Source organism: Eptesicus fuscus, chromosome 12 (assembly GCF_027574615.1).
Source record: "Eptesicus fuscus isolate TK198812 chromosome 12, DD_ASM_mEF_20220401, whole genome shotgun sequence".
NCBI classification, from domain to species: domain Eukaryota; kingdom Metazoa; phylum Chordata; class Mammalia; order Chiroptera; family Vespertilionidae; genus Eptesicus; species Eptesicus fuscus.
The window spans coordinates 37,998,962-38,070,821 of record NC_072484.1 but is presented as its reverse complement, the minus strand read 5'-3'; the positions used below and the strand labels follow the sequence as shown (position 1 = coordinate 38,070,821).

Here is a 71,860-nt window from a genome sequence, read left to right as displayed (position 1 = left end):
TGAAGCATACTTCCTTTCAACAAGGAAGAATGTGAATAAAATAATAAAATGATATATCTGTTGCCAGGAAAATTAGGTTGAGCATCAATGGGCCAAGATAAGAGATGTGAAGGACACCTGTTGAGGCCATTTGGGGTTTCTTGTTAATATTTAAAAAAAACAACACCAGAATTCAAACACTCTTATCTGGATGTTTAAACTTCAGAGACTAGAATGAAGTCCCACCCCAGACAAAAGTAGGTTAAAGATATTTTATGAGAGTTATGAAACATTTGAGGACCAAGGACTGTTAAGACACTGGATGAAAATCACCAAAGGGGTTGTGTGTTGCCTTCTCAGGAAATATGAGAGAATAATGTAGACTAACCTCTTTAATATTTTTTGTTGTTATTTGTTACTATGACTCCCTAACATAATCTAAATGAAAAAAAAAAAAACCACAACAACATTCCTTTGAATACTAACAATAAGGGCTGAATTCATACTGAGAAGGGGTGGGGAGGGAAGAGAAATACAGAACTGAATAAGAAACATTTACATTAAAACTTCTCTGAGGACACATCTTATGTTTTTTTGTATATCCTAGCACAATGCTAAGCACATAGTAAAGGCATAGTTTTTTTTAAAATGAGCAAGAACCCCATAAACACAATGAGTAATATTATATGACTAGAGGCCCGGTGCACGAAATCTGTGCACTCGGGGTGGTGGGGGGGGGGGGTCTCTCAGCCTGGCCTGCTCCTCTCTCAGTCCAGGAACCATTGGGGGATGTCCGACTGACGGCTTAGTTGGACATCCTTAGCACTGCTGTGGAGGCAGGAGAGGATGCCGCCACTGCCACTGCGCTTGTCAGCCATGAGCCCAGCTTCTGGGAGTGGCGCCCCCCTGTGGGAGTGCACTGACCACCAGGGGGAAGCTTCTGTGTTGAGCATCTGTCCCCTGGTGGTCATTGTGTGTCACAGCGACCGGTCGTTCCACTGTTGGGCTGAAACCGGCTCTCCGACATCCCCTGAGGGGTCCAGGATTGTGAGAGCGTGCAGGCCAAGCAGAGGGACCCCATTGGTGTATGATCGGGGCCTGAGAGGGACGCGGGAGGGCTCTAGGGAGTGTCCAACCCGTCTCGCTCAGTCCCAATCCACTGGACCCTAGCAGCAAGCTAACCTACCGTCAGAGTGTCTGCCCCCTGGTAGTCAATGCACATCATAGAGAGCAATTGAGTGGCCTTAGCATATCATTAGCATATTACGCTTTGATTGGTTGATTGTCTGACTGGACAACTGGACACTTAGCATATTAGGCTTTTATTATATAGGATTCCACTTATATGAGATACCTAGAACAGACAAATTTATAGAGGCAGAAAGTAGAACAGAGGTTATCAGGAGCTGGGAGCAGAGCGGAATGGGCAGTTAGTGATCAATGGGTACAGAGTCTTAGTTTGGGATGATGAAAAAAGTTCTAGAGATGGATGATGGCAATGACTACACAACAATATGAATGTAGTTAATGTCACTGAATTGTACACTTAAAAATTGTTAAAATGTGCCCTGGCCCGTGTGGCTCAGTTGGTTGGAGTGTCATCCCACACACCAAAAAGTCACAGGTTCCATTCCCAGTCGGGGCACATAACCAGGTTGCAGGTTTTTCCCTGGTTGGGGCATGTAAGGGAGGCAACTGATCAATGTTTCTGTGTACAATTTATGTATAATTCAAAAGCACAAATTGGTGTAGTTTTTCCTCCCTCTTTCTTTTTTAATTTTTTAAAGCAATCCTATATAATAAAGAGCTAATATGCTAATTAGACCAAACAGCAGAACAACCATCCAGACAACCATCCAGACCACCTTCCAGACGAAGCCAGGGCTGCGAGGGCCGAGCCCCTTGTACGAATTTCGTGCATCAGGCCTCTAGTAGTATTATAATGCTGAATCATTTTCAAGCACTGAGAAATTAGGGTCATTGGGAAGCAAGTTATATAGTAACAGAAACTATATTTCTTTTCCTAATCAGTTAGGCAATAAAAAGTACCCTTCTCAGGAAAGTATGAGAGAGTGTGAAGAAACAAGCTTTTCATAAGCATCTTCCACTACTTAGAAGCAATAAGGAGTATTCAGGGGTTGTTTTCCTACCCTGGGGTTCCTCTATTTCAATTGATTCATTCCATTCAATTATTCAAAGCTATTATTGAAAGATAGTTCTTTTAATATTTTTTAAAACGTTTTATGTTTTTGGATAGAGTGTTTTGAATAGAGTGTTGGCCTGCAGACCAAAGGGTCAGGTTCGATTCAGGTCAAGGGCACATAGTGTGGTTGCAGGCTCCTCCCCGGCCTGGGCCCTGGTCAGGGTGCATTCAGGAGGCAACCAATCAATGTGTTTCTCTCACATCAATGTTTATCTCTGTCTTTCCCCTCCCTTCCTCTCTCTCTAAAAGATCAATGGAAAAATATCCTTGGATGAGGATTAACCAAAAATAAATAAAAAGTTTAAAAAAAAAAAATGGTGAAGGTGGGTTAAATTGGTTCAGTTTTAAAAGAGATTTTTGGTCAAATGTCTGGTTTTTGTCTGAATGAGAAGCAGTAAATAATCAGTCTGATTGGCAATTCACTCTTCAATCTATTGATTTGGTAATAAATAAACTAGATATACCAAAAAGCCTAAAAGCACTTGAGTATTAATGGGTTACCTTAGAGAAAAAAAAATAGTATAAAAAACAGAAATTGGCATTCCAAAAAGAGAAAAATGACTGAAATTAGAACAACCATGTGAAAGGTAAGAACATATCTTCCCATAAAATACCAACAATATTCCAATTAAATTGTTTTCATTAGATTTTTATTTTTAAGATTTTTTTAAAAGTACATAGTGAATTGGATTCCTAATCATATTTCAAGGATGCATAGAAAAAATCCAATAATGCTTCAAATACATAAAACTGTAAGAACAGATTTCATTTAAAATTACAATGGCAAAAAATATATATATAAAGATGCATAAAATCTTTATTAAATGATCACACAGTAACCTGATACAATACTTCCTGATACAAGAAAATAGAATATGAACTGGTTTATAATATATGAAGGAATTCTCAAAACAAAATCTATAATAATAAAACCATAATATGCTAATTAGACCGGACATCCTTCCAGACATCCTTCTGGATGAAACTGGGGCTGTGAGGGAAGCCCAGGTCTCAGGTGCCTGCCAGTGGCCAGAGGGAAGCCCAGGTCCCAGTTGCCGGAGGGAAGCCGGTGCCAGCAGCCAGGTGAAGGAAGGCCTACTCTTGCATGAATTTCATGCATCGGGCCTCTAGTTTGTACATAAAAATCTGTCTCTGCGTTTACCTCTTATGACTATTTCCCTCTATCTTACATCCTCCTTCCATACACCCATTGCCTTGTGCTATTCCCTGTACCTTCCCAAGCATGTTCCTCCTCCTGGATGGTGGTCAAGTCTCTTTTTCGGGGGAGGGGGGGGAGGGTACTTTTTACAGAAAAGTTTTTCATGTTTTTCCCCATCACCATTTATCCCCTCTATACCCTCTTCCACCTCTGCCTACCACCTCTCCCCCCCCCCACCCACCCCACCCTCCCCGGCCATCATCACACTGTTGTCCTTGTCTATGAGTGATGAATAAAAGTAAAAAATAAAAATACATGCATGGTACTAAGACTTACTGATATGAATTAAAAGAATGGCTTTTCATTTGGAGTAATAAATTTGAAGTAAAAAGAGAAAATAAACAAATACATACACATATACTAAACTCCATACAAAAATATAATGTAATCTATTGTGGGTGTCCTCTATGGACCTACTAATCTGCACAGACTATACATGAACTGCCTGCAATCACTGTCAGCTAAGGGAGCCCACAGGGCTGCTTCGCACCCGCTTCCCCCCTTCCACTGTGTGAAGAGCTCCCCGTTAGGCAAGTCCTTCTTTAAAAACAATGACAACAAATGAAGAACAGACATGAACCCATCAGCAAGCCTAAGGCAGGTTGATTGCCTGGTCCTCGTTGAATCTGGGGATCTTCTTAAACTCACTTTGTTTCTTGAAGAAAAGCTGGGCCAGGATGTGGTCTGCTGTGGCCTGGAAATAGTCGTCCATGTCAAGGGTTTGTAGCTGACAATGGAAAACAAAAGAAGCATCAGCATTGAACTACTCGGGTTCCCACAGACACCTCACAGCCTCTAGACACTTACAGGACGGGGGGTACTTGGCTGTGTGACTCCACAGCTACAAATTCCTGCCAATGCGCACCTTGTGTGCCTGGTCTTCCCTTGCCATGGGGAGCTCACCTTTCAACTCTGACAACCAGGAAAGTCTGACTGGTGGCTACGTGTGCTGGGGCAGCGGAAACTTTCTCTAGGAGGGACCTCCATCCTCCGGAGAGAGAGCTCCCTTCGACGAGGGAACAGGACTATCTGTCTTCCTGTCAGCAGGGACTAGTGACAGAGCTTCTCAGAGCACCATGCCCTGAGGCACAGGATGGAGGTGAATCTGTCCGCCAAGTAAGTGGTCCCCCAGCTCCACGGCCAGAGACTGGACGAATAAACTGGGCATGCTCAGTTTAGATTACCCCTGTATGCTTGGGAGCTGCAAAGCTTCAAAGAGCATGCCCTGTTTCTTTATGCCATAAGGCATACAGGGCCTGCCTCAACTTGGAGAAGCCAATCCAGTTCTGGAGATTGATATTAGAAACCCACCTTCCCAAGATATTAGTCACATTCTCTAATATCTGCTTTATTAGAAATAAAAATTACATCATGGATCTCTATATATGACTCTTTGGTCTTTTTTTCTTGGTTCAGAACTTGGGGAATTAAGAGGGAAGGTGATATATCGAATCCCTTTATAACCAAATAAAAAGATTACTTGATTCTCCTCTTTTCACATTGGCTCTGCCAATTTATTTATTTATGCGCTCATTCAACACATTGACTGAGGGCCCCCTATTGCTGGAGGCTAATTCCAGCATGTCATAATAAGTGCAAGAAGTCCTCAAAAGGTTGATGGGCTTCTATATTCAGCAGGGCTGAATACATGTTATTGCCTGCTGTAATGGCCAAAAGCATTTCCCCAAACCTGAAGATCTGCACATATTATTGCCTGTTACCAGACAGCTGAGGGCATTTCAATCTACATGTTATTGCCTCCTGCTGGCCAAACAGCTGAACAGCCAAAGGCATTTCCTCCAACCTGGCAATGCCTACTGTATACCAAATTTACCTTTGATATGTATATCTGCTTTGCTAAAGGGCAAAATGTGGGAATAAAAAGAGCCCTGAGTCCGGAGATAAAAAGAACTTAGCTACTACAGCTAAGCTTCCTCTGGCTCCCCCATGGATTACAAATTTATGATTCTAGTCTCTTTATTAATTTACACGCAGCACCTTCTCCAGATTCCTGAACCCTTCTAGGTGCTGGGAAAGACCCCCAGCACCCTATTGTCCAGATACATTGCTTAGCAGAGTGTTCTGCACATCGCCGGCACTTAGTCATCTCTCTTAAGTGAGTTTATTCTCACCTGGTCTCTGGTACTGAAGGCAAGAATGAAAAGCAAATCCTCATCGCATGCACTCTTGATGTAATGCTGGGTTCCAATGGGGAAAAATATCACATCGCCAACATGAATATCAAACTCTGTGGTACCCTGAGTATTAATAATGCCCACCTAAGGAAGAAAACAATATCTTGAAGTGAAGCAAATAAAATCAAATATTCGTTAAGGATAAGTATTAATAGTGAAGATCAGGTGAATAAAAGCCTGTGATTTCAAAGAGACTTACTAGAAAGAGTAAATGGCAGAAGACAGAGCCCACCCTTCGCATAAAATCTCCTATTTCCAAGAGGTAGTCCCACAAAAATCAAAAGATACTCTATTTTACAAAATGTTTCTCAAAATGCCATTAGCAAGTTCAATACTGCAGAACAACATGCAAAAAGAGCCTCAATCACTATGTTCTAATTAAGGGTTATAAATTACCCTTATGTAATTACCTAATTAGGCAAAGGATTTAGATTTGAGTGTTTTACTCCCCTGCCTTCCTCTCTACTTGTTTGGGAAAATGCAGCCTTTAGGAGAGCAGCATCCTAACAGTCTTCCCTAAAAGAGTTAGAGATTAAATGTGCACACAAATTCACACACACAAGCACACCAAAAATAAAATATATTCTTGAAATATAATTTGTGAATGTTTACAATGCCTTTTTCCAATTTATTAAAGCCTTCACCTCCAAAATCATACAACAAAACTTCTGCTATGAATGACATAATAGGTGAAGTGCAGTCTGGTTTGAGTCTTTCTGTCAAGATTGAGACAGGTACAGGCTAGAAAAGGCCATTTTACCTGTGTACACCATGTAGGTTTCCCCAGGGAGCCCTATGAAAGTCCAGAACCAAATCACTATGGTAACAGGCTACTCAGTTTGGCTTTGATTATGGTAACCATATAATTGATCACCCAAATCAAGACTCTCTGAAGAGTGAAAGGGGGTGCTGTTCATAGTTTCACAAGACAAGTATACATCAGGAGGATCCTGGGAAAACTGGGACCTGTGGCCACTCTACCAGCATTTCACACTCCCCAGCCACCCGGACTCACATTATGCTGAGAAGCAAAGAGTCACTTCACATTCTCCAAAGGGCAGCACATTAACCCTTGCATTACCGGAGAATGCAAAACTCTGAAAACGTAAGCAGGTGTTTCAGACCCTCCACCACGAGTGATAACTCTATATCACTTCTGAAATGTTCATAGCGTCTTTTCACGCTATGACTGGGATGCTGTTCCTCAGAGCCTGCACAGTATCCTCTAAAAACTGTGCCCAGAAAGGCATTAGCACCCAGTCCTTTGATGTTACCAAAAACTGAACCAAAATAAAGAAATACCTCCCATTTGCTTCTTTCTGCATTAAAAGGAAAGTTTAAAAAAAAACTTCACAGAAAAATTACCTTTGCACATCCACTTATTACATATCCCATTTCATTTGCATTAAAATGGAAATGAGGCTGTCTCAATCCATTGTTGTAAATCCTGAGTGTACACAAACTGAGGGCATTTTGATGCTTAAAAAAAAAAAAGAAAGAAAAATGAAATCCAGTTATTTAGCCAACATTCTACTCAGCAACTTAACAATTAATTTAATTATAATTAATATTTATGAAGCCCTCACTAAGACATGCAATTTTTTTATATCCTTTACATTTATTATCTTACTTGTTCCTTATAACAGTTTTGTAAGGTTAGTAGTATTAGTTTCCCCATTTTACGAGTGATGAAATTAAAATCTAGGTTGGTTGAGTAGTTTACCGAGGGTCACACAGTGACAGATCTGAGATTTGAATCAGGAAATTTAAAACCATAGCTGTGCTATTGGTCATTATGCAATACAACATTTAAAACAAATGAAAAGCGATATTTCACAAGCATCCAGTCTTTTCATTAATGTAACTACCAATGCCAAAAAATTAAGTTCCTAAATCCACATTGAGGCCTCAATTAATAGTGTACATTGATCAAATCAACCAATGTTTGACTACATCTTTCTTTTTCTTTTTGTCCAAAAGAATGCTGAATCCAACCTAAATATCTTATTTCATCCATCTTAATAATGATTAAAACATTTTTCTCAATTACCTGATTCAGGAATTTACTGAAAATTTTTTCGTTATTGCTTAGTCCACTTTCATTTTTCCAATATTGTGCCAGCTGTATTATTCCTCCTGGAAATCGATACTCTTTTGAACCTGAGTCAGATGAAGTTCAAAAACAAAATATGATAAAATACTTCAAAATCATACTACAAAGGACATAGCTCTTCTATAGTCAACCTTGCTCTTCAAGTCAATCACCTACATCCTGTCAGCCCTACCTCTTTCAAGCCTCTTTGCTTCATAACAGTTCTCTCCCTCTCACAACTGTCAGAGTACAGACCAGCATCATCCCTATCTGAGGGACTGGAGAGTCCCTGACTCATCTCCCTGCCTCGCAGTGGCCCCTTCCAGTCCATTCTCCACAATTTAGCAGGATTGGCCATCACTTCAAATCACAAAACTAACACTAACGCAGAAAGATATCTGCACCCCCATGTTCATTGCAGCATTGTTTACAATAGCCAAGATATGAAAACAACCTAAGTGTCCATCGACTAATGAATGGATAAAGAAGATGTTGTACAGATACACAATGGAACATTGTTCAGCCATAAGAAAAAAAAAAATCTTGCCCGTTGTGACTGGATAGACCTCAAGGGCATTATGCAAAGTGAAATAAATCAGAGAAAGACATATACCACATGATCTCATTTAAATGTGAAATCTAAAAGGAAAAAAAGCTCATAGATACAGAGAACAGATTGAATGGGTGAAAGAAGTAACAGGTGCAGACTTCTAGTTATAAAATAAATAAATCATAGGGCTGTGATGTAGAACATGGCAACTACAGTTACTAATACTGTATTGCATATTTGAAAGGTGCTTAAAAGTTCTTGCCACAAGAAAAAGAGTTCTGTATGATGGTGGCAATATTAACTTATTGTGAACATTTCACAATATATACAAATATCAAATCATTGTGTTGTACACCTGAAACTCATATAATATATGTCAGTTATATCTCAAACAAATAAATAAATAAATCTATAATAATAAAATCATAATATGCTAATTAGACCAGACGTCCTTCCGGACGTCCTTCCTTTTGGACAAAGCCGCAGCGGGCGGGGGTTGAGGCAGAGGTGGCAGAGGCCCCCGGCCACAGCCGCAGTGGGCAGGAGCCGGGGCTAAGGCCCTTGCACAAATTTTGTGCATCGGACCTCTAGTAAATAAATAAATAAATAAACATTACTGTGTCACTCTTCTATTTAAAAAACCCTAATTGCTCTTCTTTTCCATCAAGATAAAGTATAAACTCGTTTGCATAATAACCTACATAATTGGACCCCTCCTCTCTCATCAGCTTCTTCTCCTATAATCCCCTCCCGCAGCCCCAACACATAGCCTCACACTTTGAAATCTTTTGCCTCCAGGCCTTTTCTCACATATCCTACTCAGTTGAAAAAAAAAATTTTTTTTCAAACTTCTCTTGACTGTGACCCATTGTAAAAAACAAACAAAAAAAAACAAACAAAAAAATTACATCTCAGTCCAATACACCTATATCATCACCTATATAATAAAGGCCCAGGGACCATAACAGCATAACAACCGGAACAACCGCTCAACCAGTTGCTATGAGGTATATTGACCACCTCTTGGTTCCTCCCTCCTGGCCCTCAGGCTCCTATCACCGGATGGCGAACAGGGAACCAGAGTGGCTAGTGTCAGCAGGGAGGAACCCGGGGGCCGGCGAGGGGAACCAGGTGGCTGGCAGCGTCGGGGCAAGACTGGGGACTGGCGAGCAGGCAGAAGATGGCCCTGATCACAGGCTAAGCCTAGAGACCCTATCCGCACACAATTTCATGTGTTGGGCCTCTAGTATTTAAATAATCAGGCTTCATAAAATAACATACTATACCTTTAAGGTCATAAAAGTATCTCCACACAAGGCTGTCTGGAGACTGTACATAACTGGCATTCATAACCAGGTCTGCCAGGTTGGGAGGGAGGTTGACGGCCTGATCCTCTTTTTGCTTGTGGAATGACCTAATAAAATTGATTCCGCCTTCAGGCTGAAACACATAAGAAACCACATAAGATATCTGTGAAACATCCTACCAATTGTAGCAATAGAAGCGTAGGTAGCTGAGGACAGGATGGTATTGGCACCCTGTGGCTTCCAGTGGCCCAGTTAAAAGAGCTGACCTCAATTAGCCTGATTTGTGATATTTATGAAAATCCTCCAAGTTTTCAATGTATTTTGATTTTAAATGTGTTGGCATTTTATAATCAATAAAAACTCCTATGGCTTCTCCCTAATAACTCATTTCTTCTCCCTATAATATGACACCAGGACCTGCTGCAAAATAGACCTCAGGACTTTACTAGATAGGTTTCTAAATTTTCCATTGAACCCCTTTCAATTGCCAGTCATGGGCCATCACCAATTCTCCTGATCACTCATTTGCAATGTCAGCCTCCACATCTGACCCTCTGCACCCAGTGTTAGGAGTAATCCCTCCAATGATAACATAAATATTTGAAGAGACCCAAACAAGCTGTCCTTGAGGAAAATAGTGGGATCCTCCACATTATATAAAGAAAACACAACATCATCTGTAGCAAACTTCTCCCTGTATTAGCTTATGGCATTTCAGAGATGAAGATTATAGCAGTTTTTATCAACTATATCATAACCTTTCTACCAAATTTATCATGGTTTTCTATGGAAGTCTTTCACAAAGAAAAGTATAGACACTCAATTTCAACAAGTTTTATATCCTTAGTGGGAACACAAGGTGTGTTTTTTAGTTCATTAGCCAACTGTTACACTGTTGATGGCTGCCCTGGACATACGGATACACATGCTCTCTTTGTGCCTGTGTGATGTGTACCCACATCATGGGATGCCGTTTTCAGTACAGACCTTAAGTGACCTGGAAGCAATGTCCTCGGGTGTAGAAAAAAAGACATCATCAACATCCAGTGTCTGAAGTTCATCATGTGTGGAAAAGAAGAGCAGGAAAAAGCAGTCTTCATTGCCCACGTTCTTTATCCAGTGAAGCGTGTTTTTAGGAAAGAAGATCACTTGGCCAGCTGTAACGTTGTACGTGGTAATGACATGACCATCGTCAACCACCCCGATCCACGCTGTCCCCTGAAACATACACAGAGAAGCACATCCCACATCACCTTAGAGCAATTCTCCACCTTTCTCCATTACCTCCTTCCTAAGATAACATTCTAAGACTTTTTCGAATCACCACCTCATGAAATTTTAATACTACAGATATATTATAGATCCGTACACTGTATACACATACTGCTTATGTACTATACATATATTATAGTTTAATACATAAAAAGAGTCAGTATTTTGCCCCCCCCCCAAACCAGTTTATGCCCTCTTGGGGGCAATATTGCCCCCGTTGAGAATACATGCTTTAGAGTTTTAAAAGACTGCAGGCACATGTGTGTTCATATGCAATTACATAGACATGCATGTTTGTGTAGATGAATACAGTTGTTATGTATTTTTCAATTAAGAAAAAGTCTGCATAGAATTTTAATAATAATAATATTAACAATACCAGCACTTAGTGCTTTTACTGTATTCACTTCAGATAGTCTTCATAGTACTTTACCTGATTTAACTCAAGTTCCTTCCATCAACCCTGTGAAGCAATTTCTATTATTACCACCACTTTACAAATGAGAAAACTAAGCCCAGAGAGAATACACAGTTTTCCCAAGGTTACTCAGCTAGTCGATGGCAAAGCTGGAATTTGGACTTAAGCAGTCCAGCTCTAAAGTCTACAGATTTTTTTTAAATTGTAGTAAGAACACCTAAAATGAGATCTACCCTCTTAACAAATGTTTAAGTGTACAATACAGTATTATTAATTATAGATACAATGTCATGTAACAGATCTCTAAAACTTAACTATCTAGTCAAATTACCCAGTTAAAATTATTTAATCGAATTATCTAGAAAGAGAGAGTAAAATGGCGGTTGCCAGGGCCGGGGGAGGGGGGGGGAAGCCTATATTTTTAATCCGCACCATACTTTGATTCTGCTCATACAGAATTGTATTCTTTCTCTCATTCTCTCCTCTGTTCCTTAGTATTATCCTGTGAAGTAGGTAGAGGACGTACCACTGTTTCTGTTTTACCGGAGACTCTTGGTCACATAGTGGAGCATCCCCCAGGGTGGATGAAAAGGAAGTCTTTGTTCTCTCTGTTCAGACATGTAGACAATGGGTATTAAAGATGCAGGGGAAAGTGAACCACTAAAGAGCTCTCTCCAAGTCCACATGCAGCCAACAGCAACAATATGCATCTGTTCCTATTGGGGCATCAACTACTCCAGGCAGAGCAGAGACAGCGCGGTGGCCAATGGGACACCCACAGCAGGTCCACTAGTCACCTCACTGCCCACTTCTCTCAGGAACACTCATTCCAAAGCTCTCGTGAAGATACTCTGAAGCAAAAGCAAGCTCCCTGGGAGAGTGTGCGGAGGAGGGATTTCCTTCAAGCCTATTGCTTGGTTCCTTACCCTGATCATGAGCGTGAGTGACCCTAGATTTCCTGGGATCTAGAGAATATTCTGGCCCACATTATTTTTTCTAGTTGAGTTATTTCACATGTTTTTCATTAAGATTGACATATAACATTATATTAGTTTCAGGTGTATAACATAAAGAGTCAATAATTGTATATACTGTGAAATGATCACCATAATAAGTCTGGTTAACATCCATCACCACACAAAGTTATAATTTTTTATAACTTTGAGAACTTACAATTTTGAGAACTTTTAAGATCTACTTTCTTAGTAACTTTCAAATAAACAATACAGTAAGTACTATTAACTACAATCGCCATGTGTATATTACATCCCCCTTATTTACTTTATAACTGGAAGTCTGTACCTTTTGATCACCTTCTAGCCCACATTTAGACGCTCAGATCATAAACTCTGCTGAGCTGAATCCCAGGCCTTTGATCTGTGGTACATTCTCCAGACTAATTCCTCTGGCTTGGACTTTGTTTTTTAGGGCCCCCCCTCCAGGAAAGCTCACTTAACTGCCTTTCTTTCTGCCTACCACTCTGCCAATACTCAGCCAAAAAATCCTTTGAAGATTATCCTCTTTTACATATTTTATACATGTGGAAAAGACAAGGAGTCAAAAAATATGGACTTTGTCCCAGTCTAGCCAACAACTACAACTACAGCTTATCTTTATCTTTCTGAGCCTCTATTCTTTTATGAGAAAGAAAAAGGATTCAGTCTTAGGTAGACGAAACTCTAATCTCTCTTCCTGTTGTAAACTATAAAATTGAATGAACTGTCAAAAATAAAAGAGGAGTTTTATTAACAACAGAAATATGTCACATAAAATTGGCTGACCTATTAATAAGATTATTAGGGTAAGACCAAATTCTGCAAGTTTGGGGGGGGGGGGGCGGCCTTTAGTCACTACTGGGTCCCCAGTGTCTGAAATACAGAAATATTTGAAATTCAAATAAGCACACTCATTTCACCTCCAACTCTTTCTATTTCACTTGACTTCCAGAAAATTCCAAAAGTTCAGAACCACAATTTGCCTGATCTTAGGGACTCCAGGCCGAACATCTGCAAACCGGTTTGTCACCCAGAGCTGCTCTTTTCCTTAGAGCATAGCTGCCCGCTCTTTGATCATTAGATCAGAGCCACCAATGTCAGCTTTGGCTCAAAGGATGGAACAGTGATCTTATTTAAGAATAGTGTCTGAAAAATGATTTCAGACTGAAGAAAGAAGTTCAACATAATGCCAAGAATTATTAAAACAGCCAGGCTGGAGTGGCTCAATGGTTGAGCATCAACCCATGCACCAAGAGGTTGCAGGTTCCATTCCCAGTCAGGGCAAATGCCCGGGGTTGCTGGTTCAATCTCCAGCAGGGGGAGTGCAGGAGGCAGCCAATCAATGTTGATGTTTCTCTCTCATCAATGTTTCTATCCCTCTCCCTCTCCCTTCCTCTCTCTAAAATCAATTTTAAAAAAGAATAATTAAAACAAACAGGTTGATGCTTCAAGGCATTACTAACTAATCTAACTGAATACATAGCCAAAGCCTGGATGTTGTCTATCACTTAAGTAGCTTTTGCAACAACTAAAATAATAACCTGAGGATACAACACACCGGCACAAATGCTGAAGTACAGAATGGGGCAAACTGGTTATACCTGTGCGAGATAGCCATGCTCATTTGCATTAAAGTGCCAGTGAGGGGCACGGAGGCCATTGCTTTTTATTCTCAGGGTCCCCAGAGTCATCTGTGATCTCTGGCTGTTCAAGCTGCTGCCAAAGGCCTCTTCTTCGATGCTGAGATAGTCTTTGATATTGTTCCTGTACCGGGCCCACTGGATTGCACCACCAGAGAACTCAAACACCTGAAAAGTAATAAGCAAGCACTTATGAGCACAAAGGCCATCGCCTGAGGAACATGAGGCCACCACGGCCTACAGAGATAGAGGGGGGCAAACAGGAAAGGCTGTGGTGATGAGGGGAGTAATGGAGTTCCAAAAGGGAAAAGGAAGGATAGGCCTGCAAGACGCCAGGAATGGGCATAGTGGTGCAGGCTGTGCTCTCTGTCTAGTCCCTGATAGACATAAAAAGAACACCTATCGCCCAGCTGGTGTTGCTCAGTGGTTAAGCATCAACCCATGAACCAGGAGGTCACAGTTTGATTCCCAGTCAGGCCACATGCCAGGGTTTTGGGCTCGATCCCCAGTGGGGGGGCATACAGGAGGCAGCCAATCAATGATTCTCACTCATCATTGATGTTTCTCTCTCTCTCTCTCCCTCTCACTTCCTCTCTCTGGAATAAAATAAAAGAGTACCTATCTTGACAAGAGGGCTTTCTATTTGTCCATCTGCAGTTTTCCCCTCCAGCCAGACAGAGAACTATCTATCCATTAAAAAAAAGTTCTGCCTGGAACCAATATCAACTCAACTTTCCCTCTTCCCTATCTCTCCCCTCCCTTCATCCACATAGAACGCACCTGATTCCTCCCGATGAAGACAGAGCAAAGCTTAGTAAAAACACAATGGAAACTTTGTTTTGAAATAGCCATTGAGAGTAGATGATGCTTTTCCTAATGTGTGTCATTCATACCTTGGATTTAGGTAAATGATTAAGAAACTGGAATTTGGGGTCAACAGCTTTTTGCAGTGTCGGAATTGTTGTTTGTGGTTTGGGTTCCGAACGGGGCTGAGAGTTGTTGATATACACCAAGGAGAGGATCAGGACTCCCACCGCTGTGGTAACGGTGCAGGCCAAGAGACACACCAGGAAAACGCTCATCAATGACCACTGCTTCTTCTTTTCCTGGGAGAGATTAGCAAATTAGGAAAAATGAAGCCATCATTCTCTACTTGTGATGCATTAAAATACTGCCTCCTGATCTGGAGAGTAACATGCTAAGTGAAATAAGTCAGTCAGAGAAAGACAAGTATCACATGGTCTCATTCATATGTGGAATCTAAGTAACAAAATAAACTGGTGAACGGAGTGGATCCAGAGACATAGAAGCATGGAACAGAGTGCAGAATCTCGGAGGAAAGGCGGGGGAAAGTGGGTGCGTGGGAGGTAATCAACCAAGGACCTTGCATGCATACATGCATGGCCCATGGACACAGACAATGGGACAGTGAGGGCCTAGGGCAGGGGGACAGGGGCGGGCTGGAGGAGGTTAATGGGGGGGAGGAAGAAGGGACATATGTAATACTTTGAACATTAAAGAATTATTTTTAAAAAATATTGCCTCCTTTCTCAATTTGGTTTATTTTCTCTTTTACTAAAAAAAAAAAAAAAAAAAGCATTTGTGTCCTAGCTGGTTTGGCTCAGTGAATAGAATAGAGTGTTGGACTGTGGACTGAAGGGTCCAGGGTTCAATTCTGGTCAAGGGCACATGTCCGGGTTGTAGGATCGATCCCCAGTAGGGGGCATGCAGGAGGCAGCCAATCAATGATTCTCTCTCATCGTTGATGTTACAATCTCTCCCTTCCTCTCCCTTCCTCTCTGAAATCAATTAAAAAATATATTTTTTAAAAATGCATTTGTGGGAGAAATATACCCAGTAAAATAATACATGTGCAAATATGAGTATAAATACACACACATATACCTTGCTAACATCCAAATAAGCAAGAATAAAAATAATCATATGAGGAGCTAGATGTTACTAGCTAACATTACTAACACATAATGTTACTAGAAAATCAAGTAGACACTTAAGTTTGTATATAAAAGCATTCCAATTCAGTCAATTAGCCCCCTTTACCAGTTTCTTCACCTAAAAATTAAATAGGTTATAAAGGGTATTTTCTAAGAACTCTTTCATTCCAGAACATACATCTACATTTACATGTACAGGTTCATGCATAGGAGTAAGTAGCTTACCTGTAAGGAACTGGCCTGCAGGTCTCAGTTTCTCTCCCTCCTTTGTTTAAACAGCTTCATGGAACTCCCCTCCTGCGTGTATTACCTACAGGAGCAACTAACTCATCTACCAAGTCTGAGCACAGATTTTCCATGTATTTCTATGTTACTATTTCCTGGCTTCATGTCACAAATATGTGCTGAAAACAATAGTATTACTTCTGTGAGTTACCATGCACATCACTGAAAGCTGCCAAGAGAAAACACATCCTAATCTTTGGACCAATTTGCCCTTGTTTCTCTGATCATTAAAATGATACTCATAAGCACCGATGCCAAAGGTGTCTTGTTCCACTGCCCTCTGAGTTCCTGGCCTTTCTCTCTGAGCAGGCCTATCTCTGATCACTAATAACTCTAATACAAATGTCCTTAGTACTTTAGCCTTCTTAGATGACATATGTCGTATAGCATAATCACGTAGCAACATATTCCGCTTAACATTGCATAAGGGTATGATATGGAACAATAAATAACTCATTAGTACTATGAGCAACTATTCCCAGAGTTGGGCCAGGAAAGAGCGAAAGGAGGTGTGAGTTCAGAGTTTACGGGTAAGAAGGCCAATCAGGAAATACTGCGAGCGGGAGATGCTGCCTCGGTGAGGAAGGTCACAGAGGAAAGCTGGTCTAAGAGACTCTTTCCTGAGCTCGGCATGAAGGTTTGGAGGAGAGCTCATCTCAGGATGGAAGCCCCCAACTCACCGTTCTGGGGATGGTGTTCATCTTCCCCGGAGAGGAAACATTTGGTGTGGAGCCTTCATGCATGTCAAATGCTGCGTTGTCCATTGGCAGAAGGGAGCAAGCAACTCACCAAAAAAGAAAAAGGGAGCAATGGAGCTTCAGCAAACAGGGAGACCCTGAGATCTCTGCGAGGAGCAGAATGGTGATGCTTAAGGAAGGGAGTACTTATATAGAGCGGGAAGTTAAGGAAATGAAATAAGGAAGCTGCCTCTTGAACTATAATCTTGGTTTAAAAAAAAAAAAAGCCACCTAGAAATAATTGCCAAATTAGAGGCCAATAAAATACTTTCTATGGTCCCCAACTCTGCCCGTTGATGACGCATACAGAGATAATAATAGTAACTGTAACACTTATTTCCTTATTTCACTGTGTGCCAGGCACTGTGCTAAGTGCTTTACATACATGATGTAACTTAATTATTACAGTGACCCTAGCAGGTGCAGCCATTATTCCCATTTTGTAGATTAGGAAACTGAGGCATGCAGAGGGATGGTAACTGCCCCCAAATCCCACAGCTAGTTTTAGTGTCAGAGCAAAGTGCCCTGAACCAAAGACTCCTCCGTGACCCTGGTTCTCTGCAGTTCCCTGTAGGGGCCTAGTCTAGCGCAGTCTTTTTTTACCCAAATCAGTCCTGTCTCTAAATAAGGTGACTGACGTTTCTACGTGGTTTAGTGAATAATTTTGTTACCAGAAAGTTAAATATTTATTTAAAATTCATTCGCATCGTATTACCTGGGGATGAGTGGTGGCCTGAGTAATCTGGAAACTGCTGCTATAAATCCACAAAGCAGTCATCCGTTCTTCTTTCCTTTCTGTCTTCCTCCCCTTATTCCTTCCATAGACATGGCTGCATGCCTACTGTAATCCAGGCTGCACCCCACTCCTGCGCGAACGAAGAGGCCCTGGGGTAGCTTACAATCCAGGAGGAAAAAAAAGGAAGTCATTACCCCAAAGGGGCTCTGTTATGTCAGATGTGCGAGGTCCTGCCAGGGCAGAGAAGAGTGGTTGTGTCTCGGGTGGGAAGGAGAGGCAAGGCTTCTCTGAAGTCCTCATTTTAAAAATGATCTTATTGATTTCAGAGAGAGGAAGGGAGAGGGGGAGAGAGAGCGAAACATCAGTGATCAGAGAGAATCATCATTGTCATTTATTTTATTTGACAATCTAAGGCTGACTCCTGCATGGCCCCCACAGGGAATAGAGCCCAAAACCTGGGCCTGTGGCCCAACCGAGAATCTTAACCGTGACCTCCTGGTTCACAGGTTGACACTCAACCACTGAGCCACACCAGCCGGCTGAAGTCCTCACTTTGAGGATTAACACGGCTTCACTCGGCCGCCTGCTTAGTCGATTACATTTTATTCCGTATTTCTGGTTTCTCTATAAGCAGCTCTGGAACAGACCCCGTGTGGTAAAAATATGGACCCTACCTGAGTTGAGCAGCTCAGGCACCACGAGGCTCCAGGTTACGCCGTGTTCACCTGACAGGGGGTTAGCTGGTGGCTTTCCTGCCAGAGCTCATCAAACCCAAGACACTCCAGTGCATCACATCAATGTCCACAAAGACTCGGGGTGTAAAGGTGCGGCAGTGATTCTGAGATAATAAAACACGTAAAATCCCTGTTTACCTGTGAGGCCCGTGTGGTGGTCGTCTCACCTTGTTGTCAGGGTGCCATCAAGCCTCACTTTCCTCTTTAATTCTCCTTGTGCGGTGGTTAGCCGGAACGTGGTTTGCAGTGAGCGTTCTCTGAGACGCAATGAAATATAGCTTGCTGCCTTTCTCGGGTCTTATCAGCAAATGGCACTGTGTGCATTGTCAAAACAAGTTCCACCCAATTTCACGTTTCGCTGTTCTTTCCTTGGAAATAGGGGAGCGCAGCCCTCTACCAACGGCATTATCTGGGAGCTACGTTTCGCGTTCATTTAAATGACAAGACGAGCACAGCGTCAACCAAACTGTACGGAGACTCACGTTAGCACTGAATTAAAGAATGCTGCGGCGGGGTCAAGTACTTCCCATCTTTGCAGATTGGAGTCTGTTTTCCCCAAAGTCACCTGCAGAGCCAAAACAGCAGCCCAGCTCTCCCACTGCTGGCCAGAGCTTTCCCTACGACTATCTGCTGCAGGAGAACCTCATGCCTTTGACATACTACATGCAAATAGTTAGCGACGTTCAACCTTTTTCATCTCATGGCACATGTAAACTAATTACTAAAATTCTGTGGCACATCAAAAAATGTATTTTTTGCCAATGACAAAAGAATAGGTATAATTTTGATCCATTCACACTGCTCAACTATTGTGTTGGCTGCTGTCATTTATTTTATTTGACAACCTAAGGGAAAAGAGGTCAGTGACTCTGACTACATAGTCAGGTATCGTATCTTTTAAAAATTCTTGCAGCACACTGTTGAAAAATCACTGAAATAGTCCGGCAGGCGTGGCTCAGTGGTTGAGCATCGACCTATGAACCAAGAGGTCACAGTTCGATTCCCGATCAGAGCACATGCCAGGGTTGTGGGCTCAATCCCCAGTGGGAAGCGTGTAGGAGGCAGCCTTCCTTTCTGAAATCAATAAAAAACATTTGTAAAGACAGAAAAGAAATCACTGAAATAGGGCAAAGTGAATTGAAGCAGAACAACTAAAAGAAGGATAATTATCAAAATCATTTTAAGGCAGGTGAATGTAACTCCGTGGCAGCCCAGAGACCCCCAAAGCCCTTAGAAATGGAGTGTTTTCTATTAGACCAGAAATGCTTTTTTAAGGACCTGAGCCAGCTCCACTGCTCAACTCCAATGAAGCCCCTTTGAGGCCCTATATGGGAGCCTCTTCCTTTATTCTGACCTACTGTTTGAAGAAGAAATAGCTAAAGCCACCATTTATTTCATATCACTAGCCAAATTTCAACAAGCCTTACGAGAATGTGGTCACCAAATAGACCTCACAGCTGCTCATATCCTCTTTTATATGAGCCCTGCTCGCAGGTCCTCATTAAGACCTGGAGAGATGGATCTCCTGGTTTGCAGCTCACACCCTTAAGGTAGGGAACAGACTCTGTCTTGCTGTCCACCCCTTACAGTAATCGAAGTGCCCAGATTTGCCAGCTGGATACATGATTCCTGCATAAAACCTTACTGTCACTCAGAGCCAAACGAGGAGGGAAACGAAGAAGAAACTGAATAGATCAGTGAGCCCTTGGAGAACCTTAAGTTTCTTTTTAAAAAGGAAAAGAGAACCACCAAGCAAGATAAGTAATGTGGTAGATAGGATTCACTATAGCCAATGTCTGTGGGGGGATTTTAATAATTTTTAAACTGCCTTACAAATACTCCTATGTGCCAGGGAAGGAACATTTCTGTCCCCAATGGGTTTAAAGGGGACAAGTTAACATGTACACGCTTTTACTAATGGTTTCTTACTGCTGTCCATCTCTAGCTATCATCTGGAAGAATAACTCTCTCTTCCTGACAACCCAAGGAATATTATCACAAATACCTAAACCCAATGGTTAGGTATGTTACCAACAGCCCACCCCAGAGCACAGGATACTGAATTAGGACAACCCCCTGATCCTACTGATATCCTTCTAAACTGCCCTTATCCAGTTCCTTTACCTTCCCCCAATGCAGATTTTCAAGTTTCTGCACCAGAGGGAAGGAGCCTCAGTTCCCAAGTCACCGTGTGGAGGAAGTCCATCTGCCAGCCAAAAACACCCATCTCGAATTCTTGCTTAAACAAGTAACCAAGTTCTGTTGTATTGCACCATTTCACTTACACTTGGGCTGTCTTGACCACAAACTAAAACAAACATATTGATACTCTCTCTAGCCATTATTTCCACTGAGGTGTGCTGCCAGGTTTATTCTTTGACATGTTTATCAACACAAGGGCTAGGAGTATACTAATAATAAATTTGGCAAGTGCTAAGAGCTGCAGGTTGTAATATCTATCCAAGGAATAAACTGAATATATATTAAGTCATAACTCTCCATTAAATGACTTGAGTTTATTTTCCTGGAACACAGCCAATCACACAAGGAGAGTGCTTTCCTGAGAAAAACTGAGCCAAATAGGTCCTTTCTCCTTGCCACGTTGGTAGGGGAGAGAAGGCGGTGCTTCTATGTTCCAGTAAGAACATTTCTCCAGCCTCCCCCATCTCCAAGTTGTGTGCCTCCTATAATCATTCAGGGGGAAAGGCTGGTAAGATAATGTTGGGCAATTCTTTCTGATTACTTCCTTTTACATGTCTACCAGTAACAAGACGGACCAATGTTCTCATTACACAAATGTTTCTTATCTATTGCTTAACTTTCAGATGACCACTGGACATCACAGATATATGACAATGTGCTATAGACCAGGCACTGGGTAGGGTTAGCGAAATCATGAAATTCATAGACCCTTACCTCACAGACTTTACAATATAATGATTCATTCCAGCTAACAAATGCATGAGGAAAACTAAACAGGAAAACATTGTGTTATGGTACCCGGATAACAAGATGGGGAAATCACCTTACTGGCCCCACAGATAAAATTTAAACAATTATTTTTAAATATGTATTACTTCGAAGTCAATGCCATACATTTAAATTCCAGATCTTTGTGGGCAAAGGCTCGATAAATATTCCCACTACTCCCACACCCCACCATTTCCCATTCCAGAATGTTCTCAGGAAGAGCTCTAACATTACCAGTGTTATGTGAGTATGAGCTTCTACAGTAAGCATCAGAAAACACTGGGAAGCGGCTCTGAAGTTAAGAAAATAGAAATGTCTATTCATCCAATTCTACCTAGCAATATGATCTTGGACTAGTGCCTTTATGTTGCTAAATCAGTTTCCTTGTGTGTATAAAATTAAAGCTAGATTAAATGACCCACTTGATTTGAGGATATAATTATTTTGAAAAATGACATTCAACTTCTAGCTTCCCAACACTCCCAGTTTTTCAAGAGTCCATTGACATAATTCAAGATATTTAACATTCCGAGTATTTGTTCCCCAAAATAAGTGCTTCATATGTAATTTACAGCATACTATAAGAGAAGGCCACCGAATGATGATATGAACAACAATTCAGCTGAGGCCAACTGCAGAAAATTTCTCCTATTGCTCACATGCATTTATTCAACAAACATTGAACGAATGCTCATTATGTGCCAGCCACTGTTCTAGGCACTTGAGATACATCAGTAAACCCAACAGTGCAGCTTACACTTTAGCAGAAGAGTCAGAACAAACAAACAAATAAATATAAAGTGGTAACTTAAATACTAAATTAGAAAGTAATGTGATCTGGGGGAAAAACATAAGCAGGGATGGCAGGAGTATGTGGCGCGGGAGAGAGCAATTTTAATAAGGTGATCAGGCTAGGCCTTGTCTGGAGATGGGTAAAATTTCCTAGAAAATGGATTTGTATGCTAGTTTCAGCTTTACTGATGACTAGCTATGTGCCTGTAGGCGAGGAATATAAATTCTTCGTGTCTTACTTACTCTTCAGGTAAATGGGTAAAGTCATAAGGCCTTTCCAACAATCCACCTTTTACCTGTGATAAAAGTTTAAAAAGATACAGGAAGAGCCCGGCCAGCATGGCTCAATGATTGAGCATCGACCTATGAACCAGGAAGACACAGTTTGATTCCTGGTCAGGGCATATGCCCATATTGTGGGCTTGATTTTTATTTTAAAAAATAAAAATATATTTTATTTCTCTCATCATCATTGGTGCTTCTATCTCTCCCTCTCCCTTCCTCTCTGAAATCAATAAAAATATATATTTTTTAAATATATATAGGAAAAAATGCTTTAGAAAACTTTTAAACTCACCATAACATTGAAGGGATTAGCAATTGTTGGTCTTTCCCCTTCAGAGAGAAATAAATATACATCTAGATTTCTCACACTCCTGGCATGACTTCCACATCATTCTTCCTTCAAGTCTTCACCCGTTCTATCTGCTGTTGGGCCACTCCAGATGGGTGTTAAGATCTATCCTTTGAATAAAATTAAGAGAGTTTGCCAAGAAGAATCCTAGAAAACATAAACTATCATTCCTACCCTCAGTAAATAAATGGAAGTTTTCCATTTTCTTAGCAACTGACCTGAGGAAAACATAAACATACCCCAAAAACCTCGGTGCTGTCCCAGGGCCTTGCTGACTAATGACTGTGTATGCCATGTGAGTCACACGCATTTGGGGGAACTCATTGTAAACAACGTCACTTCGTATTTGCTGACAAACCCTGACATTATGACTGCAGTCACCATGGTGGCGCATTCTCACCTCTTTTGCATTCTTAGTGTAAACCAATCGTTTGTAAACTTTGAGCCTGTGAGACTTTATTTTACATTCACAAAACTTTGGGAAGAAAAAATAGTAAGTTATTTCTTTAAGAACAACAATAGCTATAATTTCACCTCTTGTGTGTATGGGCCCTTTGATGTCTCCAAGTAGAGCAACTTCCTTCTGAACCTGGTTCCCTGCTCTTTCTCATCCACCTGCCAAGTGCCATGTTCTTGCTTCCATCTCTCTAAACGCTCTAACACTTCCAAATCAGGCTGTCCGATAACACATTCTCAGGACACCCCATATGTTTCCTTTGAAGCCCTCGTTTCAGCTAATTGCTACGTGAATGCCTTCACTGCCAGATCCAGACTACACGGAGCAGAGGCGTCATTGTTAAAACATAGCACAAGGCCTAGCACTTCAGGGGCTGAAATGAATAAATGATTTATCATTACGTAACCTTTACATTCAATATAACCACACCCCTCCCCTCAAACCATCGCCAACTACTGATTTATGCATCCAGCTTCCATCAGTCTCCCTTTATCTTACCCTTCCCAGAATGCTGTTAAATAGAAGCAAGTCTAAGTGGTTGATGAGATTATATACAGAAATGGGTTGGGTTTCGTTTGTTTTTTAAGTTATGGTATAGCAACATGATGAGCTAAGAAATATCAATGTGAATTTGTTTGGACATTTCTAGCTCTGTCACTACTAAAAGCAACACCTGCAGTAACTATACTTTTGTCTTCCATCCACACTCTCGTGTGCTTCTCTAGTGTCCGGACTTTGGTCTCTAACACAACCCTCTGCTATGAGAATAAGATCTCCTCGCCAAAACCGGTTTGGCTCAGTGGATAGAGCGTCGGCCTGCGGACTCAAGGGTCCCAGGTTCGATTCCGGTCAAGGGCATGTACCTTGGTTGCGGGCACATTCCCAGTAGGGGATGTTCAGGAGGCAGCTGATTGATGTTTCTAACTCTCTATCCCTCTCTCTTCTTCTCTGTAAAAAATCAATAAAATATATTTAAAAAAAAAAAAAGATCTCCTGGTTGCCTGGAAGGAGATTATGATTATGTTTTATGGCAGGAAAAAACCAGGAGGGTTTAGAACATCCTGTTGTTTCCAGAAAACAAAGATGCTTCAAGAATGTCAACACCCGTGAGGCTTTCAAAGGCCTTCACAAACCAAAATGTGATCATTTGAGCTTCAAATAATAGTTTTATTGTGGTTAACTGGGATATATTGAAGCTGCAAAAGACTCTAAGTTCATAATGATACTCAAAGGATAGAAGGTAATAAAAAGGGTTGATAAAGGTAGTTGTAATATAAAAGGATAAATATAATAGAATATATTCTATGTTTTAATAGGTAGAAAATTATTAATATATAGACTTTATTTCTTCTACTAATGATATATCTTCTTATTCATTATAGGTATACTAGAGGCCCGGTATATGAAAATTCATGCACTCGGGGGGGTTGGTTCCCTCAGCCGGGCCTGCACCCTCTTGCAGTTTGGGACCCCTCAGGGGATGTCCATCTGCCAGCTTAGGCCTGATTCCCATGGGGAGCAGGCCTAAGCAGTCAGTCAGACATCCTTAGTGCTGCTGAGGAGGCGGGAGAGGCTCCTGCCACCCCTGCTGCACTCGCAGCTGTCAGCCCAGCTTGTGGCTGAGCGGAGCTTCCCCTGTGGGAGTGCACTAACCACCAGGGTTCAGCTCCTGCGTTGAGCATCTGCCCCTGATGGTCAGTGCGCATCATAGTGACCACTCATTCCAAGTTGTTCCGCCATTAGGATCAATTTGCATATTACCCTTTTATTAAATAGGATACTGATTTTTATATAGATACCACAGTAAACACAGGAAAGAACAGTGAGTGAGCTGAGTAATCCTGGGGGAAGCAGCTACTGTACCCACACCAGGAAGGACCAAAGGTCACACACAATAACTGTGAGGAGATGAGCTCAACAGTTAATCAGCTCCTGTGGTTAGACACAATTGCCAACTAAACAAGGATTTAGCTGTGTGTCCCAAAGGGATGGATTAGCTAAATTTCTAAAGAGAAAAGATCATTATAGAGTCAATCCTTATCTCCTAGGAGAAAAAACTTCTAGATGGTCCTACTAATTCTGATAAAATTCTTTGAGGAGTGCATGTGTCTTAAAAATGCCAACACACTATGTCAACAAAATATAATAACAGCAATAGCTCAGGCACTGTTGGCCATGGTAAATTTAAAGGTTAAATTATTTCTGGGGAAAATGCCAAGTTTCAAAAGTTAAAATCTGTAAGAAAGATAAGTAATTAAGGTCTCATGATATAAAAGGTAAAATTCCTGTTGTAATTGTAAAAAAACAAAACTACTCCATCTCATGCTCCTATAAATAGGTCCAATATCTCAACCAATAATTAACTGTTGATACTCAGTTCCTGCAAGAATCAAAATATTAAAACCCTATCAAAGGAAGTATAACATTAATCCTTGGAAAGCACAAGACCTAAGACAGAAACAATTAAAGTAATAGTGCTGATGTTTAATGGTTTAACCATAACTCTAGACATATATTTTAAATCATTGTATGTATATGCATTTTATCTATTTAATGTCAAAAGAATCAGATATACTAGTTTGAAAACACAGTTTAAATTACTTCAAGAAACTTAGTCAGTTTGCAATCATTTAAATACTTGGAAAAGTTAGATTTTAAATTGTGTATGTTTACACTGTAATCATTTGTTGTTGGTGGTGTTCCTATCCTTGTTCAGAAGTCTCTGGGAAAAAGAGTCTATCAATAACAATTTAAAATACGTAGAAAACTTCCGGCCTCAGGCCGCAATTGAGTCTCTACAGAGCTATAGGTATTCACTGTATGTTTCTGCCATGTAGTTAGAGGGTTACTCCTCAATCCTATGTTCTAAGAACATTCCTCTCTAGCAGGGGGTTAATCAAATCTTCCTGTAAAGAACCAGGTAGTAAATATTTTAGGCTTTGTGGACCAAGAAGCAAAAGCAAAGATATTATTACGTATGTACTTCTATATCAAGAGAGAAAATACATTTCCACAAATGTTTTCACAAAGTTCAAAACAATAAGTGTAATTATTTTTTGTAATAAAAACCTACATAGAAAAACAAATTAAACTATTGTGGGCCAGGTAACATTTTGCTTAACTGGGTTTCAAAGTTAGTGCTCCTCAAAACCAATCATAAATGTTCAACTGTTAATGTTCATCCTTTTGTTGTTTTATACATTTCAACTTTGAAAAAGTCTTCTCACACAGACAGTTACTGGCAAAAATGGGAACCTTTCCACAAGCATAGTATTTTAGTTGAGCATAATCATCATTTGGAAAGCATTTACAGAATTCTATTAGATTCTTTTCTTGATATTTGCTTTTTTAAACACATCATTGTGTTAATCACCTCCAATGTAAGGTAAGTGGAAAGTTATTGAATTGCACCATCAAATGGATTTTTAAATTTGTAAATCTCCTGGAACTAGTCTGAGTTTAGAAAATATGTCCACTGCAAGTCTGTGTAGGAGTGGAGACTTGGATTCTTGCTTTAACGTTTGAAAAGATGGAAAGTGATTGACATTACTTAAAATTCAAGCAGCCCACTCTCACGAGAGCGCTGATAGAAACTTCTGGCTTCCAGCAGACCCAACGGCCTGCCCAAGAGGATCTTAGCCGGGCTGAGGACAGGGAAACAGTCTGGGCACACATGCTCCACCTGCCTTAGTAGGACCCCATGCTGCTAAAAAACCGACCTGGGAGCTCAACGTGGCTCCTCCTGTGGGCAGACAAGCCCAGGGAAAGCAGCCACAAGCTGTGGGTCACATAACACTTTAAACAGGATGCTGACAGCCAAACTTGGACAGCTTCTGACATTGGCTGGCACAAAATACTTCCTGGGAGGCCTGAAATCAGCATACAAAATGGTTAGCCTCAGATGGCATAAGAACAAGACCCAAAGGGAAACCCTAGCAGACACTGAAATCTGCTGTGACAAACTTCACTGCAGAATATACATTCTTCTCAAGTGGACATAGAACATTCTCAAAGACAAACCACGTGTTAGGACACAAAACAAGTCTACAAATTCAAGAAGATTGATTCATATCAAGTATCTTCTTAGATCACAATGCCTTGAAAATAGAAGCCAACTATAATTTAAAAACATTCAAACACATGGAGGCAAAATAGTATGTTATTAAACAATGAATGGGTTACCAATGAGATGAAAAAAAAAAATAAAACACTTCCTGGAAACAAATGAAAATGAGCCCACAGCAGTGCATAGTGAAAGAAGTCCTGAGAGGGAAGTTCACAGCTTTATAGGCCTACCATAAGCAACAAGTAAAAGCTCAATTAAACACTCTAACCCTCCAACTAAAGTAATTAGAAAGAAAACAACAAGAAAAAAAAACAAGTAGAAGGAAGGAAATAATAAAGATCAGAGCAGAAATAAATGACATAGAGATTAAAAAAAAAAAAAAAACGACCCTGGCTGGTTTGGCTCAGTGGATAGAGTGTCAGCCTGTGGACTGAGGGGTCCCGGGTTCAATTCTGGTCAAGGGCATGTACCTTGGTTGCGGGTGCATCCCCAGTGGGAGGTGTGCAGGAGGCAGCTGATCGATGTTTCTCTCTCATCGATGTTTCTGACTCTCTGTCCCTCTCCCTTTCTCTCTGTAAAAAATCAATAAGATATATATATTTTTAAAAAATACGAAAGACCAATGAAACCAAGAGCTGGTTCTTTGAAAAAATAAACAAGACTAATGAACCTTTAGCCAGACTCATCAAGAAACAAAAAGAGAGGAATCAAATAAATAAAATCAGACAAGAAAGAAGCACAGTAACAACTGACACCACAGAAATATAAAGGATTATGAGAAAAAACGATAAGCATCTATTTGCCAACAAAGTAAACAACCTGGGCGAAATGGACAAATTCCTAGAAATACGCAATCTTCTAAAACTCAATCAGGAGGAATCAGAAAACCTGAAGAAGCCAATAACAACTGATGATATTGAAGAAATAATAATTTAAAAAAATTTAAAAAAACAAAACTCCCAACAAACAAAATCCCTGCACCGGATGGATTTACAGGCAACTTTTACCAAACATTCAAAAAAGAACTAACACTTATCCTCCTCAAACTATTACAAAAAATTCAAGAAGGCTTGAATTTGAGAAGATTTCCAAGTTCTTTTTACAAGGCCAGAATTATCCTAATTCTAAAACCACATAAAGACATTATAAAGAAAGAAAATTACAAGCCAATATTTCTGATGAACAAAGATGCTAAAATAATTTACAAAATATTAGCAAATCAGATCCAACAATACATCAAAAAGATTATACATCATGACCAAGTGGGATTTATTCCAGGGATGCAGGCTGATATAATATTCACAAATCAATAAATGTGATTCATCATATAAATAAAATGAAGGATGAAAATCACATGATCATATAAATAGGTGCATATAAGATATTTGACAAAATCCAAAACCCATTTTTGATAAAAACTCTCAGCAAAGTGGGAATAGAGGGAATATACCTCAACATAATAAAGGCCATATATGAGAAAGCCACAGCCAACATCATACTCAATAGTCAAAGACTAAAAGCATTGCCCTTAAAAACAAAAACAAGACAGGGTTGTTCACATTCACCACTTTTATTTTATTCAACATAGAAGTCCTATCCACAGGGATTAGACAAGAAGAGAAAATAAAAGGCATCCAAAATGAAAAGGAGGAAGTAAAATATACCCTAAGAATCCTGAAACACCAATCAGAAAGAATATTTGCACCCCTATGTTCATAGCAGCATTATTTACAATATCTAAAATCTGGAAATAGCACAAGTACCCATCAGTAGATGAGTGGATAAAAAAGCTGTGTTATATTTACACAATGGAATACTATGCACCTGTAAAAAAGAAGGATCTCTTATCCTGAGACTGTGTAGATGGACCTGGAGATTATTATGCTAAGCAAAATAAGCCAGTCAGAGAAAGACAAATATCACATGATCTCACTTATATGTGGAATCTAAACAAATAGGTCCAGAGACATGGAAGCAGGGAACAGACTAATAGATCTCAGGGGGAGGGTGGAAAGGGGGGCTAGGAAGAGATTAACCTGCATAGCCATGGACACAGAAAATAGTAAAGGCCTGGGATGGGGCAGGAGACAGACAGAGGAGGGACAAAGGAGAGGAAAATAGGGGACATCTGCAATACGCTTAACAATAAAAATAAATTTTAAAAAAGATTCAAGCAACATTGGTTGTTATCAAAATGAGTACTACAGTTAAAGATTTGCATATCATTGATATTTTGCCTTGCAAAAAATTTTAGGTTCAATTCATTAGGAAACATTATGTCTGCCTCAAAAGCTAATTTCCCAAGCCATTCAGTGTTCCATTATAGTTGGGGCTGGTTCTTTTCATTAAGAAAAAATTCAATATTAGATAAGATTTTTAAAATTCCACAATGAAATTTTGCTATTGCCAAGCCATGAGGGAATATTCCTGACAAAAATTGACAGAACTGAGGGCTAAGTCCACAAAAGCAAATGAAGTTCACCATTCACACTACTGTTTCAGCAACATATGATACAGTCAAATATTTTCTACAAAACACCTGCTAATGAATAAGCCTTAAACGTTACATTTTCACAAGCTTTGTAAATTTGTGAAGTAAGCTCTTTTCTGCTTCACACGTATTTTTATAACTGTAAGTTTAATACATCTTAGCACAAAGAAGTTGTAGTATTTCCCCTTTAGTTATAACACAGACTATTCATAGACACTAACTCTTTTTTCACTTCAAAGTCAGCACTGACTTTTAGAATAAAAAACAACTTAGTAGTATCAGTAACATCTTTTGGGTTCATAAAGAGTAAAAAAAAAAAAAATTGAAAAATTATTCACCCTGATTTTTAATTGACTATTAATGTTGTTCCCCAGGTTGTCAACTCTTTGGTCAACTATTCTTCCAAAAAGAATAATAGTCTTAAACAAGTTTATTTTCTCTGGACACATTCCTTCAGTAGTGGCAATCAATCACTATTTAATTAACCCACTATCGGTTTTCCTTATTTGGCTAACAAATAAGCCACTCAAACTTACTCTGGCTTCAACCTCATTTTCACTGTTTATTTTTGTCAAGAAATTCCACTGTGATGATTTAAAATTTTTTTCTAATTGTCACTTCACTGTGAGTTGGAAATATTGTGATGAATGCTTAGTTTAGTAATGCTGATGTAGATTGTACTTAATTTTGGTGTCATAAAATATTATTCATATTTTATTATTATTATTCTTTAATCCTCACCCAGAGATATGTTCATTGATTTTTAAGAGAAAGAGGAAAAAAAACACATGTGATCGATGTGAGAGAGAAACATCGATCAGTTGCCTCCCACACACACACCCACAGGGGGATTGAACCTGCAACCTTTTGGTGTATGGGACAATGCACCAGCCAACAGAGTCACCTGGCCAGGGCTATTCATCTTCTAAATTTTATACAACCATTTAAAAATGTAAAATCATTCTTAGCTTGAGGACTGTCCAAAAACAAGCAGCAGGCTAGATACAACTTGTGGGTCATTGTTTGCCCAGCCTGGTCTAGAACACAGTTCTCTCCACTCCCAGATTCAGGAACCGGGATTATCAGGAAAGATGTGTGATAAGAATCAGTTAATCACCATTTATTGCCTCTCTTCCTAGTAGGGTGGATACTGCTTTACTGAAAGTGTGATTATTTCTGGTGGTTTATAACCTAGTATCAGTAGAACCCATTGTTACTCAATTTTAATTAAGTCAATACCTTTGGGGAAGCCCCTTCGTTATCTCTAATTTCACCCTTTATTTAAACTCTGCCAACATTAAAAGCTCTTAAAGCACCCCCCCTTTTTTTATTTTACATTTTTATTGATTTCAGAGAGGAAGAGAGAGGGAGAGATAGAAACATCAATGATGAGAGAGAATCATTGATTGGCTGCCTTCTGCACGCCCCACACTGTGGACCAAGCCCACAACCCACTGACTAGGATTCGAACTGTGACCTTCGGGTTCATAGGTTGACACTCAACCACTGAGCCACGCTGGCTGGGCAACCCTTCCCCCTTCTTACTGGAAGTCAGGACGTGTGGTCATTGGCAAGATACTGTACAAATTATTGAACCAAAGCCCTGGTTTGGGTCATTCTTGATAACTGAGGCCTTCCAATAGCCAGAGAGGCTACTGATACAGTTAATGCTAAGAGTTTGGACTTGATTTGAATCTGAGACTGTGGGTCATAGAGAATACTGTGAAATATCCATAGGCTGCTAGGGATCCAGGTCCTAGATTTACAACTCAGGACTCCACAGAGATGAAGCAAAGGTGAGCTCCCCATCTATCCCCACTGGGCATTAGAGAATCCCTAGCCTCCTCCTAGTCATCCTGATAGATTCTCCACTCTGCTCCTCCACCCTTATCTCTTTATCCTACTCACCCTTTCATGCTTGGGGGCTCCCTTTGTGGCCATGGCTAAGTGGAGGCCTGACAGTAACTAGGCCAGGTAGGAATATAAAGCTTCTACTAATCCATGAAAAGAGTTACCTAACCAGGATCTATTAGTTCAAAATAGTGATGTTATCAGTCTTTATTTCACCTTTTGTTGCCTTTTTTCTTCCCCTATTTCACACCTTCTCTTTTCTTCCTAACTGAAAATGAGAGATGTTGGGGAGACTACACTGGTTTTAAACTTGCTTTAATTATTTGTATGGAAAAGAGGCTCCGAGGGTGAGAAATAATAAGGGTGCTTCCCTTGAACCTCCACTCCCAGCTCAAAATGTCCTGCTGAATACCCAAAGTTAATTATTATTCTTTCAAGGGCCACCCCTTTGCAATGGCAAAAGGATGTGCCAAAGCTCAAACATCCTTTTACTATTGAGTATGGGGAGGGTTGCTCTAAATACGGTTATACTCATTTTAATCCATTTTAGTTTCTGCTCTTATTTCATTGATTTTTACATCAGCGCCTCAGTTTTTCTGTAGAACTTGTCACGATTTTTAATGACTACATTTGCTGGCTCATTTGTTTATTATCCCCACTAGACTACAACCAACAAAGTCAGAGACCACGTCTGTCTTCTTTGTTGAATGGAAACAGGTTTCAGTTTTGCAAGATGAAGAGAGTTCTGGAGATGGATGGTGGTGATGGTTGCACAACAATATGAATGTACTTGACATTTCTGAACTGAGTATTTAAAATGGTCAAGATGGTAAGTTTTATATTTATGTGGATTTTATCACAATTTAAAAATAGGTAGAATAATACATTGAAATGCAGTATCATAAGTGTTTTTAATAGTTGTTTATAGTAAGCTAGTTTAATTAATTTTAGTTATCATCATCATTATCACTTTATAAAAACTAATATACATTCATAACTTTTAAAAAATGTTTAAATTTTAGAAATAGAATATACAGTGTAAACATTAGCCAATATCATACATAATGGTAAAATCATAGAAGCAGTCTTCTATTTTTATCCTGGAAGTCTCAGAAAAATAGCCAAGGATGTTTAATGTCCTTGTCTAGGAAACTCCAAGGTCTTTTTCTTTTTTTAAAATCCTCACTAGTGAAAGGAAGGGAGAGGGAGAGAGAGAGAGAAACATCTATCAGTTGCCTCTTGTACTAGTCTGACTGGGGATCTAACCCACAACCTAAGTATGTACTCCGACCGGGAAACGAACCTACAACATTGTAGTATACAGGCCAATGTTCCAGCCAACTGAGTCACCCAGCCAGGGCAGAAACCCAAGGTCTTCAGAGTGGAAGAGCTGATGTGGTCAGCTAGCATGGTGAAAGATAATGAGCCAAAGTCGTGTATCATTATCCTGGAATACCCAAGTATTCAGGCAAGAAAGTTAACAATTCTCAAGCCAGGAAAGTGTAAGTAATTAGCCACAACTATCTCAGTTATTTAGTTAGCAAGGAAGGTCCAAAGTCATTGTTCAAGGAAGCCCAAGTTAATTAATCATCCAGATTCATTAGTTAAGAAGGCTGTTTTCAAGGGTCATCCACCATGGATAGAAGGAAATTCCAATCTCACTGCTGAGGTTATCAGTCTTTATCTAGGACTTCATTCCCCAGGGCACATCCCTGCCAGTTTTTGAAGGAAGAGGACCACAACTTCTCATGCCTGTCCACATGGCAGAGGCTGCCTAAGTCGTTTATATCATTATTGGCCCACATTGGTCCCCTCTTCAAAACCAGTGGCCTTTAATGAACCAGAAGCAAAAGTAGAGAGAGAGAGGTTGTGGGGGTCAGAGGACCCAAGTAGGGGACTCGGGGAGAAGGAGGTGCTGAGACCCTGGTGGAAAGACCCTCTGTCTCATCTCAGTCTATCAGAGCATCCAGAGAGGGCTTGGGGCTGTTGGAGACTCCAAAACAGGCCAAGATCCAGGGCATGAGGCAGCTCAGGGAGAGCCCGACCTGCCTGAGAAGCCCCAGGGGGCTGCAATGGCCAAGGCTTCGACTAGGCCTCAGCTCCAACCTGCAGGAGCCTGAGCCTATTGCCTCCGAAAGATGCAGTAACAGAGGAGCAGAAAGAAGGCCAGGAGGAGGATGGACAGGTACAGCAAGATCTCCAGCATGGTGATCATTCTCAGCGTGGGGGTGGAGCCTGGAGCTCCGGCAGGCCTCACAGGGCCAGTTGCTGACTTCCAGCCTTGACCCTGGGCATCAACTCCTTGGAACAATCTGCCCAGCCAACGGTTTCATTTTCCTCCAAGGAAAGGGGCTCTCTCAGCTATTGTGAGGTCACAAATTCTAGACTGGTGGAATGTTGGCCTCAGAGTTACAGCCCAATCCATTATTAATGCAACCAGTATGTTGAAAACAGGACTCCTCGTATGTAATCATAATTTTATTTGTGTGTTTTTTTGTGTTTTGTTTTGTGTTGTTGTTTTTTTTGTGTGTGTGTGTGTGTGTGTGTGTGTGTGTGTGTTTTTGTTGTTGTTGGTTTGTTTGTTTTTGCCAGCCTCTTAGACTTTCTAAGTAGAAGTATCTTTCTCCTGTCCCTAGAGAAATATCCGGCAGGTCTCATAGCTTTTCTGACCATTCTTAGGTAGCAAGTCTTATAATCACTAAAAATAAGGAACACAGTTTCCATTCAATTATTTTAAATGTCAAGTCTGGCCCACTAGACTTTTCAAACTCAGCACACTTGCTCTGCCCCATAAGTAATCCCAGGGGGCCCTCACAGTGACAGAAGCCCTCAGCTTTCTCAGAAGTACTAAAGTATTGCAACTACCATGCCTTCTCCATGTTCTCTGTGGTATGCTCTTGATATGAGTCATTTCACTGAATTTTCACAGCAACACTATGAGGGGGGAGCTCTGATTCTGCCCATCTTTCAGAAAAGGAAAACGAAGGCTAGGCGGAGAAGTTAGGTCAAGTAGCCAAGGTCGCACAGAGAGGAAGAGCAAGAGCAGGAGGCAGGAGAGGGCAGCAGGCTGAGTGGCCACAAGTGTGTGTACCTGACCCTTTTGTCCAGTGTCCTCACAGCCACAGCATGTCCCTCCCCATCACAGAGACACACCCCCCCCCCACCCAATTTTCTCACAGTCTTAGAATCCCAGCAACTTCTCCCAGAACACTGAATGTGGAGTGTTCGCATGCTCAGAGACCCTCATTTTCTCTCGGTTGCATACATCTGGATTGTGTGGACCTAGTGAGCGCCAGGAATCTGTCTGTGGGCCAAGGGTGCGCTGTTTTACACTTCAGAATGTGGGCTGAGTTAGTGGCAGGGTTGCCCGGGGTCTGAGGGGTACACCTGGCTTGGGATACAGGCAGTGCTAGAGCTTGTGAGATTCAGGAGCCACGAGTCCCCTCCCAGGCCTGTGTCTAGTGTGATGTTGGGAGCACAGGACCTCTGCCTTCTCTGCCACTATGCATATCTGATCAGGACCCTCACATGCAAATCTGATCAAGGATTCTTTTCCCATTTAATTTTAGGATGAGATTCAGTAAAGCACCTGCATACCCCTCTAGGCTTCCTCACATTCCAGTCTCAGACAACATTTTAGACTGGTGATGGCCAAATAAATACATGGACAGAATTCACTCATTTGTTCAACTGTGCCAGCCACTAAACCAGGTGCTATGAATACAGTGGTCACTCAAATTCCTATTGCCCAAATTAAACACAGTGAACAAACGAGATCCTGCTAATAAAAGTTCCTCACGTGGAAGAGTGATCATTTCTACATATTAATGACAAATCAGTGACCAAGGAACATCTTCAGAACAAATAGAATGTTTTTTCTCTAATTCCAGACTGCGTTGGGAAAATTATCCCAAACCCTCCAGAGTCAGAATTTGAACTCCGCTCCACCAGGGGGCGCTGGAACCACTTTCGCGGGCTCTGTCCGGGGAGGCGCCGCTCTGGGCCGCAGCCCGCGCCGCAGCCTCGTTTCCGCCGGCGCCGAGCATCCGGAGGAAGGTCCTGGTCGCGTGGGTGCCGTCGGCAGTCGACCCACGCCATCTCCCGAAATCCTCAGACATCCACGCCGTCCCGCAGTGTCGGCTCTCTCTCCGCCGCTGTCCCGACCGTTGGTCGCGGCACCCAGGTGAGTCCACTGCGGAGAGCGATGGGCGCGTGGTCTGCGCCTCCCAATATTGGGAAACTGAGGCCGGAGGTCAGCTCCGAGGCTGGGCCCGGCTCCCACTTCGGTGCCCGTGTCTTCCGCCGGGTGTGGATCTCTCTCCGGGTTCGTGCCCTGGGGAAAAGGGCGTCAGGGCGGCCGCGCCCTCTGCCCACGCTGCCTCGGAGCCGGCCGGGCGGCCGATCCCCGTCCTCACCCGCCCGGGGCGGGGGGAGGCCTGTGCCCGCTGACGGCCAGAAACGGGGCCTGAGGGATGACAAAGCCCCAGATTTCCTCTGCCCCGGCATTTAACCTCCCAGAGCCACTCGTCCGTTGCCTGCACGGTGTGCCTGTGACCGTAATTCTTTCCCTTTAATAACTCTAGAGGGAAGTGTTGAACCTCCATTGACCGACGCGTTGGCTGAGCATTAAATTCAGGGATGCTCCCAGGGCCCCGGAGCCTGGAGTCCTCCCGCTGCTCTGCACGAAAGCCTTCCCCTTGCTCTTCCCGGCCCAGGCCGCACGTCTCTGGCTCTTGGAGGCAGATGACAGCTCTCCCTCGGACGGCCTTTGGGGCTCTGCACCAGCCAGCGCCCCGTCTCTCCAGGGCCCTGATGGCACTGCCTGATGCGCCCGCACTGTGGCCGGAGGGTGAGGCCCCCGGGTAAGTGCTGCTGCCCCTGAGCCCCTTGAACCCCGGGCTTGTTGCCTTCCGGCCCCACCGCCGGGGGGGGGGGGGGGTCCTGGAGTTCACCTGGGCTCCGGGAACTGTCTTGCAAAGCACTTGTGCCCAAGGGGCCTGGTGGAGTAGATGGGGCTGGGTTTGGGGGTTCAGATCCTGACTCAGCCCCTCCTTCCCTGTGAAACTTGGGTTAAGTTTCTTCTTCTTCTTTCTTTTTTTTTAATCTTATTGATTTCAGAGAGGAAAGGAGAGAGAGAGAGAGAGACATCAATGATAATGGGCTGCCTCCTGCACTCCCCACTGGGGATGGAGCCTGCACCGTGGGCGTGGGCGTGACCCGGATTTGAGTGACCGATGTCCAGTCACTGAGCAAGCCTGTCGGGTCCTGTGGACCCTTCTGATGAGGGGAGATGGACTCTACATGGAGTGATGATGGTGCTCAGGATCCTGGGCTGGGCTCTTTACATGGGCTCCTCGTTCTGGCTCACACTCGGCCTTTCCTGCCCCTGCATTCGAAAGTGATGGTGGGCTGCCCGCGCCCTGGTCATTGATAGTGCAGGGAGAGCAGCTGCTGGAAGCATTTCCCCGCGTTTGGAGGGTGCACCCCATCCCTTGCAAACCCTGGAGCTTTCACACACCACCACCCTCCCGCCGCCTTGTAGAGGCCGCCAGGCCCCTGGTGTCTGGTTTGTTGAGTCTGTGAGGCCTTAACAGAGGAGAATGAGAGGGGGTGCTGCCTCGGGCGATGCCTGGGTTGCTTGTGGCCGTAGCTGTGTCTTCTGGCTCTGGTCTGCAGTTTCACCAGCTCTGTGTCCTTTCCTCTGCCTGAGTTGGAAGTGAGTAAGGGTGCCCGTGGCCTGTAGTGCAGGCAAAGGGAAAGTTGTAAGGGTTTCCTCATATTCAGAGGACCCACTCTTGCCCCTTCCTGAGGGGACAGCCTTAGGTGAGTGGCAGTGACGGAGCATGAAGTAGACTGAGGTTCAAGGGAGACAGGCTGTCATTGCATTCATATCCATATCCTAACACTTGGATTCCCCAAGTGGCTTTCTGTTGAGCATGACGGTTTTCTGGACATATAAGCAGTGCCAAGTGGCCTATCACATGCTGGCTTCTTGTCCCCTGCAGGAGTGTCATGTGACCGCTGTCCCATGAATGAGAAATGTCCTCGGAGATCCTGGATTATGAGATCCCAGGTAAGTGATGTTCTGTCTGGTTCTCTAGAGCACAAGTTCTGTGCAGGCTAATAGGCCAGAGGTGTGGGGCGAGGAGAGCACAGTGAAGGCTGCTCCCCAGTGTTCCCAGGTTTGACCCCTGGGGCCAGCAGGCACAGGTCCCGGCCCTCTTCTGAGAGCCGCTGGTGAAGGCTCCGGTGATGTTGAGAGGAAACAGTGTGTTGAGGGCTGCGTTTTAGAGCCAAGCCTGGGTTTATGTCGTGACCAGCGGTGCGCTCTGTGAGCCTGAGTGGGAATGCTGTCAGGTGTTCAGTGTTGGTGCCAACTCACGCCCAGTCTTTTGGAACTCAAGGATTCTCAGTATACCTACTGTTAGTCTTCCCTTCAACTCTGAGCTCTTGGCAGGGACTTGGTAAGTAATCTCTGAAAATGAGATGTGGCTTCTGTAATCCTCGGTTCTAATCTGGTCATTGACCTGTGTGCTGGTCCATTCTCACTTCAGCCATTTCTCAGGCTACTGCCAGTGGCCTCCCTTCTGGCCTCACTCACTGCCCTTTTCTGCCCCTGCATTCGAAAGTGATCGTGGGCTGCCTGTGCCCTGGTCATTGATAGTGCAGGGAGAGGAACTGCGAAAGCTTTTCCCCGTGTTTGGAGGGTCCACCCATGTCCCTTCCAAACCCTGACGCTTTCGGACATGTCTTCCCACCAGTTTGTGTTACTTCCTGGTACCTGGTGCCTCCCCATCACATGCACCCCTTCCCACATCCTCAAACCCACCTCTTAGCGCTAATCACGCCTGGAAAGTGTTGGCTTGTTTATCGTGTCCCCATGCTGCGATCTTGAGGGCAGAGCCTCAGTCTTGTTTTGCATTGTGCTCAGGGGCTGACATACAGCACCTGGACAGAAACAAAGCAAAAGAACAAAATGAGGCTCATCCCATTGTGGGTGGTTAGGGGAACAAAACCGTTGAACAATGTCCTGGACTGAGACATTCCCTCCCCCGTCCGCCCACCCACTGGAAAAGTGTTCTCTATTGAAAGATAGACTTCTTGTGGTCTACCTTTCGTCTTGCCGTGGACAGGGCCCATGGCCCATCAGGGGTGGTTTTCCCTCTTCCCTTAGATTACAGGGAAGGGACTTGAGTAGTAATAGAGCTGGGCCAAGCACAGTACAGTTGAGGATAAATATGTAAGCAGCTCTTAAACTAGATGGTAGACATGGGGCCTTCTCCTACCCAGTACCCTTCCAGTTCCTGCTAGTCACTGCCAGTCAGCCATGACACCCTCCCTAAAACTTGGGCTCGGCATCCTTTCAACATAGACTTGTTAGCAACAAATTGATCACAGTTGGCACACAGGATAACACGGATGTTACTCCTGATCACAGACCCCTTCCTAGAGTTAAGTTGTTCTTGTTCCTGGGACAGCAGTGTGGCCATTCGGGTACTCATAGTAACAGCCCACATTTGGTGGGTGCTCTAATCTGCCAGCTACTGTGCCGTGTTCTCTGTGCCCCCGGGGCCTGCTACGAGTGCCCATTCATGGCTTGTCTCTTGCAGGTGGGTCTGCGGGTGCAGGGGTGCCATGGGAGATGGCAGTCATCTTCATGTCAGTCTCCTTATCAGCCGGGCGCTAGACCATGGGGTCCTGAGGTAAGTTTTTTAGACCATTTTCTGGAATTTTGTTACTTTACATCTGTAAAGTCACATGCCTATTCCCTGGGACTTGGGTGGAAATGTGAGGGGAAGGGAGGTGAAGGGGGCATCCGTGAGTTCACAGCTGTGTTTCTGCTCTGGGCGGTCCTTCACATGCCTACAGGAGAGGGGCCTCTAGGAACCTGCTGGGGTCAGGGGCTCCCTGGGGCATCGCCCTTCCTGGTGCTGGAGTGTCAGCAGGCTGCTGTGACGGAAAGCATGTGGGTTTAGACACCAGAGACTCTGGTCCCACCTCTGAACCTATCCAGCGGTGACCTAGTCTCCTCTCTACTTCTTCATCTGAAAAATCAAAGCTGGGGTAGCAGAGAAGGTTTCTCACTTTTTTACGTGGTGGTGTCATGACCACATGATCCTGATCTTTCCCAACCCAAAAGCACTTCTAATTTTTTATGCCGGTAATGTCTAGGTTCCGGCAGAGATTTCAGGGGGTCTTTGCAGGGCGCGGCAGAAGCTGTTGGGGTTCTGCTCGGCTGGGCCGCTTGCCTGTCTCAGCCATGCCCCTGGCACCAGCCTCCCGCCCTCACCGTCCTTTTCTGCTCCTGGTCGTGGGCACTGTGCCCTGGCCATTGATGGTGCGGGAGAGGATTGCTGAAAGGAGTTTCCCCGTGTTTGAAGGGCCCAGCTGTCCCCTCCAAACCCTGGAACTTCCACACACTAGCCGTTTCCTCCTGCCATTCTCTCCTTCTGGCCCCATGTGATACAGTGACGGGGCGACCCCCTGACTTGTGGGCTTCACTCTGTCTTTTCAAGTTAAGGATCCACTTCTCAGAAACCAGTCCGTGTGGTTACATGTGTGCCTCACAGTGGAGTAAATTCAGATAGTGCTGAAGGGCATGCATGATTCATGGGTTCTGCTTTATAAATTTATAGGAGTGTAGGATAATCCATAATGATACGTTATTCAAGACGGCCAGTGGTGTTTGGGTGTTTTTGCTCCTTGACTCTTGAGCACAACTATATTGCTTCTCCAGGAGCCGTCGGTAATATCAAATTAATGGAGGAAAAAAATAAAGTTGGGGGCCAAGTGTAGTGGCAAAGAGGGGTTCTATCAATTCTGAGTCAGTTTGTATTGTCACAGTCTACCGGAAAATTGAGGCGTTTTCTTGTCAGTCACGGAGGAGAGTCGAGCACATTGACTATTACTCTCCTTTCACTGATATTTAACGTGTGCTTTTGTGGTTTCTCTTGAAAAGGATGACCCTGGTTTTACTAGAGAAGACATTTCCGGCCTGTGGATCTTTGGAGTCTGTATTTGTAGACTCGAACTGTGGCTTGCTTTCTGGTTCATGTTGGAATGGTGTGTTGCTGACTGGACACCCAGACATGGAGTCCGCCATTCTTCTGCCTCTTGTCCGTGCAGCTGTGTTCTGTAGGAGGCAGGAACCTGTGGCTGCCTTCTCTCTGCAGACTCAGAAGATGCAGCATGGTGCCCCTGAAAGGCATGTCCTCGCTGAGGTGAGTTGGAGGTGAGGTCAAGGTATTCTTCTCATTGGTCCCCACTTTTGGTCTGAGGACTCCTGTCTGGTTCCCAGGTGCTCTTCCGTTGACATTCATGTCTCGTCTTTGAGGATGGGATGCAGTTTGCCATGCTTTTTGCCCTATGTCTCATGATGCTGTGAAGGTAGTGGGAATAATACATGTGAGCCACCTGGTACAGGCAGCCATCTGATAAACGTGAGATTTCCCAACCTGCCCTCTGCCCTTTTGCTTGTCCTGTCGCACAGCCTGGTTACCAGGCCTGGGGCTCCTCAGTCATGTTGGAGGATTTATGGACAGTGGTGACCATTTTGAAAAGACAGTTTATCACCACCCCCACCCCCACCTGGTAATTCATACCTCTGAGTGTAGCAACCTGTGGATTGAGTTGGGGCTCGCTTATGTAATGTGTTCAGGCTTTGATGCTGTTTTCTCATTTAGCTTTCAGTGGGTCTGGCAGTCTTTTTTTTTTTTATGTTTTTATTGGTTTTTATTGATTTGAGAGAGAAACCTCCATCGGTTGCCACACACACTGGACTGGTGACCTTTCAGTGCATGGGACGATGCTCACCCAATTGGGCTACACTGGCCAGGGCAGGGCCCGGCAGTCTTTTTTTTTTTTTTAATATATTTTATTGATTTTTACAGAGAGGAAGGGAGAGGGATAGAGAGTTAGAAACATTGATGGGCGAGAAACGTCAATCAGCTGCCTCCTGCACACTTCCTACTGGGGATGTGCCCGCAACCAAGGTACATGCCCTTGACCGGAATCGAACCTGGGACCTTTCAGTCCACAGGCCGACGCTCTAGCCACTGAGCCAAACCAGTTAGGGCATGGCAGTCTTGATCTTCAAAGATCTGGGCACCTAACAAGTCTTGCTGGAGGCTTATCTTTTATTTGCCTTTTTTGGCTGGGTCATACAAAGTGGGTCTTTGTAGAATAGGATGACTCCTGCTGGGCCTGTGACAGGCTAGGCAGATAAATAGTGACAAAACGATGTGAGAGCCGCTGAAGATGGTGGTCTATTCCCTTGGTCAGGATGCAGTGGGACCTGTGTCAAAGCCCCTGACAGTGAGGGCTGAGCTGTCTCTCCTCTTGAGGGTTACTTTTATCTGGGTCAGTTGTCCTGATCATGAACCATTTGAGAGAGAACCATTTCCTATAAAAAGTGGGCTTTTAAGATGGTTTCCTTTATTGCCCTTTTCGTTCAGGTGATACCTCGTTTGGTGAGCATAAACTGGGAGCTTGGTGATGTTGCTTGGGGAGAAGAGGGCACTGGAGACTAAATGCTTGTATGCTTCCTGTCCTAGGCCAGCCTTCGATCAGAGACTGTTGAAGAAAGTCCCAAGGCCATGAATCAGTGACCCTCAGGATGATTTGGGAACTGTTTCCTGATATTTCTCACCAAAGTGAGTTAATGCCAAGGGCTGGGAACCGATAGCTAGAGGATAAGCTGTTTTGTGTTTATGCAGATGCGAGCTCCAAACCACTGGACTCACCTTTCCTTTCTTTTAGATTCTCTTGGTGGTGTTTGTGGAGACTAGAGGGGCAGAGAATTGACAAGGAGGTCCCCACATGAAGCCTCACCACAGCTCTCCCCGCTGCCCGCTCAGAGCATCACGGACAACTTCACTCTGCACAAGAGATCAGAGGGAAGCTTGGGGTCCACTTCAACCAGCAGCACCCTTAGAGGGCCAGCCCCGTGTCCCTCGGCCATGCCCAGAATGACCTTAGTAACCAAGAATTTTTCCCTTGAATTTGTAGCTGCTCATCACTTTCCTCACCACCCATTTAATAAACCTTACCAACGTGCTTTGTCTGCCTTTTAAATCAGCGTCAAGCCATGTGCCAGCAAGACTGGGCCTGGAGAAAGTGGGTCACGGGCCAGATCGCGTTTTCAGTCCTGGAGTGTTCTCACTCTCCTGAGGCTTGGCACGTGGGTTGTTGTTTAAAGTGTTCAGTTCGGACTAGGAGGTGGTAGTTGGTTCAGATTTAGGAGCCATGACAGTTGAGGTGTTGAGGAGCAGTCAGGCCAAGGCTTTGGAAGGGTGGCTGGTGACGGAGTAGACTAGAGAGACAGATGCTGATTTGAGAGAAAGTGGGGTGTCCTGGAGTTCTGGGGGTTGGCTCAAAAAGCTGCCTGCTGTGTGACCAACTGTCCAAGTTTGCCTGGGATTGAGGGGTTTCCCAGAACGAGGGACTTGAATTGCTAAAACGAGGTAAGTCCCAGGCAAACGGACGAGTTGGTCAACTTATCTGGAGTATAAAATACAGGGGGTCAGCTTGAGAGGACAGGTCACTGTGTGAAGGTGGGAGCAGGGTGAATGGAGCAGCTGCTGTTGAACCCTGGTGTCCTCAGGGTCAGGCTTTTTGGAGATCTTGGTTTAAAATCAAAAACTGCCACAATGAGGATGTGCATGCATGAATTTTTAATCCCATTTTACAGATAGAGCGGTCTGTCTACATGAGGATGTCCCAAAGGCCATGATGTCCCCTTTCTGCATTTGAAATAGAAACATTGGCTGGGCTGAGCAGAATTCAGGCTGTCTAGCCTGCCCGAGTTTGGCACCTTGATGGCCTCTACTGCAGGGGCAGGCATTCTTCATGGCTGACATGTTCCACTCTGTCCCCAAGCTGCTGTTTCTGCCTTCCCCTTCTCTTTAACGCCTACCCAAGGCCCTGGCTGGGCCTGTGTTACTCAGTGGTTAGATATAGGCCCACACACCAAAAGGTTGAGGGTCTGATTCCCAGTCAAGGGCATATATCTGGGTTGCAGGTTCTATCCCTGGCCCTGTTCCAGTCACATGTGGGAGGCAACCAATTGATGTGTCTCTCTCACATTGGTGTTTCTATACCTACCCCCCTCCACTCTAAAAATAATGGAAAAATCCTCAGGTGAGGATAACAAAAAAGACCTACCCAAGGACTATCCTTGGACCCATTTTAGTCACTGGTTGTAGCTGCCTGAAAAGATGCCAAGAAAAGGAATCTGGGTCCACTTAAAAGTTGCGACTGGTAATGTCTGCTGCTGTGGGGACACCAGGCACGTCCTGTCAGATACCAGGTCATTTTCCTGCTTCTGTGGGAAGCAGGAGCCACCCGTGGTCATCAGGGCCTGAGGAAATGAGGAGAGCATTACAGCCAAGGGGAGCCAGGAACCAGGCGGAATGTCGAGGAGGTAGGTCACCGCCTGGGAGCTGCAGGGTACCAGAGGCTGGTGCAGCAGCTGGTGGGAGGTTCCAGAGCAGAATCGAGAGCCAGGAGTATGAAGAGATGGACAGATTGAAAGTTCATTTTAAAAAGGCAATTAATGAGCCAGACACGATGTTAGAAATGGTGTGATGGTGAATAAAGACAGTTTGTGCCTTCAAGGAACTCACTGATAAGTATATTGAGAATGTTTGCCATGTCACTCAGTTTTGTATACATGGTCTTTTTGTTTCAGGTAGAACTCCTTTCAACACTTCTTATAATGTAGGTCTTGTAAATTCCCTCACCTTTTGTTTGTCCCATCTCAATAAATATACACCAAGGAAAGAGCAAAAACAAGGCTTTGAGCTCACTGTGTCTGACACTTGCTCCCTTAACCATGACATCAGATGACATGTACAACTAAGGTGTTCCGCATGTTTAACCTTGAGTAGGATGCTTTGGGCTGCGTGGTGACTGGACACAGCTCATGCTCTTTCTTCACCAAGGCTTATTTTAGCACCAGACAGGTAAGGAGATGGGGTCAGCTCCCCAGAGTAAAGCTGAGGACAGCTGCAAAGAACATGTAGGGACATGGGGAGGAGGAGGATGAAGCTGGGGAAGGTGTCCCATGGTCAGGCAGGCTTCCTGGTGATTAGTGTCCATGGGGACAGGGACACTCATGGGAGAGGAAACGGAATGGTCACAGCCACTGGGGCTCCACAGGGCAGGCAGGGCCAGTCCAGCTGTGGTGTGTCCACTCCTCCAGCCACAGGAGCTCCTCAGTCTTCAGTCTAGTCAATGTTGGCCCCTACGAACAAGAAGTTCTGCAGAGAAGACAAAAGGGCAGACAAGAAAGGCCGTTATCTGAGTTGCATAGGAGCTTCCTAGAAGGGAAACTTTCATAGGGAGAGGCAAGTTATCGAATAAAAACCCAGTTAGTGCAGAAACCAAGACCTTAGGCTTTTATAAAAGGAGGTCTTTATAAAATTGTCCTTGCCCTAGCTGGTTTGGCTCAGTGCACAGAGCATCAGCCTGTGGACTGAAGGGTCCCGGGTTCGATTCCGGTCAAGGGCACATGCCCAGGTAGCAGGCTCAAGCCCCAGTGTGGGGCATGCAGGAGGCAGCCGATCAATGATTTTCTCTCATCGGTGTTTCTATCCCTCTCCATCTCTGAAATCAATAAAAATATATTTTAAAATAAAAATAAAACTTATCAGCTGTCCTTATCAGCTGTTGGCCCCCAAGAAATTATTTGCATATCCTAAGCTTCTGGTTTCTGGAAGACATCCATAACCACTCTCCTCCAAAATGTTTTCTCCCAGGGAATAATGTATACTTGGGTGCTGCTGGAGTTTACTCCCCTCACATAATTTCTGAGAATGTAGTCCTGGATTACCTTCGAGTAAAAAATATGATCAATACGTTTTTTAAAAAAGTTTAAAAAGAACATGAACAGTGAAGACACTGCAAACTAGTACTTCTGGATTTATATCATAAATTGTACTATGATTGTCCCTGTCCCCCGCCCTGATGGGTTCCTATCACTAGAAGGCATGGTCAGTTTTTCTCCAGGATCATCCCTTGCTGCTGTGGGTAGGAGGGCTGGTCAGTGGCCCAGTGGGGACTCTCACTCCACCAAGGACATTGAGGGCTTCTTCAGGTGGCCTCTCCTCAACCCCAAAGTATTGCATCTAATCTGATGCCTTTGCACATTCTGCCATACATGGCTAAGGACCTTGCACATTGTAGGTGTTCAATTAACGTTGGACCTGAATATTGAGAACTGAGCTATTGTACTTGAAGCCCAGATTTCAGATCATCAAAACCTGCCATTTATATACCAAAATTCAAAACATTTTTTTCTATGAAAATTAGGTCTAGGATGTAAGTAGGAGTTAAGGACTCCCCCTAATACCCATCAACCCGAAAGCAGCCCTCCCAGGCGTTGTTAGAGCTCCCCACCAGGCCCCTCTTCTCACTGACCTTGTGGATTTGGAGCTCCAAGTCGTTGAGGTAGGTGTCCCTGGGCAGAGGTAGTGGGAAGCCCTTCTCAAGCTTTGCTGGAAGATAAACAGCAGAGAGTGGGCTGGACAGAAAACACTGGGAGGTGGGAGGTGTGGAGACACAGACATTGCATTTGCAGCTGGCCAATGAGAATGGGCCACTGTAATGGAGACTATTGGATTCAGGGCTGTGTGTGTTTTTTTCGGGGGGGGCGGGGCGGAATACACACAGGCAAACACTTGGGAAATCAGCCTCTAGGAGTCTACAGCCTCCTGGGCTTCTATCCCTTCAAGAGCCTTTCCTCAATCATCACCCAAAGTGGCCAGGGCTGGGCCATGCAGTTTCTATCCAGGGACTCATTTCCAAGGACCACAGTCCTAACCTGGCTCAGGACCCACCGTATTAACTCCAGGTATTCTCCATGTGCCACCTGGGATGCTTCCTCTTCTTGGGTCTAACTCCTTGTGCTTTGGACTCAACTTAGCCCTCACCTCCTGGGGTGACCTCTAAGTCATGTTCAGTGCCTCCTCCTAGCTCCTGCAGCCCCAGTGCTTCCTCCTGTCATGGCATTTATCAACTTACATGTACGCCTTCCCAACAAGTGTGACCTCTAAGGGACAGTACCCCAGCCAGCACAGAATACAGGCTCAATGTCTTAAATGAATGAACCGTAAATACTACCGAAAGGGTAGAATTCAACCTTCACACGTGGCAGTCAGTAGCAGCTATTCTTACCATTGAGAAAGGGAAATATGATGTAGGATGCATAGTAATTGAAGATGGATTCCAGCAACCTCACCTGGAACAGGAGGGGCCAGAGCAAAAGGATCAAATGAGGCATGAATAAAAATGAGTCCAATAAAAGAACAGCTGCCCCCACCTCTGGACACATCGACATGTCATTCCATTTACAAAATAGAGGTTGACTACAGATAAACAGCTCCCTGTTCGCAGTCCCCCCAAACTCCAACTCTCTGAACGTCATTCTCCATAACTGCATGCAAGCTCATTTTAAGGCAAAATGACCGCAACTGTCATAGGGCTATCTACTTTGTGTGAATATTTTAAAATTTGGTGGCAGAAATAGTAATGTGTTTGATTATAGAGTGCTGCCCCAGATCCTGCTGGAATTGTTATATAATGTGGTGCATGCCCCATATAATATCTCAAAAAGTCTCAATTTTGAAACCCATCAGGGATTGTGTACCTAGGCCACTATTATTACAATAATGAACTTATGTTGAGAGCTTATGTGAGATACTTTGTCAAAGCATCTTACTGAATTCATTGCCCCGTTTTATATTACAGCCCCCATTTGAGGTAGACACTATTATTCCCATTTTACAGTCAGGGAAACTGAGGCTTAGAAAGGGTGAGTGATTTGCTAAGGACACACAGCTAGCAAATGGCAGAGCTGATCTACGAGCCTAGATCTATCTCCCTTCAAAGCTCATATTCTCAATGTCCCTGTCCTGTCCCCCTTGAGCCCTCAGGCAATGCCTCTCAGCTGGTTCATTTTCAGAGGTGGTGTCTCATTTCCAGCAAGACCGCAGTGCATCTTCTGGGACCTTGTCACTTCTTGAACCCCATGATACCCTGCTTGGACAAGACAGTCAAGAAATACTGAAGAGAAAACAACTCACATTGAAGAAATCGATGTTGGAGTGTTTCAGCTCCAATTTCAGCTTACTGTGTGGAGAAGAGAGAAGCATGCTCACTCCGGGCCTTGGCTAATACTTTTTCACACTTATGCCGTGGGGTGTGCAGTCCCTATGGGCAAGGGCATTTCAGGGCTGGGCACCCAACGGTTCCTCTGTAATTTAAGGCTTTAAGCATGCACTCTGATTTAAGAAGTGGCATTAAAAAAATAGTGTTATCTGAGCACTTTTGATAACTTGGAAGAAATTATGATGACATAAATATTAACTGGAGAAAGTGGAATATAAAAAACAATGCACTGTATGTTTCCAGTTATATATAAATGTATAAAAAAAGACTGGAAGGAAACATGAAACTATTAAGAGTAATAGTCTCTATGAGGCAAGATTATGGGTGATTTTTGTTTAAACTTTTTTAATTCTCTTTTTTTATCTTGCCATGAGCATGGATTATTTGTACAATATGGGAATAGACAATAAAAATGGAAAAGAGGCCCTGGCTGGTGTGGCTCATTTGGTTGGGCATTGTCCCGTGCACTGAAAGGTTGCCAGCTCGATTTTTGTGGGGCACATACAGGGGGCAGCCAATCAATATTTTGCTCTCACATTGATATTTCTTCCTCCCCCTTTCTCTAGAATTCAATTTAAATATATATATATATATTAAAAAAAAACAAAAACAGAAAAGAGCGGCACCACAAATGGTAATGGCAGGCAGCTGGCAGCCACTGGAGTGAAGGAAGGCAGAGGGACTCAGCACCTGGATTGCTGTCACTATAAAAGCCGAACACCAATTTCCCCATTGCTCCCTTTGGCTGCTGACCTGGTTCCCTTGTTCAGGAATTCTAATTACCCTAGACAGATCTCTGCTTTCTGCTTATGAAGCAGAGTAATTGTAATAATTCCAGAGTAAATTATTGGGTGAGATCCTCTGCTCACTTTGCTGTCTCCTCAGACTAAGCTCTTGGCTGGCCTCCCTGATACTGCAGAGACCCCCCCAAGCCAGGTCTATGCATACACTCAAATTCAGGGACCTCTAAAAGCTCACCATTAACATTTCTTTTTAAAAAATGATATTTTTAATTGATTTCAGAGAGAGGGAAAAACATTGATGAGAGAAACATTGATTGGCTGCCTCCTGCATGCCCCTACTGGGGATCAAGCCCTCAACCTGGGCATGTGCCCTGATGGGGAATCCAACCTGCAACCTACCTGTGCATGGAACACTCTACCAACTGAGCCACACTGGCTGGACTAGCTTTTCTTTTTAAAGACCTCTTACGGAGATGTTCATTTGAATGGGGTTAGGGCATTCTATCAACCAACAGGCATCTAAACCTGAGGCCAGGAATTTGTTCTTCTGATGAACCCATTGCACCTGTACCTCAGCAGGGAGCAGCAGCCAGAGCAGCTAAGACATGGGGCACAGGTGAGAGCTCTGGACAGAGAGTACCACTAGGGCCAGTGCCAACCACTGCAGGGCCGTCTAGTCTCTGCTGTCCAAAGCCTGAACTCCCTGATTAAATAAATACTTGCCTATTGATTGGGTAACCTGGGCAATGGAGCAGTAAGCAGTGGCTTGGGGCACCTTTAATCCTCCATCCAAAATCTGCACTTTCTGGTGTGTAATATTGACAGTTTTTCTCAATCTTGTATGTAAAGTCCTTGCAAATACAGCTCCAAGCCCCACCCTCTCCAACTGGACTATTGTTCCTAAGTACTCTTTTTGCAGAAGTTTCAGTTCCTTCACTGGTGCCTATGAGGAGAAGTGAGGAGCCCATAGTGATGGGGAACCTGAAGGTGACCTCTGGTCCCTGGCAGCTTTCCTCAGCTGCTGGGTTTTCCCCTGCGGCATTGCCAATGTGCAGTTTTCAGAGGGGCCAGATGAGAGAATGAGTGGAGACTCCTGTTCCCAAGGGGTAGCTCCAGCCCTATCAGTGAACCAGTCTCGATGCTCTGACCACCCATTCCACACCCTCTGCTCACACCCACATCCATGGCCTCTTACCTTCCTGGGATCAATGAGCCAAGGACCCTGCCGGAGCTCACACTGACGGTGACAGAGATGTTAGTTCTCTAAAAGCAAAAGGACACCACCCAGATTCTCAGGCCATGTAGGCATTGTGTTGGCTCCCAGTCCAGGAGACAAATCTCTGGAAATAGAAACCACGGCCAGATGTGGGACATAGGAGGAAAAGGCAGCTACTCAAGGATTATGGACTGAGGATGCAGGATGTTGGTGGCTCCATAGCTAACTTTAAGAAAGGAGAGCTAAGATTTCTGAGGTTTCCATCTTTTAAAAAAAATTATTATTATTTTATTTGTTTATTTGAGGTGGGGGAGAGATAGAGACATTCATTTGTGTGTGTTTTTGTATTAATCCTCACCCGAGGACATGTGTCCATTGATTTTTTTGTAGAGAGTGGAAAGGAGGGGAGAAACATCGACTTGAGAAAAACACCTCAACTGATTGTTTCCCTCATGCAGCTGGGGGTTGAACCTGCAACCAAGGTACGTGCCCTTGGCTGGACTCAAACCTGGGACCCTTTGGTCCACAGGCTGATGCTCTATCTACTGAGCCAAACCGGCTAGGGCTGAGGTTTCCATCTTAATGGAAGCATCAAGAAGGGGGCAGAAAAAAAAAGAAGGGGGCGAATAAGCACTGTCTGGTGTGGCTCCATAGTTAGAGTGTTGCCCCTTGAACCTAAGGGTCTTGGGTTTGAATCCCGGTCAAGGGCATGTACCTAGATGGTGGGATCGCTCACTGCCCCTGGTCAGTGCAGGAGTGGGAAGCAACCAGTCGATGTGTGTGTCTCTCTCTCTCTCTCTCTCTCTCTCTCTCCCTAACTCTCTTTGAAAAGCTGTGGGGGGAAAATATCCTCAGGTGAGGATTAATACACACACACATACTCACAAAAAAGAGAGAAAAATAAGGAGGAATAAGCCCAAACTAGACTCAGAGTATTCGAATTGGGAGACTGCTCCTATAAGCATGACTTTGGAGCAGACTATCAAGGGAAGTTCAGAGAATATCTGAGCACTTGTCAGATCCTGAGCCCTTGTCAGATATAAGATTTGCAAATGTTTTCTCTGATTCTGTGGGCTGTCTTTTCACTTTCTAGAATGGCGGTGTCCTTTGAAGTACAAGCTTTTAATTCTGATGAACTCCAATTTACCTATTTTTTATTTTGTTGCTTGTGCTTTTGAGTTGATCTGAGAAGGCTCTGCCTAATCCAAGGTCATGAAAATTTATTGCTATATTTTTTTCTGAGAGTTTTATAGTTTCAGCTCTCACAGTTAGGTCTATGATCCTTTTGGAGTTAATTTTTTATTATGGTGGGCTGACTTCATTCTTTTGCATGTGGATGTACAGTTGCCCCAGCACCATTTCCTGCAAGTCTGTTCTTTCACATTTAATTGTGTTTGTTCTCTTGTTGAAAATCAATTGACTATAAATATGGGGAATTAATTCTGGATTCTTAATTCTATTCTATTGATATTTATATCTATTCTTGTACCAGTACCATACTATCTTGATTAATATAACTTTATAGTACATTTTGAAATAGGAAAGTATGAGTTATGCAACTTTATTTTTCTTTTTCAAAATTGTTTTGGCTATTCTGGGTCCCTTGAATTTACATATGAATTTTGGAATCAGCTTGTTATCTGGCAAAAAAGCCAGCTGGGATTTTTATAGGGGTTATGTTGAGTCTATAAATCAATAGCAAGAGTATTGCTATTTTAAGAGTTCTTTAAATTTTATATCTTCTTTAAAAGGATAATTTGATGACTTTCATTTATAACAATTTAAATAGGGTTATGCTTTAAACAATTTTTTTATAACCAACAGCAGCAAGAAAGCTAAAATTTTCAACTCAGCTGGAGTGAATGACTTTTAAGGTTTCTTGAAACTCTGATAACTACTAGAGGCCCAGTGCACAAAATTCATGCACTCGGGTGGGGGAGTGTCCCTCAGCCCGGCCTGTGCCCTCTTGAGGATTGGGCCTAAGCTGGCAGTCGAACATCCCTCTCGCAATCCGGAATCCCTCACTCCTTACCACTTGGCTTGCTGCTCCTTAGCACTGCCGCGGAGGTGGGGGAGGCTCCCACCACCACCACTGCGCTTGCCAGCCATGAGCCTGGCTTCTGGCTGAGCAGCACTCCCCCTGTGGGAGTGCAGTGATCACCAGGGGGCAGCTCCTGTGTTGAGTGTCTGCCCCCTGGTGATTAGTGCGCATCATAGCGACTGGTCGTTCTGGTCATTCCACCGTAACGGTTACTTAGGCTGTTATATATATAGATATAGATGCCCTTGGGAAGCCTGGCCATTCAGATCAGAATTGCAAGGCCCACTTATACCTCCAGTGGAAATAAATAGCCTCCAACATCTATCAGCTGTGCAGTCTCCTAGTCTTTCAGCTGAGGGAGGGGCTTACACCCATGGCAAACATAACCCTTTGCTGCCCCAGCCAGAATCAGACTTACCGCCCTGAGTTGGAAGAGTGGCTTGCGGTTAGAAGAGTTGGGCAGGAGGGCGAATGCCTGGATGTTCATCACTGGCATGAAGGTAACATTTCCAGGGGTGAACATCAAGAATGGAGCTGATTCAGGTGATATCTCAAGTTCTAGCTCTGTATTGGGGTACAACCTGGCCAGCTGTAGAAAGAGGGCAGAGACTCAAGGGAGGGCAGAACACAAATGGAGGGACTCTGGTTCAATCTCCAAGGGCCTGAAATCAGCAGTGGAAATATCACAGGATGGAGAAACTTGTATTTTCCAGAACTCCTTTTCAATAGATGGCTATTGTGGTTGGAAAGGGCACTCTGATAAAGAGTGTGAGATGGGTGAGACACCCCAATGGGCATGTTCCAATAAGAATAGATGGTTGCCTAGCTGTTGTGGCTCAGTAGTTGAGTGTCAACTTATGAACTAGGAGATCACGGTTCAATTCCTGGCCAGGGCACATGCCCAGGTCATAAACTCGATCTCCAGTATGGGCATGCAGGAGGTAGCTGATCAATGATTCTCTCTTATCATTGATGTTTCTATCTCTTTCTCTCCCTCTCCCTTCCTCTCTGAAATCAATAAGCATATTTAAAAAAAAAAAAAAAAGAATGGATGGTCACTATACTTCCTTCTGTGCTGGCCAACTTGTTTTAACTAGTGTGCAAGTTTGGGGCTGAGCTGAATTGCCTGGTTCAAGAGAGGGAAGGCTGAGTGCTCTTCTTCACTCTGTTCCTGCCTCCTTTCAGCTATGCTCTACATAAACATCAAGCAAATATCTATTATTAGTCTGCTCAACATGCCCCATTTGTGCCTTGGAAGGATTCTGTACATTGTAATGGTTGAGTGCTGTTGTCTCCCATTGATACAACTCAGTGGGGCAGGTACTATTGCTGTCCCTCTTTGACAAATGAGGAAACTAAGACCCAACAAGGGTGAGTTCCAAAGATAGAAAATAGCAGACTCAGGATTAAAACACAGGCAGTCTGAATCCAGATCCTCCATATTTATGCCATAAGGAATCAGAATGATGGGAATTTTATACAAAAGAAATGAACAATTTTTATCTTTATCCACTGTTCTAATAGGTAAGCTGTTTGGAGAAAGTCTATGCATAGCTCAAATACAAACTCCACTTTGGCCTAGGTCAAGGGGCTTGCCTTGTCCTCTATGATGAGTAGGCAGCGGTCTTACCTGAGGAATCACGGCCCCTAGTGATTTGGTGTGCAAGTGAATTGGAAAGTCCAGAGGACTCTGCAGCAGAAGAAACAGGTAGTTGCTTACAAAGCAGGACATCATGGTGGTGAAAGGTGTGGCCTCGGAGGCCAGACAGCTTGGGTTCCACCATTCTTTAGCCGAGTGATTGCTGAGAAACGCGGTCAGGTTCTGTATCTGTAAAATGGGGATGATAATAATGACACTTGCTGTACAGGCTGTGCAAGGATTAAATGAGATAGTCTGTGGAGAAAGCATGAAGTGCAGTACCTGGAACATACTGAATAGTACTTAATAAATGTCTGTTATTGTTATTTATTATTTTTCAGGACGATCCCCTAAAAGGTCAATGAGGACTGCTCACCACCACAATCTGGATTTAGGGAGCTTCCAGGTATAGCTTCCCCCAAAAATCTGTTTCTCACCATCTCTCACCTTTCTCTACCCACCTCGTGACTTGCTGATCTTTCAGCTTGTTCTGGGGAACCCTGCCTACACCTGTTCTTAGCCAACCTTCCTTCATCTCTCCTCCCTCAAGATCCCCACTCTTTACCTGGGCAGCTCCTATGGCACTTATCACTGCATAGGCTCGGATCTGTGCTGCTCAGAACTCCCTTCAAGGGGGTCAGCAGAGAGGAGGGCAGCTGGCTGCCACTGCCTCCCTTCGGCCCCACAGCATTCACACCTGAGGCACGCTCTCCCAGGCAGCTCCCAGCCCCTGCGGAGCATGGCTGGGGTGGTAGAGCTGGAGAATTTTGTCAGATCACTGTCAGGATTCGGAGTGGTAGTATAAGCAAGAGACCAACAGGAAAGGGCACTCCCGCACCCCCATTGTCCATTTTCCCCTGTGGCATGGCATCTTCGAGGGTCAGATGCAGATGGGCTGGGGGATCATCTTAATGCCAAGGGGTCACTGAACAAAAGGCCCCCGCTGTTCTGTGGACTCGGGGGGGGGGAAGAGGTGGAGGAGACAGGGTGGGGGTGAAGCAGAAAAGTACTGAGACTGAAGAAAACTGTCCTCGAGACTGGGAAGGGGTCTCATCCGAGGCACATGAACAGAGTCTTGGCTGAGGTGTCCCCTCCTTCCCCATCCGTAAGGCGACCTCTGAACGGAGGTGTCTAGACTAGGAATGCTGAAATGCCAGTCTTGGGTGGGAGTCGGGTGGGGCTTGAGCTCCTTCTAGAGACTGACCAGTGACTTGTCAGCACTGGCCCTGCCCCAGGTCTGGCCTGGCCTGTGTAATCGCCTGTGGTCAGGTGTGAAAGAACACACGTAGGATTTGGGCCTAAAGCCGAATCCTCACACTCTGCCTGATGTGTGTGGTCCTCCTCCAATCAGCAAGCTTTGCTCTTGCACCCCCACCAGCTTGGCTGAGACTTCCCAGAGCTATGCAGTAACATGTCCACCGGCTACCTTCCCTCTCTGTTCACAGGTGTGAGTACCACATCGCATCGCAGTCTGAGGGCTCTCCCACCTCCTCCTCCTTCTCTCTTTGATCCTTCACAGGCATTTCCCCAATAAGACTCTTATAAGTCTAATGCTATCTGGGCATCTGCTGCTCGGAGAACCTGTTCTGACACACCGGAGTCTGTCTTATTTTTGTAAATTCCTGCCAATAATAGCTAACGTGTATTGTGCGCCCGACACAACCTCTTTACAATCACTCTTAGAACCCCTGGGGGTCCATGTGCACAGACAGGGAAACTGAGGCACAGCCTGGCTTGGCACTCATGTTGGGCAGGCTCCGAATTCCACATTCTTCCCCTAGCTTCCTAGGACATCCAGAGAGGGTCTATAGTCCCACTTGGTGCTCTCTCCTGGACCCCCAGCCTCCTCCGTCCCCTACTCACGTCCTCATTTCGGATGGTGAAGTTCATGTGCCCAGCCTGGTGGTAAACCCGGCTGGCCGTGTTGAAGACATATGGGGAAACTGCAAAGTAGGCCATGCGGTCATGCTCCTGGGGCAGCCTGATGGGAGGAGCATCAAAGGGAACTGGGGAGCGCTGGTTTCGGCTAAAGAATTCACCCTGGAGACAGAAGGACATATCAGTCACCCAGGGTTCCTTCCAGAGAGGCTGTCAGGCAGAGACATCCAAAGCCTGCCTGGGGGAGGCCCCCTGTGCCTGGGAGGTGGCGGGGGTGGGGGGGATGCAGTGTCTCTCCATAATGTGGGGTCAGGGGTCCTGAAAGATTCCCTCTGGCCCCACAACATCTAGGTCCTGACAGCTGCCTGAAATCCTCTTTTGGTGGGGAGGTACGTCCTGTGTTCACTCGGGCTCAGGACACAGGACAGGAGGCCCAGCGGTGGTGAAAAGCATGGACTCTGGAGCTTAACAGTATGGGTTTGAGTCCTGGTCTGCCACTTACTGGCTCTGCAGCCTCAGGCAAGTCACTAACTGCCTGTGCCTCAACTTCGTCACCTGTAAAATGGGGATGATGCTAAAAGTTTTTACTTCATGGAGGTAATATGAAACTTAAAGCAGTTAATATTGAACAGCATCTGGGACATAGTAAGAAGCACATACATGTTAGTTAAATAAATAAAATTGGAGGGCGTGGCACTCCAGGGCCTGGCTCAACCCACGGGGGAGTTGTGGAAGAGACCAGTATGAAGAGGGGGTGTCCTAGTTTCCTGTGGCTGCTGTAATAAATTACCTTAATCTTAGTGGCTTACATCAGCACAGATTTATTCCCTTGCATTTCTGGAGGTCGGAAGCCTAAGCTCAAGATGTTATGGCTGGGCTCCTTCTAGAACAGTGGTTCTCAACCTTTCTAATGCCGCGACCCTTTAATACAGTTCCTCATGTTGTGGTGACCCCCAACCATAAAATTATTTTCGTTGCTACTTCATAACTGTAATTTTGCTACTGTTAATGAATCATAATGTAAATATCTGTGTTCTTGAGAACCGCTGCTGTAGAGCCTAAGACCATGGGAAAACATAGATATTTACATTACGATTCATAACAGTAGCAAAATTACAGTTATGAAGTAGCAACGAAAATAATTTTATGGTTGGGGGTCACCACAACATGAGGAACTGTATTAAAGGGTTGCGGCATTAGAAAGGCTGAGAACCACTGTTCTAGAGGCTTCAAGGGCGAATCTGCTTCCTTGTCTTTTCTACCTTCCAGAGGCCACCTGCATTCCTTGGGCTGTGGTCCCTCCATCGCATCACCTCTTGCTTCACTCCAACTCTCACTTTCATTGTCACATTGCCTTCTGTCCTTATCTACTACCTCTCTTCTATAAGGATCCCAGTGATTACAACAGGCCAGGATAATCTTGTCATCAACACCCTTAATTTAATCACACCTACCCAATCCCTTCTGCCAGGTAAGGGAACTTTTTTTTTTTAATGCTCACCCAAAGATATTTTTCCATTGATTTTAGAGAGAGTGGAAGAGAAAGACAGAGAGAAACATCAGTGTGAGAGAGACACATTGATTGGTTGCCTTCTGCATGTGCCCTGACCAGAGCCCAGGCCAGGGAGGAGCCTGCAACTGAGGTACGTGCCTTTGACCAGAATCGAACCTGGGACCCTTCGGTCTGCAGGCCAATGCTCTATCCACTAAGCCAAACTGGCTAGGGCTGTAAGGTAACATTTACAGATTTCAAGGTATAGGACATACCCATTGGCCCCCTCCAGCCTGCCCCCGCCCACACCCCAGGCCTTCACCATCCTATTGTCTCTGTCCATGGGTTATGCATATATGTATATATGGTCTTTGGTTGATTACCTTCCACCCACCCACCCTCCCCTGCCTTTCCTCTGAGATTCCGAACTCTGTTCCAGAACATGGACATTTTAGAGAGCCATTCTTCAGTCTACCATAGGCGTGGGCAGATAGTAATAACATTGCTACCCTATATATGTGCTAGGTGCCAGGCACTTGCTAAGCACTTTATACACATCTCACTTAATTCCTATGGCAACTTTATGGGGAAGACTATTATTATTCCAATTTAATAGAGAGTTTAATTCTTACACCACGTAAGTGATAGAGCCAGGATTCAAGCTCAGCTCTCTCTGGACTCCAGACAGATTCACCACGTTGGTTCAGAAACCTTGTTTTAGGTCAGTGATGGGCAACCTTTTGAGCTTGGTGTGTCAAACTTCGCCAAAAAACTGAGAATAACTTGGGTAGTGTGTCACTTTGAGGAAAAAACTAACTCCAAGACTCTAGTCGCAAATGTTTCATCCTCAGGAGCAGCAAATGTTTCGTCCTCGGCATGCGGCCGCGTGTCATCAGAAATGGCTACGCGTGTCAGTGCTGACACGCGTGTCATAGGTTCGCCATCACTGTTTTAGGTTTTGCTCTGCAGTTTTGAGTATCGCATCTGCCCACTGTGGGCCCTGGTCAAGGATGTGGACTGACAGGCTGGTGTACTGGAGAGGGAGAGTAGGAGCTGACTCTGAGAGGTGCAGCTGATTTCCTGCCAGTTCTCAGCTCCAAGACCCCTTACCTAGAACCTCTTACCTTGAAGGGCGTGTCCAGGCCTTGAGAGGTCACTTGGGGAGCTCCTACTAAACTGTAGTCAATGCCAGCAACCTGGTCAATCATCAGGGTGACTATGGAATGGGAAAGAGGCAGCATTATGAACAGTGGCTAAACACAATTGTGCAAATTCTATACTGGGAGCTCCTTTCACATGGACTGTAGTAGCCTTTGGTGAATGGAAATGGGCTGGGGCATATCCATGTATCTTCAGTCACAGGGAGAGTACTTCATTCGTTCATTTATTGATTAATTCATTAATTTAGTATTTACTGAGCATAAGTTCAGAGGAGGAAATAATCAAATAGTCAAGGAAATAAATGTTCAATTGCTAGTATGTTAGGTGTTAGGTAGAAGTCCATAGGATGATGCCAGCCATATAACAGGAGTTAAGTTGGGGGTAAAGTGACTTGCACGGGGAGTCAGGGAAGACTTCCCAGATGGGGTGTTGCTTTGGCTGAGATCTGAAGGAACAGCAGGTGTTGACTGGGTGAAGGGGGGTAAATGTGGAGGAAGGCACTGGCCGAGGGAATGATATGTGCAGAGATCTCGCAGTGTTATGGAGCACTGTATATTAGAGGGATGAATAGGGACCAGAGTGGCTGGCTGAGTTGGGGAGGGAAGCAAGGTAAAGCTGGAGAGAGTGCTGTGGTGGTCTGGGCCAGACCATGCAAGGCCTTGTCCCCCACAGCTGACCCATTATTCTGAGAGTCAGAGGAGTCTTTGATAGATTTCAAGAAGGGGGAGACCTGACCTGATGTGTGATTGTAAAAGGTACCTGTGTCAGCCAGAAGGTCAGGGCTAGGAGGGTCCCCAGCCCTGCACAGGGAGGTCAGAGCACCCCTGTTTTGTCAAAGCAAACACATGATTCTCCCACATATTCCTAATTTTCTGCCCACCTTGTGCTCCCAGCAGGTTTGTGAATCACCACCCGTAGTCACCTTACTCCCCCACCTCTAGAGAACAGACCCCCCAAGAGGTGGTCACCCCATATCTAACTGTAAAATGGAGAGGTGCCTAATGGGGAAAATTCTCCCAGGGCTCTTGAGGGGGTGGTGGTTCCAGGGGTACTAGGTGCCATGGCATCTGATGGCACCCGAGAAGTGAGGGGACTTCTAACCTGGCAGAGTCCGGAGATAGGGCTCCAGGTGTGAGGATGTTAATGTCCTGACGAATTTGCAGATCTGCCGAGAAAGTGGGTGAGAAAGTCAGGCAAGTCCTTCCTTCTCCCTCCTCCCGCCCCCTCCACCCTAGGAACCGTGTGTTATATCCCTGCCTTGTAGGTAGATATGTGAGGGGAGGGAGAGAGTATGGTGAAAGGGAGAAGAGACCACTACCCCCCTCAACACCCGGTCACTGTCCCACTCGGGCTGGCCTCGCAGACAGATGGGCCCAATTTAAGTTCCTAGAACCCAGTTACAAGCGGGTGGTGGTCAAGTCAGCACTGCCCTAGGGTCTGCCACTCTCATGGTTTTCTGGCAGCTGAGTGGCAAGCAATGTAGTACATAAATGCTTATATTAGAGAGCAGAGGGACAAAGCCGAAGAGCTCCCAAATATAAGAGGCAGCTCTTGAATTAGAGGCTACACCACCCCATTTCCCAGCCCCTTTGCCTCCTTTTCCTACTGGGGTTTCTTGTCATCAGTGAATCTGTCAAGGAGCATGGTGCCTGGTCTGTAGGCAGTACTAACTATGGCCACCAGAGGGCTTCAAAGTAAAGCCAGACGGAGGGTCTGCTCCAGAATTGTATTCCTCAGTAGGCCAATTTACTCCTCTGTAAGCCATGAATTACAGCTTGGGAGATCTCAGAAGCCCTTAGTCTTGTGATTTCCTAATTCCAGCTATTCCTACTCCATCTCTGATGCTCCAGGATGTGTGTTGATTTGTCCAAACATACACAAAGGGTAAATGTAAGAGGTACCTCTTTGCCTCCAAGGCCAAGGCCTTTTCCAGAGGTGAGAAATACTGAGGGCCAACTCCAGTGCGGTTCTCAATATGATGCCTTTTTTTTTTTGGAGCGGGTAGTCTTATTTAAGAAACATTTTCCTATCCTCAAGATGAGATAGATATCCTAGGTTTATCCTCTAAAAAGTTTTAGATTTGTTTTGGCATTTAAATCCTTAGACCAGTGGTCGGCAAACCGCTCTGTTGACTAATGAGTTTGCCGACCACTGCCTTAGACCATTGGGAATTGATTTTTGTGTATGGTATGAGGCAGGGATCCAAAGCCACTTCTCCATATCTCTCTATTATCTACAACTAGATATCAAGCACTGTCAGTTTCAAATGCCAATTTAGATATGTGATCATTCACTCTGGGGAAAGCCTTGAGGTTTGCCTTTACACCACAAATGAGTCAGGTTTTTTTAAAGTAAGTTCAAATGATAACCTACTTAAAAGACAAGACTGTTTCCAAATATCAAATATGCACCTGTCAATGATTTTTAATGGAAAAATCTACTTATCCTTTCTTTACCTCTTGTTTCAAGATATCTTTTAACTTGTTTTCAATTCTTCCATGGAAGAGGTTCAGGAGCCAGCTGAAGGAAAGAGGAAAGAGGGTCAGGATCCACTTTACGATGAACTGAGTTTTCCAAGAAGAGGGCTACCCATAGATGTGACCTTCCCCATGTTATCCCAAGAAAATCACAGCCAGGTGAATTTAATCCAAGGGTGGTTGACCCTTGGATACTGATATACTCCCACCTTTCAGACTGGCAAAAAGCTAAATCTTTGATAATATGCTGCGTTGACGGTGATGGGGGGAAACAGCCACTAACTAGCAAACCACGGCAAGGGCAATTTGTTAGTATAGAGTAAAAAGACAAAATGCACATACCATTTAAAAATTTACCCAATAACTTATTTGTCCAGATGCCAAATGATATTATGCACAAGGTTATCCTTTGTAGCATTGTTTGTAGTAGCGAAAGACTGGAAGAAAACCCCTTACACTAAAAAGAGAGGTCTATGAATAGAGGACTAATTATTACATTTTAGTGTCTTCATATGATGGAGTACTTTGAAAAGGAAGCTCTTATGTTCAGGTGTGGAAAAGCTTACAAAGACATAGTGAAGTAAGGCGAGCTAGGGATATAGCACTCTCTATAGCATGCTACCAAATGTGTTAACATAAAGTGGTAAAATAACTACGTGTTCAGGCATAGACTCTCAGGAACGAGACATTAGACACTTAATATTGGTTGCCCTGGCAAAGAGAGTTGGTAGGTTTCATTCTGTACCCTTTGCACTTTTTGAATTTTGAACTATGCAAATGAACTCAGACGCATTTACATTTTTAAAGGTATGATAAGGAGAGTAAGACCCATTCTTTGTACCCTGCAAAGTCCATCACACAACTTATCTGGTCACTTAGCAATTAGTCATTCAGTCGTTCCTTCATTCGGCAAACGTGCACTGAGCCCCTTCTGCCTGCGCAGGTAGATGTTGAGGGACATTGCTGAATAACCTCATGGTGCTCAGGCTGTGAGTCTAACCCACTTCAGGTAAAGCTGCCCACCGAGAGCCCCTCCCAACCACAGACACCACTCTGTGAGAATCATGGCCCCGAACAGAGCTTCTCACATTGTTCTCACCTGGGGTGAGGGTGAGAGGTTGTGGGAAATAAGTGAACTGCGTTAATGGAATTACTTCCAGTAAAAAATTTTCTCCCATAGAGTTTTCTTGATGGTTCGATGCTTGCTGATTGAATGATTAGTGGTATGTATTAGAAATGTATGTATATGGTAACATCAGACACGAATGCTTCCTGGGGTTCTGCAGGTAGCATCGTGGGGGGCTGATGAACAGATTCATCTCTCAAGCCTTCTTGCTATCTGGCTTCTAGTTGTTTTGGCCAAAGGGAGACGCAGGGAGGAAAGAGAGAAGAGTTGGGATGTTTACACCCAGGTCCCTCTGCCTGCTGTCCCAGAGCTCTTCTCCAAGGTTCCAGCTCTTTCCAGGCTCTGGAAACACCCTTCCCTCCCTCTCACCTTCAACCCTAGGGGGGTAATAGCTCCCTGCTGCTGCCAGTCTCCAGTGAATATTCTCTTATTAGATTCTTGTCAGTTAAGCCTTTGAGTTGCCCTCTGTTTCCTGCCAGGGTCTGAGTGATGCAGTGCAACCAGAACAGAGTGGGAGGCAGTCACCATCATTCATCCGATATTCACTGAGCATCTGCTCCAGGCACGTAGCTTTGAGATGCTGGATTTTTTAAGCAAATTTAAATCGTAACCTAATAAAGGCAGTCTTGCCAAGAGGTGAGCAAACTTTCTTAAAGGGCCAGATAGTAAATATTTTTGGCATTGCATGCTGCATGGTCTCTGTGGCAACTACTCAACTCTGCTAACGTAGTGCTAAAGCATCCAGAACAAATGCAAACAAATGAGCATGGCTGTGTTCCAATGAAACTTCATCTACAAACACAGGTGGCCTGCTGGATTGGGTCCACAGACTTTAGTTCACTGACCTCTGATCTTTTGTTTTTTTAATCCTCACCCGAGGATATTTTTCCCATTGATCTTTAGAAAGAGAGATTGGAAGGGGGAGAGAGAGAGAAACATTGATGTGAGAGAAACACATCGACTGGTTGCCTCTCGCATGTGCCCTGACAGGGACTGGGAATCGAACTCATGTCCCTTCAGTCCAGGGCTGACCTCTGATTTTGATGAATCTTAAATCTTGCTCTTCTGGTCCATCAGGGACATCCTGTGGGCAAGCTGGATGCTGAGGCAGTTCTGACAACTTCCAACAAGTGGATGGGGTGACTTACCTTAGGTTTCCAGAAATGTGAATGCTGACGTGGCCAACGGAGTTGCTGCAGTGGGCCACAGAGGCAGTCGGTCGTCCAGACCCGTCCTTGCCCAAGTTCAGATAAATCGAGATGGAAACACCATCCACACTCAGATCAAAAGTACCCTGTAGGGTGCTGGTTGGGAGATATGAGAACCAAATGGGGAATAATCAGTCGCCTCCAGAAAGAGGAGCCAGAAGAACGCAGACCCAGGCTTAGCTCTTAGCTCCCCATTAACCAGCTGCGCGTCCTGCCTGAGCCCTGGTGACCTAAAAATGGAAAGGCCTTTCAAGGTGAGAGGCAACAAGCATTTATTTGAGGTCAATAACAATAGCTACTCAGGAAGCATTGATAAGGCAGAAGCCCAAGCAATGTTTCAATCAGGAGACAAAGGCAATGGGTATTTATGAGAAAGGGAAGGGGAACAATGATTCAATAGAAGGAAGGCATTTCTATTACTGAAGATATAACATAGTGATGTTAATTCTAAATGCTGTTTTTAATTTTAACTCCAGGAGTCATCAGTCCAGTAGTCATATATCTACTGTCTTGTTATCTTTGCAAACAGTTCTTTGGGGCACGAGATTGTTTTAGGCTCAGTGCAAAGGTTATTTTGCCCTGCTTTAATATTCCAAAGGTTTGAGACATAAGACATGCAAGGCAGTTCCTCTGGCATGGCAGCTCCGGCTCTATTTTCAAGTGGCTCCATTTATATTATTTTGACAGCCGCTTCTCACCATTAACTAAGACAGCCAGTGTTTACTGAGTATTTGCTATGCTCCAGGCACACTGCAAATACCTTACATCTGCTATTTTATTTAATCCACAAATGCATCTGGGTTGGGTTATAATTAACCCTATTTTATAGATAATGAAACTGAGGATTAGAGGTAATCAGATCTGGGCCCTTTATAGGTTGGACGTTTAAGAATCCAGAAATGGAAGTCCAGAGTACAACCCTGGCCCAGAGCTGAGAGACATTCTAACCCAAGTACTACTTACATGAAAGCCTTTTCCACCTTCCAGTTCCCTCTGATAGACGCGTAGTTATTGGACAGGGAGGCTCTGACACCCCTCCCTGGGAGTAGGCTCAGATCGGAGTTTCGGATTTGGAAGCTACGGATTCTCAGGCTGGGGAAAGAAGGCAGACTATTAAATCCAGAAAAACTAGGACCACATCAGTCCTCTGAATGAATCCCCAGAATCCTCTCCAGCCTCTCACACTCTTTCTGGTTTATTGACTTAAACCACAGAGGACAACCAAACCATTGCATCCACATCCTACAGGTCTGCATGGGCTTTCCCTCCTCCAGGAAGATTTCCCTCAAGACCTTCCCCTTGTCTGTGACACCTGCCTCCAATAGCTGCTCCTCCCCTTTAACTTCTATCGTGCTCACTGGGCCCTTTCCACTGGGAGGACCTGTGAGCTGGCTTAGCATTATGTGCCCTGTCTCCAGGAGGCAGCTTCCTCTGTCTGCTCCCCACACTTCAAATAAGGGCTCACAATTTAGGTCTGAGATCACGCCCTGGTGACCTGTGGGCCAAACATATGATCAATATACTGCAGCTATGCTTTTCCTATGTGTTCTTAACAATTTGAATCAGTTGCCAACATTTTAAAATGAGGACATTTCCTCGTAAACATATGAAGAAAAAACTAAACTAAAATTCTAGTTTCTCTTGAAAAAGTCAAAAGCCCTGGCCAGTGCGGCTTTGTTGGAGCATTGTTCTGTGCACTGAAGGGTTATGGTTTCAATTCCTGGTCAGGACACATACCCGGGTTGTGTATTCAATCCCCGGTTGAGGTGCCTGTGGGAGGCAATAGATAGATATGTCTCTCTCACATTGCTGTTTCCCTCTGTCTTTCTCTCTCCCTCTGCCTCCCTTTCTCTTCCTCACCCTTCCTCTCTCTCAAATCAATTAAAGAAAAGAAAAAGTTAAAAGACAATGTTCTTATTTCCTTACAGCATCAATCAACTACAGTGCATAGCAGCTGCCCCCTTTAAATGGGGCAGATGCTCTCCAGACAAACATGGTACTTATAATTTGCCTATTTGCTCTCAGGTTCATTCTCTTTCTCTTGCTCTAATAGTGGATGTGACTGAACTCTGAAAACTACATTTCCCAGGATCCTTTGCAACTGACTTCTAGTTAGGCTTGGCTTCAGACAAGCTCTTAACTCCTACTTTGAAGCCCTAGCTACTGTGCTCTGTTGATACCTTCCCTCTCTTTGCCTGCTCTGGGTTTGTTAATAACTTTTTGTTGTTGCTAATTTCTGGATTGCTTCATCATTTCCTGTTTGGCTTTTCAGCTCTTCTATTAAATTGCCTCCATTGAAGTTCCCTCTTTCCCGCTGATCCTCACTGCATATAGTCACTCTGCCTGGAATACTCATCTACATTACCCACTCCCCTGTGGCCACTGGAGTTTATGACTGTTGTCAGATCAATATTTAGGAGTTCCCTCATTGAACATTCATTGAGATCCTGCTCTGTCTTACCTGGCTGTAGGCACAGAGGCCACAGAGATTCAAAACTCAGTCCCTGCCCTCAAAAAGCTCATAGCTGGTGGCAGGTCTGGATGTGTTAACAGACCATAATAACCTACTGTGGAAACCAGATGTAAGAGGTGGTTTAGGAATAGGGAAGGGGCATTGACCTCTAAATGGCATGGCCTGGACAGAGTGTGTGTGTGTGTGTGTGTGTGTGTGTGTGTGTGTGTGCGCGCGCGCGCACATTTAAAATAGCTCTCCTTTGCCCACTGTATTGTCTCCAGGAAGGATTCCAAGAGGAGCCTTTTCTATCAGTATCCTCAATGGCTGACTCTGGACACTGAGGAGGCTGGGGAAGAAAAATCCATGCAACTAAAGAGTGGATTAAAAAAGAGAAAGGAGCCCACCGGCATGGCTCAGTGGTTGACCTATGGACAAGGAGGTCACAGTTCAATTCCCAGTCATGGCACATGCCAGGGTTTTGGGTTTGGTCCCCATTCCGCCGCCTCCCCCGACCCCATGCAGGAAGCAGCCTATCAATGATTCTCTCTCATCATTGATGTTTCTGACTCTCTTTCCTTCTCCCTTCCTCTCTGAGATCAATAAAAACATATTTTAAGAGAGAGAAAGAGAGAGAGAGAGAGAGAAGTGAGGACTCTAATACTGAATATGTGGAAGTTGGAGGGAGAATAAGGTCAGTTAAGTCTTTGGGAGAGAGAGATGAGGAATCAGAACTTGTTCACCAGGGACCAGGAGGCCCCCTGCTTTATTCCTCACTGGGGAGATGTGTGGATGCTGTCCTCAAGAGATAGCATGCAAATAAAATGTGAATAGGTTCCAGAAAGACTCTAAGTCCTTGCTTACAGATGCCCACCAGGCTCTGGAGGGATGGATGGTATGTCTCAAGTAGGTTCCTAATCTGGGCAATCAGGAGAGTGTCAGGGATTCCTGGTAGAGGGGAAATCCAGGGCCAGTCCCTGCCGGGCTAGTGAAAGACTTCAAAGGGTTTCTCTCCCAGGAAACACATAGCACTTTCCAGAGGCCCAATAAGTGCTATCTATGGTCCTTTTGCCTCTAGTCAAGTGATGATCCCATGTTTATCTCCCTTCCCCTTGACCTTAGGCCCCCATTTTCCCTCCTCCATTGCCCCTGTGGTAAAGAATGAAGACCTCACCTTTTAAACTCGTAGCTCACACTTCCCATCCAACCAACTTTGAAGCTTCCTGATAAATCAGGCACATTGATGGTGGACAGTTCCTTCTTCAGGGTGGCCATTCCATATTGGCGGGCTGGGGGCAAATAGAGGGAGTTAGCTCCTTCAGTGGGAGGTACCAAGCATAACGGTTGAGTGGCCAGGTTTTGGAATCACAAAAGGACTGGAATTTAATGCAAGATTTGCCACTTACTGTTGGTATAATCCTGAGAAAGTCCCTTAAATTCCATAAACCTCAGTTTTCCCACATGTAAATGGTAATAATAATAATAATACCAACCTGAGCCTGAGAATTAAATTAGATCATTAACTCAAACTGTCAGGTAAATGACAATCATTGCTATTTATTCATTCAACCAGATCATGGAAGCAATGATGGAATACAATGGGACATTTGAGGAATCATTTCCCACAGTGTGGTCAAACCTTAGGGTTTTTCACCATTGCTTGGACCACATGTCAACAGTGCAGATTCCTAGGCCCAACATCAGTCAAGCTTGGGTGAATCTCCAGAATTGTTTCTCAGCAATTCTAATGTGGGGGCTCCACAGACCACCCAGGAAAAAATGCTGATCTAGTCCTACCCTTAACCTTTTATAATTCAAGATGAGGAAACTGAAGCCCAGAGGGTGACATACCCAAGGTTTCTAAGCCGGGCAGGGCACAACCTGAGATTTCAAAAATCCTGGTTACATCACTTTGATGAGCAACAGTGGGCACCAGAGGAATGATCAAACCCACTTACCATATTCCAGGCCTTTTCTGGTGATCCTGACCACAAACCCAGGATTAGAAGCTCCTTCTCCAAGCCTGGAGGCCTCTGCTAGCAGCAGTAGGGCCACTACCACACAGTATGGTCTGGTCATCATCTTGTCCTCAGCTTCTTCCTGGGCAGAGGTTGGTCAGAGTCTCTTTGTAGGAGCCTCTCTTACTGAAGGTGACAGCAGAGGCTGAGGTGCTTTATAAACCCAGGGGCCAGATGAGGAACTGAGCCAGCTGGGAATGAGAGCAGGGAGGGGTCAAGGCTTTGGGGCAGCCCAAATTTCAGCAACTTGAGATGGGGAGAGGTTGTGGTTTATCTTTGGCCTGAGAGTAGCAAAAATGGTGCTCTAATTTCCAGCTTCTTCCTCTTCCAAGTACTGCTGAGAGCCGAAGGAGCCTCCCCACCACACCTGGCTCTAGCTGACACCCTCCATTCATTCCTCATTATCTACAGACTGAAACCTAAGCACCCAGCCTAGCAGTGAAGGCCACCACAACTTGGCGCGATGCACCTCTCCAACCGGAACTTCCACTGCCCAGCCTGCTGAGCCTTCACCCTGGCTTTGCTATTCTCTACTTATGTTAAGCAAGGCCATCTCAATTCAGTCTGCAAATGCAACAAATGGATTCTGAAACTCTAGGCTCCAGAAACTTTTGATGTTCCTTGCCTACATTGTTTTTCAGTCAACTTATTAAGGTACTAGAGGCCCAGTGCACAAAATTCGTGTATGGGTAGGGTCCCTCTACCTGGCCGGCAATCAGGGCCAATCTGTGTGGCAATATGCGGGGTGATGGGGGGGCCCCCACTGGCACCTGCCTTGGCTGGCCTGGTGCCACCCACTTGCCGGCCCTGCCCCCAGCTGCCGCCACCAGTCACCTCCCTCTGTGGGGTGACTGGTGGAGCAATCAGGGGCCCCCACTGGCACCCACTTTGGCTGGCCTGGGGCCTGCAGGCTGGGGGAAGCTCCTATGTTGAGCATCTGCCCCCTGGTGGTCAGTGTGCATCATAAAGACCAGTCATTGTTGTTCTGCCATTTGGTCGATTTGCATATTAGGCTTTTATTATATAGGATAAGTTGCATTCAATAAAATGCACACATTTTAAGTGTACAGTTCAATGAGTCTTGACACATGTCTACACCCATGTAACCACATTATAATAAAGATTTTTAAAAAATGTTACTATTCCAAGAAGTTCTCGCATGCCAATGTTCTTTCCCACCTCCTATTCCAGAAAACCACTGATACGTTTCTGTTACCATTTATATTGCCCACTCTAGAACTTCATACAAATGGAACCATCCAGTACATCTGCCCTTCTGACTGGCTTCTTTTATGCAGCATTATGTTTTGAGACTAATCTTACCAGAAACATCAGATCTTAGTAGAAAAGTGAAACCGTAGTAGAGAAAAACTCCTAGCTGCAGCTTTCACTTCTTCTTTGGTCAAAACTTGAGGTCAGTTCAAGAAATTGGAAGCTCATGCTTCCGAACTCAGGAGCCCTGGGCTGAAAAATGTGTCTTTGAGCTATTTTTACAGCACAATGGGCCCTCCAGGCATCTTGAACATGTCTGATTTAATGTTCCATGAGAATGATATTCCCCCGCCCGCCACCCAAGTGCCTCTTCTCACACTGACAGGGAGCTCACTCCAATCAGTGAACACCCATGGGTGGCCTAGCCTTGGCATTTTTTTTCTCTCCCTAGTTGGGACCAACTGACTTCTCTCTTGGGTCAGCACAGATTTTAACCTGCGACAGCAGTGCTGTGTCTGTCACTGGTCCTTTACCCAAGCTCAATTCCATTTATCTGCTTCTTTAGGACTGGGCTAATGCTCTAGCTTACCTGATGAAAAAATACCTTCACAGGCAATAACTGTTTGTGATAAAAATGATACAAAAGGTGAAAAGAACTCTTCCTTCCACCCCTGTCCCCAGTCCTCCAGCTCCCTTCCCCAGAGGCTGTGTCCTTCTCATACTTCCAGAAGCACCTGGTGACCACAGAAGCACACGAGGAAACACAGGTTCTTACACTTGCTTTCTGCTCTTAACATTAGAACTTGGAGATGGTTTCCTGATAAAGAAAAAGAGTAGATATAAGGGACATTTAGAAACTTAAGAGACTTAAGAGAGCTTGTCTGGATCCCAATACAAACCAACTAAGTAGGAGAAAACATTTATGAGACAATCAGGGAAATGCAAACACTGATTGGATATTCTGATGATATTCATGAAATTAAATTTTCAGCTGTGATAATGGTATTGTGGTTATGTAAACAATTCTTACTTTTTAGATATCTATACTGAATTACTTATGAATAAATGTCCAGGATCTTCTTTAAAATTATCCAGCGGAGGGGTGGGGAGTGGGCAGGGGTTCTATGAAATGAGAGTGGCCATAGTTAGTTGCTGAAGTTAGGTAATCCATCCATGGGAGTTTATTATAAAAGGCTCTCTAATATTTCTTGAACATTTTTATGATAAAAAAGTTTTTCTTAAAGGTTTACAGCTGTTCAATTTTTGGCTAATAGCTTGTATAAGTCAGTGTCTCAACAGGAAATGGGAAACACACTTAAGTTAGGACAATTAAAGGAGGGTTTATTTACAAAGGGTCTGTTTTCAAAGGCATGGGATAGTCATAGGGGAACCACAAGGAAAAGTGCAGGAACATGAAGTTAGTGACAGCTGAACTGCTATATCCCCAGGCACAAAGGAGAAGGTAGGAAGCAGTTACTGGACTGGAAGAAGAGTTTTATAGAGGCCTCCTGTAGAGGATACTCCCATTCATCTTCCTCTCTCCCATCTCTTGTCAGACCCATTTTGAAGCCAGAGGGTAAGGAACCCCATTGGTGTTCAGTTGGTGTCTTTGTTGCCTTACTATTGAAAGAGCAAATGGAAAAGTAATGACTCACTCCTATCTCTTCCTTGTTGTTTTCTAAACTCATGGTAATCAGGCTTCACCCCTACCATTTCACCAAAGTTGTTCTCATTGAGGTTACCTACAAACTCCATCATCCCAAATTCAATGGTCAGTTCTTATTCCTCATTTTGGCCAATCTCTTCACAGGCAATATCTCAGTAGCATTTGACATAGTTCCTTCCTCCTTGGAACAATACCTTTTCCTGGATTCCTTCCTCCTCATTTACCATTTCTTCTCAGGGTCTTTTGCTCACACTTTCTCCTTTTCCCAACTTTTAAATATTGAAGAGTCCTGGGTTCAGCCTTGGCCTTCCTCTCTTCTCTCACTTCCTAGGTGACCTCATCAAGTCTCTTGGCTTTAAATATCCTCTATATGTAAAACACCCCACAGCTCCTACCTCTCTCCTGGGCTCCAGACTCATAGCATCAAATTTCTACCCAACATCTCCACTTGAATGTCTAGTAGTCATCTCAAATGGCTCCATCATACATCCATCCAGCAATTAAGCCAAATACTTAAGGGGGGAGGAAGACCCCACTCCAATCCATTAGGAAGTCCTATCATGCTAGTGTCCAGACTCTGACCACTTCTCACCATCACCACTGCTTGTCCAAACTACCACTATATCTCTAACTTAGGCTATGGCAAGTAACTGCTTACCTAGTCTTCCTGGTTCCATTCCTGTTCCCCTACAAGCTTATTTGCCATAGTAGCTGGCCAGTGTGATTCAATTGGTTGGGTGTCATCCCATGCACCAAGAGGTCATTGGTTCAATTCCCAGTCAGTCAGGGCACATGCCCAGGTTTCAGGCTTGATCTCCAGTAGGAGGAGGCAACCGATTAATGTTTCTCTCTCACATTAATGTTTCTCTCTTTCTTCCTCTCCCTTAAAAAAAAGAAAAGAAAAGAAATCAATGAAACATTATCTGCTTATGTCACTTCTTTGTTTAAAACACTCCAATGGCTCTTCATATTTCTTAGGTCAAAATCTAACCCCCACAAGGCCTTATACTGACTCTGGGAGAAAGGTTGGACTCTCTCCATTGTAAAGACAGGCTACCACAGTCCATTGGCTGAGAGGTGCCCCAATTTCCTTATTCCTTGCCTTTTAAGAAATGCTGAAGCTTATGGGAAAGAGACCTGTAGGCATGTTGGATTGAAAAAATTGGCATTACTCTAAGGAGGGGTTGCAAGAGTTCTCACATATTCTTCCAATGAGAAAACTTAGATTTAAAAAAATGATTTTTAATAAAATTTAGTCCTTTGGGGTGGTTGCTTCCCTATTGTCTATATTTATAACATGTAACACAGTATTCCATAATCCCCAAACTTGTGTCTCTTTACTGGGCCAACAGTGCATCTGGTGTGCTATGAATTAATTTTTTAAAAAACAGATTCTGTATTTATCACATAATAATGTAGTTATTTTCGTGGTATTTTGTGTGAGTATTTCAATAGGGATTATTGTTAAATGTAAGTATTTACGTTTTTATAAATTTTGTAAATGAAATCTGTAAACCTATTTAGAGTTTTTTCATTTTAGCTGGGGGGAAATTTACGAAGTTATACAACCATCACCATTATCTAATCCCAGAACATTTTCATCATCTCAAAGAGAAATAAGCATAACTGTGCATAACCTAAAACAATTCTGAGCCTTTTTAACAAGTTCAGACCTTTTCCATTTCAGGGCTTGGGACTATTCATAAAGAAAGAAATTAAGAGAACTGGAAGATGGCTGCCGATGGGAAGGAAGACTGCAAGATAGTGTGTAAGTGAGAGAATGAAG

The 71,860-nt window shown here is 44.1% G+C and overlaps 1 protein-coding gene and 3 non-coding genes across 4 annotated transcripts; 3 read left to right on the top strand and 1 right to left on the bottom strand.

Moving 5' to 3' along the window:
- The first annotated feature begins 36,962 nt into the window (after window positions 1-36,962).
- On the top strand, window positions 36,963-37,095 carry LOC114234493 (small nucleolar RNA SNORA71). The gene has a single exon (XR_003620703.2). It is a non-coding gene; the product is annotated as a small nucleolar RNA SNORA71 (small nucleolar RNA).
- Window positions 37,096-38,192: 1,097 nt separating this feature from the next.
- Window positions 38,193-38,325, top strand: LOC114234492 (small nucleolar RNA SNORA71). The gene has a single exon (XR_003620702.1). It is a non-coding gene; the product is annotated as a small nucleolar RNA SNORA71 (small nucleolar RNA).
- A 1,545-nt stretch (window positions 38,326-39,870) lies between these two features.
- LOC114234494 (small nucleolar RNA SNORA71) lies at window positions 39,871-39,998 on the top strand. The gene has a single exon (XR_003620704.2). It is a non-coding gene; the product is annotated as a small nucleolar RNA SNORA71 (small nucleolar RNA).
- A 4,806-nt stretch (window positions 39,999-44,804) lies between these two features.
- LOC114234461 (lipopolysaccharide-binding protein-like) lies at window positions 44,805-70,163 on the bottom strand. The gene is made up of 13 exons (XM_054724283.1): window positions 70,119-70,163; window positions 67,137-67,278; window positions 66,353-66,467; window positions 62,667-62,822; window positions 60,372-60,435; window positions 59,017-59,080; window positions 57,879-57,970; window positions 55,248-55,424; window positions 53,376-53,573; window positions 52,164-52,334; window positions 46,753-46,816; window positions 45,997-46,073; window positions 44,805-44,837 (listed from the first exon to the last, which is right to left on the bottom strand). The coding sequence occupies exons 1-13, from the start codon at window positions 70,161-70,163 to the stop codon at window positions 44,805-44,807; spliced, it is 1,398 nt and encodes a 465-aa protein (XP_054580258.1).
- Between the last annotated feature and the right edge of the window lie 1,697 nt (window positions 70,164-71,860).

What these genes read in the sequence shown, in the direction of transcription:
- LOC114234461 (XM_054724283.1), bottom strand. Translation starts at nt 70,163, where the DNA reads ATGGAGTTTGTAGGTAACCTCAATGAGAACAACTTTGGTGAAATG. An exon ending in GTGAGCTACGAGTTTAAAAG is followed by an intron (nt 62,823 to 66,352) that starts GTGAGGTCTTCA and finishes TCTCCCAACCAG; the next exon opens with CACCCTACAGGGTACTTTTG. An exon ending in CACTCTTCCAACTCAGGGCG is followed by an intron (nt 46,817 to 52,163) that starts GTAAGTCTGATT and finishes CTCCTGTTCCAG; the next exon opens with GTGAGGTTGCTGGAATCCAT.